This window comes from Podarcis muralis, chromosome 6, assembly GCF_964188315.1.
Source record: "Podarcis muralis chromosome 6, rPodMur119.hap1.1, whole genome shotgun sequence".
NCBI lineage: Eukaryota > Metazoa > Chordata > Lepidosauria > Squamata > Lacertidae > Podarcis > Podarcis muralis.
In genome coordinates, this window is record NC_135660.1 from 55,295,146 (window position 1) to 55,361,866 (window position 66,721).

Sequence of the window (66,721 nt, forward strand, 5' to 3'; positions counted from 1 at the left end):
CTGCCTCCATGGTCACTGCAGGAGGGGGAAAGTGCTCTGTACTGAGGCCCAGCTTGCAGGTTTCCCACAGATATCTGAGTAGCCACTGTGAGAACAGGTTGCTGGAGTAGATGGGCCTCTGGACTGAACCAACAGGCTTCTTCTTATGTTCCAATTTGTATTTCTAACATTGATTTGAAGTAACTATTTTATAAATATTTGTGGCATGGCAAATTGTGGTGCAGTATACAGGAGTGCAGGTGGCACTGTGGTCTAAACCACAGAGCCTAGGACTTGCCGATCAGAAGGTTGGCCGTTCGAATCCCCACGACAGGGTGAGCTCCCGTTGTTTGGTCCCTGCTCCTGCCCACCTAGCAATTCGAAAGGACATCAGAGTGTAAGTAGATAAATAGGTACTGCTCTGGTGGGAAGGTGAACAGCATTTCTGTGCACTGCTCTGGTTCACCAGAAGCGGCTTAGTCATGCTGGCCACATGACCTGGAAGCTGTCTGTGGACAAATGCCAGCTCCCTCGGCCTATAAAGCAAGATGAGCGCGCAACCCCAGAGTCGTCCGCAACTGGACCTAACAGGCAGGGGTACCTTTACCTTTATACAGGAGTGCACATGAAAATGTTATTGTTGATAACCAAATCCACATGGATTTTGCAGATAAGAATTGCAAAAAAGAAATGATCAGGAATCTAATGTCCTGGTTACAGATCTTTTCCTCAAAATGCCATATGGCTTTTGCATCCCAAAGTAGTAATCTTCAAATGTATTTTTGAGTGGAAGAAAAAGAAACTTTCATTAAGGTTACAATGTTACTAAATCTCAATGAGCTCAGTAGGGATTATTTATGAGAGCAGACATATATAGGATTTCACTGCATGAATAAATTCCAAGATTTAAAAAAACCACTGAGTTTTTCTTCCTAGAATTGTAGGAATCTGATATATAAATGTAAAGTCTGAAATTGGGATTAGATAGAAAAGGACATGGTCTCAATTGGAATATATGCTCGGTCAACTGCTGTACATCACCCCAATTCAATATAAGAATAATCTTGTTCTTTCTGTGGGCTGTGGTTTTCCCAAGTATGGAAATCCCCATCTTGTTTCTCCCAAAATTTAACCACTGCCTCACCACATAATTTGTTTGGTCAGATATAAACTGTTCTGTCATGAGGTGCTCTTGCCTTTTAGTAGAGGAAATGGGGATCTTTCAAGTAATTGCAATCTTCGGCCAGACGAGCAGTCGTTAGCTTGTGAATAACAAGTTCCAGGAAAGGTAAGTCTCTTCCACTTACTTGTTGTCTGTCTTGGCAAAGATTATCACATCTAAAATCACCTTCCTTTTTATTATTTAAGAAAGAATGTGGCCTGCCCAATTAAAACAGTGTTCTAACCAGAAAAGAGTTGGCCTATTTAACCTTACTCATATCAACCATTTCCTAAGAAGTCGTGGAGAAAAATATTCCACTGCTTTCAGTCTGAAGATGCAGAACTGGTCTTGTAATTCAATACTTCAAAATCAATTTGCAGTAACCTCAGAATGAAAGGTTCAAAATGTGAGAAAGAAAATGAATAGCTTTTCTTGAGCGCTGTCATACTCATTAATGGGAAGTGGGGACAGAACATCAGATGAACTGCCTCGTTGACTAAGCTAGGCCTTGGAAGGGAAGTTGCATAAGTGAGAACAGTGATAGACATGTGGCTGGCCACATGTCCTAATTTCAGAATCCCGTGCTCTGTTGAGGGGCTGTCTATTCCAAGCCTAGGTTTAAAATAAGGACCTATAGGAAGGGAGAAAACAAGGGCCTTAGAGTTGCTCATCAACAATTACTACCTGGACAGCAGACTAAGCAGGTGTTCAGGTCACCTGCTCACTATGGTAACATGTATTGGGTGATATATAAGTTAATCATACTCAGAGTAGACCCATACTCAGAGTCAGTGTGGTGTAGTGGTTAAGAGTGATAGACTCGTAATCTGGTGAACCTGGTTCACGGTCTCCGCTCCTCCACATGCAGCTGCTGGGTGACCTTGGGCCAGTCACACTTCTCTGAAGTCTCTCAGCCCCACTCACCTCACAGAGTGTTTGTTGTGGGGGAGGAAGGGGAAAGGAGATTGTTAGCCGCTTTGAGACTCCTTAGGGTAGTGATAAAGTGGGATATCAAATCCAAACTCTTCTTCTTCACTGAAATCAATGGACTAAAATCCATTTGTTTCCATGGGTCTACGCCAAGTATGACTTGCAGGTTGGACATAACCCATCGTGTTTCTATTTATGTTATAGAAATTTACATATAATTTACATATAAATTTACATGTGGCCACACTAGTTGACATTCAGGCCCAGCTCCAGGGTTTGCTGAAGAGCCGGGAACTAGGAAAAGAGATGGGTTAGCAATGGCAGGTGGCTCACAGGTACATTCAAGTTGCATGGATAATTGGGCTTCAGGTTTTTGCCTTGCCATTGCCTTCACCAAATAGATCATCTGCACAGTGAAGTTATATCTACAAGCACTCCCAGTTTAATATGGCCAATCAATTGCAGAGAAATGGGATCATATCCCATATGCTGGTATTCAAATAGGAAGGAGTTGTACCATTTGTATATCTCTAAAAAACAAAACAAACCCACGCATAAACACCCAAATCTGCCACTCCCTTATATTTACTGCCTAAAGCACTTAATTTTTTTTATTTTTAATACAGAAACAGAAAGGAAAAACAACACAGCCCACAATCCCCTTGCCTCCACTCCCTGGTTGTAGAACTTTCATGTCAATCTCAACATACAATTTAAAGGTCTGGCGACTTCCCTTCCACCATTTTCCTGGTTCCTTTCTTTTTCTATTACATTGTGTATTCCAGTTTTTTTTTAAGTCTTCAAAGTTCTTTCTCTGTTAATTTCTGTTAACTTCCATTCTGCTGGATTTACTCAAGACCTACTAGGTTATTTACTTGTTTATACTGGTTATTAAAATATTCAATAAACATTTTCCAATCCTCCTGATATTCTTTGTCATCTGTTTCTCTTAACCTTTTTGTTATACCTGCCAATTCAGCATATTCAAGCATTTTAAACTGCCACTCTTCCTTTGTGGGTACTGTACTCATCTCTCCACCTTTGTGCCAATAAAACTTTAGCCGCAGTGGTGGCATATAATAATAATTTTCTTTTGTTTCTTAGGGACTTCTGTTGTTAACATTCCCAAGAGGAATGCCTCAGACTTTTTTGGGGGGGGAGGGGGAGAGGGTTTTTTTAAAAAAATAATAATTAACAATTCATTATAAATTATTTCCCAGAAGTCCCTGATTACTTTGCAGGACTACCACATATGGAATAAGGATCCCTCTACTTCCTTGCATTTCCAACATTTACCTTTTTCTTTTTAAAACATTTTCGCTAGTTTGGCAGGTGTTAAATACCATCTGTGGCTCATTTTCATCGTATTTTCCCGCAATGCACAACCTGCCACAAATTTCATATTTGCTATCCATAAATTCTCCCACAGCTAAGCAGAACACTTGATCTTATCTCATGCGAGGTTCAAAAAAGCTACACTAAACACAAACTTTTAAAAGGGAGGCATCAATAGTACCTCCAGGATCCAGCTGAGGATGGATGGAAATGCATTTGTTGAAGACTTCTCATATAGAGGATTCAAACAAACATCACTGCAAATTGCCTGTGTGGAAAATTCCACATCGCAGGTATGACAAGTTATGCCCTGAAATGGCTCTTGTTATCATTCCTTTTTTCCCAAAAGAATTAAAATGTAAATAGTCGCAAGGGTAGATGCTTACATTTCACTCAGGAGATGCACTGTTACAAACAGGGTACACTATCTAAATTGATTAGTTAATTTCCACCCAAATCCCTAGGCATTTAGGTATTGTCTTCATTGCAGAATGAAGTATTTAAGTGCCATCTGCTAAGAAGCTGAACTAGTATAATCTGCATAACATGAATTGTTGTAATAATGAAAGGCAGTTCATTAAAATTACCTTTTAATTAAGAGACTGGTAGCCGGTGTTCTTTATGTTACAGTGGTTTAGAAGAAAGAATTCTCTTGATCTTGCTATAATCTAAAATTAATAACAGGTTTTTGAAAAAAGACACACACAAAATATGACAGGATGTGCAGTATCACTGAGAAAAGGAAGCTGCCGCTGTTATTCTGTGGAGAGCTGATTTACTTCAAGTGAACCGATGCATTAAAAGTGCCATTTAATGAACAGCTTCTCATTGTTAATAAACAGATACTTATGCAGATTGTATTGCCTTTGTTTCTTTGGGCCCACCTTTCGGAGATGCTGGCCTACTGACTACAAGTGGCGTTCTGAAAATGATAGCTCCAGTTCAGAATTGCATTAATTAATTCTCACATTCACTGTGCTCCTGGAACAGCAATGCCAAAGGGAATCCCTCAAACCTTTCTTTCCACTAACAGCTGCTGTGCAATTTCTGCCACTGTGTTTTGCAGGCTAGCTTCCTGCGACAGCGAGTAATTCTGACACCTTGGGCACCAGTTGTATCATCAGATGATTCAGAGGATTTCAAGAGTGCTATGGCCTCTCTGCGACCCTCTGAAGGCTCTGGCCAAGAACTGGAGGAACCACTGTTCACCATAGGCCACTTTTCCCCTAAAAAAGAGGAGGAGAGCGCTGAAGACTTACGTCTAATTCGCAGGTCTGAAAGAATATACATCTTCTCTCTGTGAGACAGAGAACCAACTGGGACAAAGAAACAGGAAACCAGTAACATCAACATCCGTAGCCCGTCTCCTGTGAGACTTCCAACAGTCTGGAATGTAAACAGAGTCTTGTGACTCCAAGCACTGCACAGTAGCTCAGCAAAAACCTAACACTTGTATGGTTTTCCCCTTTCTTTTTTGAAGCACAATTAGAAATATTGATTTCAGCCCTATTATTTAGAGGTGATCCAGCCCAGTAAACCAGAAGACCAGGCTTCCCAGCCTAGCTGATGACCTTGTTGGGTGGTTGGAAAAAGAGATCTGGGATTGCAGCCAATAACAACTTTCTCCTCCTCCTGCCAACTAAAACAATTCTCACATGTGATGTGCAGAAGCAACTAGAGATGGGTGAATCTGTCAATCTAAGTTTTTCATTTTTCCATTCTTAAATTCAGTATTCCACATCAGTTTGCAATTTTAAGAAAGTCCTCATGAAAATCGACCAGCATTTTAGTGTGAAATTATCCTAATATACACAGATTTGTATCCAATTGTGTCCAACATGCACATTTTTTTTTGTGGGCCAGAGAGTGCTAAAGAAAGATAGAACTTTCTTTTTATATGCAACTACAGCAGCAAGAATTCTTATAGCCAAATACTGGAAGGCACAGGAGTTACCCACACTGGAAGAATGGCACACGCAACTGATGGACTACATGGAATTGGCTGAAATGACTGGCAGAATCCGAGACCTGGGAGAAGAGGCAGTGGAAGAGGATTGGAAAAAATTTAAGGACTATTTACAAAAACATTTTAAGTTATATGAATGTTGAGAATTTGCTAAGTTTTGAGAAAAACATGCTTCAGTATTGAGATTCGGAAATGATCGAAACCAAGTTATGACTGTGAAAAGTTGAACCTTTAGAGTAAATATTTAGATGAAATCACAAAAATACATGAAACAAGGTATTAATTTGCTGTTGATTTTTATTGTAAAGAATGCAGGGATGGAGGATGTGGGGAAGTCCAGTTGATGATGGGAAAAAAAAAAGACTTGGAAAAGGGAATTTTTTTTTTGTTTGTTTTTTCTCATTTTGTAAAAAAAGCTTTGGTTGTGTTATCGACGATGTATTGATATTGTACTTTGAACCTGGAAAACAAAGCAATAAAAAATATTTAAAAAAAAAAAACAACATGCACATTTTTTTTTGCAAGGCAATTTCACTAAATCTAATGCAGTTTTGTTTCCCAGTTTCACTAATATATGCATTTTTGTGAACACCTTACTTTTGTATATGCATTTTTGTACCCATATCCTGGCTGGAGAACTGCATTGCAAAATTCAGGGTGAATTTTGAAAGACAGTTGTGTCTTAGTTCTTGTATTGTTTTGGGAAGTGCAAAAGAGGGAAGCTTATCTTTAAATGTGAAGTGAATCAAATTTCTCTCCCATACATACAGAAACTGATTGTATAGCATCTTTTTCTCCTGGATTTTCCACCGCGGTCTACTATAGCGCTACTTACTCTAGAGCAGAATAGGCCTTTCTTCTTACCAGACTCTTTGCAAGAGGACCTAGATGGCAAAGATCGTAAGAGTTGGAATGTGCAGTAAATTCAGATGAATCCTAAATCGAAACAGGCTGTTTTCAACAGTTTGGGGGCTAGTTTGAGCTGAAGAAGAATCTCTCTGAAAGTGCCCCAGACTGAAGCTGAGACCTCCAAAGTGATTTGGGGCAGTTTGCAGATTTGAATGTTAGAAAGTGTACACAGTTTTTCTGCATATCCCCCAAACACACCATATAATGAAAATGCCAGGGTTGGAAGAGGGGACAGAGACAGCTCTTTTTGTGACCCGGCAGGTCTACCTTTCCTTTTCCAGGGCTCTCCAATCACAGTGCTTTGTGGAAGGGATGTCTAAGTAATGTATCACCTGGTTCTTATCTTTTCTATGCCCTTGGTTGTTCTGCTGGTAGTGCTTGCTTGGAAATGCTGGACATTCAAGTCCTTCTGCTTCTGTGTCACATGCCCGCACATCCATTCCTGTCAAATTAGCTTGGCATTTTGTTTATGTGACTTTTGGTGCCAACTGAGGAGAACATCAGCCTGAAGCTGCTTTCTTCCCCTTCCCATTCATTGCAACTCCCTAGCCCTTGCACCTATTGTTCTAAAAAATAAAATAAAAAGGAAATTACCTTCCCAGTAGCACTTCTACAATACATGCCGTTTTCATAATAAAATTGTTGGTCACAAAGATACCAGAAGAGAATCAAATCCCTTTTAGAAATTCCCCCTAAAAGCAACTTTAAAGGCCAAAGACACACACACAGCAATCTAATTGACTGTTATTTGGAACGTTTCTTACCCTGAGTTACATCTGTGATGTATGGTATTTTCGTACAAATTGCCCATAAAATACAGTTTTAACATCTCCCAAACTTTAAAGGCTGCCAAGGCTGCAACTATCCTGTGAAAATTGGTGGGATTCATCCCACAGAAAAGGCTAGTATTCCTGAAAATTTCATCAAATTCTGCTAAAAAAAAGTTGGACAATTTCATATTTAAAAATAATTACTTTAAAGGTGGGAAGCACAAACAATTTGTGTCTGGAGGCGGTTGGAGGATGGATGGCGGCTAACGGATTGAGGTTGAATCCTGACAAGACAGAAGTACTGTTTTTGGGGGACAGGAGGCGGACAGGTGTAGAGGATTCCCTGGTCCTGAATGGGGTAACTGTGCCCCTGAAGGACCAGGTGCGCAGCCTGGGAGTCATTTTGGACTCACAGCTGTCCATGGAGGCACAGGTCAAATCTGTGTCCAGGGCAGCTGTTTACCAGCTCCATCTGGTACGTAGGCTGAGACCCTATCTGCCTGCGGACTGTCTTGCCAGAGTGGTGCATGCTCTGGTTATCTCCCGCTTGGACTACTGCAATGCACTCTACGTGGGGCTACCTTTGAAGGTGACTCGGAAACTACAACTAATCCAGAATGCGGCAGCTAGACTGGTGACTGGGGGCGGCTGCCGAGACTATATAACACCGGTCTTGAAAGACCTACATTGGCTCCCAGTACGTTTCCGAGCACAATTCAAAGTGTTGGTGCTGACCTAAACGGCCTCGGTCCAGTATACCTGAAGGAGCGTCTCCACCCCCATCATTCTGCCCGGACGCTGAGGTCCAGCGCCGAGGGCCTTCTGGCGGTTCCCTCATTGCGAGAAGCAAAGCTACAGGGAACCAGGCAGAGGGCCTTCTCGGCAGATGTCAAAGCGATAAACAAATACCTGACATTCAGAAGACATCTTAAGGCAGCCCTGTTCAGGGAAGTTTTTAACGTGTGATATTTTACTGTATTTTTGGTTTTTATGGAAGCCGCCCAGAGTGGCTGGGGAGGCCCAGCCAGATGGGCGGGGTATAAATAATAAATTGTTGTTGTTGTTGTTGTTGTTGTTGTTGTTGTTGTTGTTGTTGTTGTTGTTGTTATTATTATTATTATTATTATTATTATTATTATTATTATTATTGTATTTTGTCTGTAATTTGGCAGCCTTTACCACTCAGAATGGGCTAATGTGCCAACAAATGTCACCTATTACTGTGAAACAGAAAAAGAAAGTTATAGTTGTTCACCCCAACAGTGAATGAGGAAGGCATGAAGCTTTATTTATTTTTTGGATTTGGAACAAATCATGTCTCATTGACACTTTTTAAAGTTTGTTACACCTGTACTCTAAGAAGACGAAAACATTTAATGCGGCATAAGGTTTCATGGCAAGAAAGGAGCAGGGTTCTCTAGTTGCTTGAAATGCAATTTATTCCAGGCAGATTCCTGACAGATTTTGAAACAAATCCTTTTCTCATGGACACATTTTTAGCTCATAAGCAAGACAAGGATACCTGCCACACCTGATTGTTTAAAGGGATAAAAAATAGGATGACCAGTGGTCAGGGATGCTGGCAATTGTAGTCTCAAAACACCTGGAAGGCTGAGGTTGAGGAAGTCTGGTTTTTATGATTGCGAGAAGGTATGCTTATCTTAGAAGTATTCTCCCTCATATTTCTGCCAAAATTGGGTGGCTCTCAATCCATGCAGAAAGAGTCAGCCCATACCTTTCACTTTCCAACTAACCCTGCAAAGTTGGCTCCCAGTCCTCTTCCCTCCCCTCTTCCCCTGTCTTCAGTAGTTTCCGGTATAAGAGGAGGTGGGAGCTTTTAAAGGTCCAGGTTTGATCTCTGAACTGACGGCTTGCAGTCCAATTCAAAGGGAAAGGAGAATTCAAAGCTGTGATGTCTGGAATGAAAGGACTCGTTATATTCTGTTTCATACTGTGAAGTAAAAGTCACTTCTCAAATAAAGGTCATTTGGCAACTTTATGGTAGAGCAAGGGCACAGAAAAATATCCCCCTTTTTAGACATACAAACATGGTTGCAATGGCTGTACTATGAATCTCTTTTTTTGTTTTAAAATTGAGTTGAGGTTTTTTAAATCACCCCAGTCACCCAAGAAGTGAAATACCACACACAGTCCCTTCCAACAACCCTGTTAAGTAGATTAGGCTGAGAAGCCCAAGGTGACCCAGTGAGAATTATAGCCAAATTAACATTTGAACCCAGGTCTTGTCTAGTATCAATGCACCATGCTATTGAGAAAGATCGTGAAGCTGAGGTTCCAATACTTTGGCCACCTCATGAGAAGAGGACTCCCTGGAAAAGACCCTGATGCTGGGAAAGATTGAAGGCACAAGGAGAAGGGGATGACAGAGGATGAGATGGTTGGACAGTGTTCTCGAAGCTACGAACATGAGTTTGACCAAGCTGTGGGAGGCAGTGGAAGACAGGAGTGCCTGGCGTGCTCTGGTCCATGGGGTCACGAAGAGTTGGACACGACTAAATGACTAAACAACAAGAAATAGAGAAATATAGCAATCTGGATACCAAGTCTTTTGAGGAACAGTTGAAAATCCTAGGGGAAGATAACAGGGAAAGCAGCCTTGAAATAATATCAGTAGAGCTGCCATGTGGAAGATGGTGCAGGCTTGTTTCTGTAGAAGGGAGATGTAAAGAGTAGACATTTCAAGGAAGCAGATTGCAGCTAAACATTAGCAGAACTTTCCTGGACAGCCATCTGCCAGAACTGCTTTACCTGCAATATTCCTGCGTTGAGAAGCTAGTTGGTCTAGGGTGACCTTCAAGATTCTTTCCAGCTCTAAGATTCTATGATTTTACCTATGTGTAAAATATAATATCCAATGCAAAGACATAAAGGATGCCAGAAGTACCAGTATGATGTGTGTGTTTAGGGAGAGGGCATTGTCCTTTTAAAGGTAGTTCCTATTACAAAGTACAAGCAACCTCAGACATTGCCTTGCTAAGGATTTCTAAGAAACTCAAAAAGTCAGAGCAGTTTTGAAAGCTTTGGTCTTGATTCAAAATGGTGTCCAGTTGAATCCAAACATAGATGAAAATCTGCTCTTTGATCTCAGGACCCATCATGCAAAATTTGGTTTTGATATCTGAAGCATAGGGGGCAGACAGGCCAAATGCATAGAGAACAGGCAAATGAACAACTTTCCAAAAAATATAGTGGAATATATCCTCACTTAACATTCTCTTTGGAATAGAGTTCCTATGAAAGATTAATAAACAGCATACACCTACACAACACACACACGTTACCTTGAGTCCATGACATCCTAACACTGGCAGAAACAAAATAATCTGGATAATAAAATGTTAATGTATTATTATTAGGTTATTTAGCTCTGAACTCAGAACTTGCTGCAGATAGTAAACAAGCCTTTTTATTCAATTAGTAAGTATAAAGCACACAAAACAGATGTGATAATTCAGATAAATAAAACACTTTTGATTAACCCACCCACATACATAATTACACTTTAGGAAGTTAGTTCATGTTAATGAATAGCAAAGCCCTTTGTTTCTTCAATGACTGCAGTTCAGACGCTTTGTTTTTGATTTATATTATTGTATCCTGCCCTGGGAATACTCTGCAACGAAGGTTGAGTTAAAAATATATCAAAGAAATGAAATGAACAAATAAAATAAATTCTTTACAAAAGGATATACACAAAGAACAATGCAAATGCTAACCATAATCTCAAATAGAACTAGTCATTGACATGGAAAATGCATAAAAGGTGAACTTTACCATTAGATTATGTGAAGGTGTGAAATACATTCCAGAGATACATTGATTATGAATATGCTAATAGTATTCAGAAGTAAATGCTCGCACATCTGACTAGTTTTTTTCAGCCCTGGGTAATGACTTAAGCATAGGACAGCAAAAGACAAGCATGCACAAGTCGTACCCAAAAATTGCTGCATTGAGGATTGCTGGTGTTTATGGTTTCAGCAGCTGTTTCGCGTGGTGGGACATGAGATGAAGAACCTCCCTCCCAGCATTGACATCACTGCTGTTTACCCAGACAGGGCTGGAATGGGGAAACAGCCGGGTCAGATGGACTGGTTGGACTGCCATCACTAATAAAGCACCTCCACCAGTGCACCCACGCAGTCCTAACCTCTTATCCTGTTTGGGTAAACAGCACCAGTGCTGGTGTCAGGTGCAGTGGTTCCATAGCTCCATACCACTATTGACCACTGAGAACATACAAGGTCCTTCCCTCCTTCCTTCCTTCCTTCCTTCCTTCCTTCCTTCCTTCCTTCCTTCCTTCCTTCCTGGTTTCCAGAACCACATGTATCTCAGCGCCTGGCACCACCAGTGTAGAAGAGTGAGCCATGGGTGGGAGGCAGGGAACAGAACTCTAGCTACCCTGTCCAATATATCTGTGGTTTTTCTGCTTGTGGTCTATTACTGTGCAGACACTAAGAAATTACTGAGGGACCCAGGGTGTGTGTGCTCAGCTTCTAGTGTTCAGTATGGGTAAAGGAGAAAGGTACCCTTTATTGGGAGATGGGGAAAGCGCACATTCCACCCAAAGGAATATGTCATTCTACAAGGCATTCTACAGGAGCTCAGAGATGTTCGGTCCGGTGTGACAGAAGCTTCAAAACAAAAACATGTCCTCTAAATACAGCATCCCATTGAAATGGAAGCATGGCAGTGAACCATGCCATCCGAGCATTGCAGCAAAAATGAAGAAATGGCATTTATGTGACAGAATAAATGGATGATTTCCCAAATGCCAGCTGCACAATGGGGACAGAGACAGCTCCTTCTGTATGACACACAATTCGAAAGCACAAGTGGTAATACTCAGTTTGTCTCCGATTCCTTCCTAAGCTCCTAGAGCAATATTTTCTTAAGGATTAACTGTTCCTGAAAGAGTTGCTCTGGTACACTCTTAATCAGCATCAAGCTGTCATGCTTATTTTTCACCTCTGTGCTTTCTCCTGAAATGGGCATTGTTGCAGGCCCCTCCCCCAATAAATAGCATATACCATGTTCACCATTTCTTCCCATGATGAAGACACACAGATAAGGAGGGATGAAAAGCTAGTGCAAATTAACATTGAAAAAGGACCCTGCTTTGCTCAGCTCAGTGGAGTGCCATGCAGACAGAGTGTGATACAGCACACTATAGGTGGAAATTGTTTTCAGAGTGGGAAGAAAATGAATTTGGAGCCTGAAATTCTGCATACCAAATGACAGGAGAAACACCATCTGCGAGGGAGGCTGGTACTAGTGCCTTTCAAATGAGAAGTGATATCCCTGAACCCTGAGTCTATAAACAGAGAAGATCAGACACTTCTTTTTTAAGTGTGTGTGTGTGTGTGTGTGTGTGTGTGTGTGTGTGTGTACCCACGCACATCCTTCTGGCTCTCTTCCTTTTGAATCAATGCAAATCTTAAGCAAACAACTTTACAGTTTAACTTCTAACACACCTCCTCACAACTGTGGCAAAGGAGGAATATAAAATAAGGCATGTATTTCAGAGTGAGGAGTACGGGGGAATGGGGATAGGGAAAGGGATTGCAGGGAAACTGCTGTTAATGATGGTAATTAGTCTTAATCACTTTCTAGGTAAAAAATTTAAGTGGGCTTATCACCATCAGACTCAAGCCAAGGTGTCTGCCCATATATCTGAGTAAGCATCCTCTTGCCTCTCCGTCCATATATTATGTCCTGAATAAGATGTAATAGCAAGCCATTGTTTGTTGTTAAATGCATGAACTGGCCCAAGTCTTAGGCTTGCACCTAGCTGAGAAGGAGTGGTTAATAATAATAATAATAATAATAATAATAATTTGTGGTTTGTAGGTGGATCCAAGTATGGAAAATGGTGGTTTGGACAAGTCATTAGCCAGGCTTAGACACAGCAACAAACATGGTATGTTAACAAGCCAGATTATCAATCAGGATCTGATAGCCTGGTATGTTAAGAAACTTTTGTTGTAAAGCAAGGGTGAGGAACCTTGTTGCCAGGGGCCAATGTGGACCTCCAGACCTGTCTGTCTGGTCCTTGGGACTTTCCCCAGCTTGCAGTCCATTGCCAGGCCCTTTACCAGTCTTGCTACTGTATATGACTTCCTTGAGTGCTTTTGTCTGGCTGAAGTGTGTCTTTGTGCTGTGTTAATGCCTCTTGCTGGTCTGGAAGCAGAGTTGGGGATAGCGCGTCAAGGCCCCGCACACCCACCCCCCATTTGATGAATAAGACACGTGGCCACCAGTATTTTAGGTTAATGGGCTAATAAAGACCACAACTTTATTGGTTACAGACTGTGAGTGGTATTGGCTTAGGCATTGGACCCAAACCGACTATATTTGACTCCTGCCCGCCATGCAGGGAGTCTCACAAGGGTTAACCACCAGTAGGGGGAGCCCTGTTGATGCACATCAACTTGGATCTCCCCTCAGGGTCACAGGTGAGGTCGTGCCATGGCCCTAGCTTCTACCTGGGCTTCGGACAGGAACCATGACCCCTGGATTCCTTTAATGGAACACCCTTAAAGGGGAGGGGCAGGTGATGGCCACAACCTCCCCTCCCATCAACCAAGCTTTTCCAATGCCTAACCGCCACATGAGCCAAATGGCTCACCACCAAATACCCTCACAACTGCAACCAACACCTAATGCCCTCAATAGCATCAGCCAGCCAAACATCATTTCCACGATCGGAAAGATGAACACCATAATCACGGAACAAAACGTGATGTCAGGGTGCACAATCACATGGCCATTTAGCATTAGCACTTTCTGTGCCACCACTCGATTCACAAGCTTTCTGGCCTTGTTGATGGCAGCTGGGTGGAGACTGCCATGCCATACACGCCTCTCCAGTAGAGACAACCAAATCAAAGTCATGTTAGGGTATGAGGTCACCAACTTATCCAAGTCCTTATTTATATTCCATGTCAAGTCCAAGCCTTTCCCAAAAGCCAAGTCATTCTCCCCCAGCTGCATGATCAGAGGGTTGGGAGGGCTAAGCAAAGCTGCTCTAGCTCTCACTGCTGGCAAAAATTCTTCCCATCGCATTCCACGCCTAGAGATCCAGGAAACTCTGATGTCTTCAGGCAATCCTAGCCTACCTCCCAAACCGCTAATAATGGCGTGTACACAAGCCCAGTGGACAATGCTGTGACCACAGATCCAAATGCAAACCCTAAAAGTAAATAAGTAACAACGAGTCGTTAGAAGGCAACAGTGGCCAATTACATAATCTTGGGTAAAATAGAGACACTTGGAGGTTCTGGAATCACAGAATTGTAGAGTTGGAAGGGACCTTGAGTCCCACTAGTCCAGCCCCCTACAATGCATGGATATGCAGCTGTCCCAAACGGGTATTGAACCTGCAACCTTGGCGTTATCAGTACTGTGGGAGAGTGCAAGGCCGGCCTGGAATCCTTCCCTCCTGTGAAGGAGACCAGCTTTGCAGAAACTTCTGGCTCCAACCTGTCTTCCACTACTGTGACCCACATTGGGGAAATTTTGTTTCTTTATGCAACTCATATTTTGCTGGTTAAGTTCCAAACATATTTCAAGAATTCATTCATTACAGAAGGGCAAAAGTCACTGGATCCTTTACAGAAATTTCAAACCATGTTGGCTATAGCAACTGTTTGCAGAGCAGTTCTGTTGGCCTTCAAAGCACCTCCTGTGGCAGCTGGTCTCTTTCTGTCCCTTGAGTGATTGTTTGGGATAGTAAATGCCAACGGTATTAAAAGCTGAAGTTGTGATATATCACTTTTCTCCACTTCATGTTTTCATTTGCCTTCAGTATTTCTGTCAATTAATACAATACCATCCAGGGGGAAAGTTATTTTCTAGAGTTTCTGTTCCTTATCTCTGTCTTCAAAGCACAATTCTGTCAGGAGAAGAAGAAAATAACAATGAGTGAATTTTAAAAAAAACAGAGAGTACTGACATTTGTCAAGATAGCTAGGGAAAGTTTTCTTAGACCATTGTAAAGTTTGGGCATGCTAAAGGAACAGGCTGTCTGCTGTGAATAATGGCACTAGCAGACAATAGTTAATCATTCTTTGCAGAGAAGTAGATGTTTTAGAATATGTGCAGAAACCAATGTCTCTCTTTTTGAAACTGTGAAATACAGATTCCTAGTCCCAGTCCTAAGAAAACTGACTGAAATTCAGACCTAAAACAAGCCCTTAAGGTGGGAGCTTGGTTCTTTGAATTGAAACTTGATGGACTGAAAGTGTCTTCACACTCTGACAGTCAAGTAATGTTTCCCATGTACAGCCCATCTTTATAGCCACAATTCCATACATTCCCAACATTTGGTATCCATCTTGCTACTCCAGCATAAATTTTGTCATGCATAATTTTTGCCAATTGTCAATTTTGTCACCTAACTAGAGAAACAATATGGTGTGTGTCATATGGCTAATCATTTTTGTGGTAAGAGTCAATGGCTGGCAGTGGGAAGAAAAGCCCTTGTCCCCCCCCCCCCAGCCTTCAGAAGAGGTCGGGGGACAGACTGTCCCCGGACCTGGTCTGAAGGCGGTTTCCCTAGGAACGCATTAATTGATTTTCAATGCATTCCTATGGGAAACCGTGCATCGCAAGACGAAAAACTCGCAAGACGAAGAGACTTGTGGAACGAATTAATTTCGTCTTGCGAGGCACCACTGTACTTTTTATATAGTCAATATAGGCACAGAGTTAAATTTTTTAACATTTTCTAATGGTGGTGTGCCTCGAGATTTTTTTCATGAAACAAGAGTGCCTTTGCCCAAAAAAGGTTGGGAAACACTGATCTAAACAATATCCAATACAGCTTCCAGCAGTGAAAGCCATTGACACGACACTCAGGAAAGTCTCACAGCAAGTAATCTTATTCATTAATGGATAAAATGATAAAGATATGATCCATAGAATTGTCAAGTAGACAAAAGAGAGGGCTTTGCTGAGAAGGACTATATAAGTCCTTCTCAGCAAATGAAGGATTGGTTGATCTTTTGCAGCAGCTGTCATCAAGTATTTTGGTGGGAAGAAAATCTGGTTTGACTGAGACAGAACTCCTTCGAGATCTGATGACCAACACAAAGGACTACCAACAAAACCGGCAGAGAGGGACTGAAAGAGATTTGAAGGCCTCGGACGTGAGGAATCCAGGCTAAGAACTGTTATTGTGGACATTTACTTGGGAAGGGACTGAAACCAGGGAAGGGAGGGAGGGGAAAACAGAATCTTAAAAATGTTTATGACTTTTGTGTTTAGTGAGTATGACCTATATCTAATATAAAAATGGGAAATCTGTGGAAGGGAACTTGGGTCGACCTTAGGAAAGGATTTAATGTTTATAAGAGATGTGGACAAGGGAAAATTTGGCCAACTAAGAAGAGTTATATTAAAAAATATTAATAATATGTTAAGGAGGAGAGATTAGAACTTGCTGAGTTAATTATGGGAATTGGGATGTATGAAGGGGGGGTGGGGAGAAGTCAGGGAATAAGGTCAAGAAAGTAAGGATCTGAAATTATACATGTTCTGTCTTTGTCTTTTTTGTGTGTGTGATGTCTTTATAAAATGTGAAAACCCAATAAAATTTTTTTTTTAAAAAAAGAGAAGGACTATATAAGGAAGGGAGACATCATTATGTTCCAGAGGCAGGTACATGTTTGTATCAAAATAAAAATGTGTGAGAAACATATAGCAGCTTCTGTTGTTCTGCTCATCCCTTCAGTTGATGGCTAGGCGATACCCATGTTTGTCTACAGAGAACCCACATCTGTAGGTCATTGGTACATAGTCTCTGTATTTTGTGATCTTTTCACAATCAAACAGTTCCATTATGATATTTATCACAATCCAGTCTTCCTAATGATTCCTGTCACATCTGCCCATCAAGTAAGGTAGAAGGTCAGAAAAAAAAGGTCACTGAAAGGCAGTTACCCCAGTGCAGTTATTTGGTTATGCCAGAACAATAGTAAGCCCAAGTGAAAGCTTCACCAAGAACATCATAGTAACTGGTGGTCCAGGTGGCCTTGGTGCCTAGCAGTGTCTATTTCCAACTTCAGCTGGTTTGCCAACTCTAGTCCCTTTTGGACAGAGGTGACTGGACCACTGTATTCCATGCTCTAGTAACCTCCAGATTGGATTATTGCAATGCACTTGGAAACTTCCAACAGATGCAAAATGCAGCAGCCAGATTTCTGGCTAGAGTTCCATTTAGAACCTACATAACTCTGATTGAAAACAGCTATCTTGGTTGCCAGTTTGTTTCAAGGTGCTCACATTAGCTTCTAAAGTCCTAAAAGACTTTTCTTTTTTTTAAAAAAAAAATAATGTATTAAACGACCAATCAAATCAAATCAAATCACATCACATAAATTCCGAATTACAAAGCTGAATTTTAAATTTTTTGTTGGGGGACCCATATTTCAAGTTCCGAAGGGGATTCCAATCATCTTCTTGCTGCTGCGTTAATATCCACAAATCTGTCCAAATAATGTTCATAATTCTATCCAGTCCTATCTTGCTGTTCCCACATCTCATATTATTCATATATTTTTCAGCGCTCTCCGGCAACAGCTGCTGCGGCTTCACTCCACAGAAGTAGCGATCGACTCTCAGTGCCGCACCACCCCCGTTCCACTCCGGAGCCCCTCGCGGGGTCCCTTTGCCACTGGGGGGGGCGCTTCTGGCACCCGCCGAGTCCCACAGCCACTGGCTTTCCCCGCCTGCAGTTTTTTGAAGGGTCTCCGCTGCGCCATAGCGGATAGACCCGATTTCTGCGGAGCTTCTCCCTCTTAGTTAGAAGGAGACCACCATTGCCGTTGGCGCCGCCTCCGGAAGTCTTTTCTTTATTATCTCTTCTGTTAATCTCCTTAAGCAGGTAAACACCAGTTATAATCCTGTGTGAATTTTTCCGTTCGTCCAATCACCATATCGAGATGGTTTCCATATATCATCACTTCCATAAATAAAAGCACTCTTTCCATCATTAATCTTCACAAATCTGTCGCCTTCTTTAGTCCCTCTGAGGAGGCTCACCCACAATATGAAAACAGATCCATTCCTCCTCCCAGACATAAGTCTTTCGACAGAACTTGCCAAAATGGCGACGCTGTTTTTTACTGCGTCATCCCAAAGCTCTTATACTTTCCACGATCTCCTTAAAACATGCTTTTGGTTAGAAAATTATCTCCACACAGTCTTAAATCATCAGCTTAGGTCATTTAAGCGGCATTTCTGACTTGTGGGGGGGGGGGATTCTTGGTTAATCACATAGAGAAAAGAAAGGAAAGTTCCCCCCCATCCAGTCCCGTTGCTGACATACCGAGCCTTGGTGTGTCTTCTCATGTGTCAGGGGCTCAGGAGCAGAGGCACAGGGGAGAGAGGAAATGGAGAGCGAAGGGGAAGAATCTGAGGGCAGCGGAGGGGAGAATGACAGTGACCTGAGAGATTCCATGTGCCTCTCCAGCGAATCAGAAGATTCCCAGAAGGGGGCGCCGATGGTCAGAGCAAGGGGGGTCCCAGGGGGGACGCACCAGAAGCAAGGGGCCAGCGGGGACTCCCAAAGCAGCAGCTGGAGATCAGGACCAGCTTCCCCACCAGAGCGTAGTGGGGGGGAAGAGTCCCATGTGTCAGGGCCAGCGTCTCCTCCAGCAGGAAGGGAAGAGGAGTCAGGGCTGACCACGCCTCTGTCGGAGAGTGGGGGAACGGAGGGGAGGTCAGACCCAGCTAGCATCCCCGAAGGGGAAAGCAGTGACAGGAGCAGTGTAACGGTCAGGAGGAAGGTGGCCGGCTGGGCGCGCGCGCCAAGTTCAAATGTACAGGCGCGCGGGACAGCAGAAAACCCGGATTGGGAACCAGGTCCTAAAGCCCGCCGGAGGCAGGGGGAAGACTCAGGGGACTCAGCGTCAGAAGAGTCTAGGAAGGGCAAAACCCCAGCGGACAGGCGGACCCAGAGGAGAAAAGAGCAAAGGAAGAGGTGGAGCAAGGCTAGAGTCTTAAACTGGTGTCTGGGGGGAGGAGACTCAGACGGAGCTTCGGCGGTCTAGAGTTTGAGACGTAGAGCTGCGCGCCGCGGCTGTGAAAGAGAAACTGAACTTCAATAAAGACTTTTGTATATAACAACGGAGTGGCGTTGGTCCTTTGTGAGCTGGGACCTAGGGCAGCTCTGACATCATGATATATTCCTGTTTATCCGACCCGTCTTCTTTCTCAGAGATCTCTTCAATTAGCAGTCTTTACTCCCCATTCTTCCTTGAAATATGTGCATTAGCTTCCTCCTAATTGTTTCTTTTGAAGTTGCTGCAGCTAGAGGTGCGAATCAGAGACAGCGTCCAGGAGATCCGAAGTCCACACAAGGGCTTTCTGCCTAGTGCCCCCACCCCCTCAAATTCGGGGGTGGTATAGGGCACAGCAGGCAAGGGCAGCCCCCCCACTCGCTTAGGGGGGGGGGGGCGGGAGGATGCTTACTCCCATCACAGCCTCTTAATTACCTCGTGTGGGTTGGAGAGATGTTATTGTCGGCCATCTTCCAATGCGCCCCTAGTGGCCCCCCAAAGTCCTAAAAGACTTAGGTGTTGAAGATCTGAAAGACTGTATCCTTCCCCACAGACACTCTGGGAAGTTAATATCAGCAAAGGGCAGACCTCTTCTTAGTTCTTAGTTCCATCACCCTCATACGTCTGGTGGGGGTGGGGAGGGGTGAAGCAGCTCTGGAGAGGGCATTTTCTGTGGCAGCCCCTAATTTGTGGAATTCCCTCTCCACAGAGGTGATTCTGCCACCTTCATTATATAGTTTCCATCCCTGGCATCCAACACCTGAGATAAATATATTTAGGACTCGCCCTATTCTCTTGATTGTAATATATTTTAATTGATTTTAATACTGTGTTTTTAAACTGTTGTAATCTGTCCTGATGAATGGCAGATGAGAAATTTAAATCATCACCATCACTCTTGGGGGGTGATTTCCCCCTCCTTTTTAATAGGTTGACATTCAAGCCATGGTACAATGTGAAGGAATTCATCAAGTACCTAGTGGGATTTAAAATTTAGCATGGGACACTATATGTTCCCTCCTAGATTACAGGGCTCTGTATGTTATGCAGATCTGCTCTAAAGTAAATAACGCAGAATCTGCTTTGTTTCAGTGATCTTCTCTCCTGTATTTTTCAATCAGACGGCGCTTACAGAATTATCGGGCTATAAAACTGGATGGGCACCTCTTTTTGATGATGCATGCCTTGTTTAAAAACATTATTTTTTCAGGCTGAAACGTGGGACATTGCTTTTTTCAGTCCGTGGAGCGTTTGTGCTCTGTAAAATGTCATTCAAATCAAAACACTGGTTTCAGATGCCTCATAACTCAGTGGAAAAATGTGAACGCAGCCAGGATTCTGAGTTTCTGAAAAATGTTTGCCTTGGATCTGCTTACTGCTAATGGAAGGAGGCTACTTCTAGAATTACACGCTCTATAAGTCGCTGCAGACAGATTCTAGTTTAAATACGGGCAAACTACAGACTCATTTAATCACCACATTTAATCATAATAACATCCTGACGGGCTGATCTGTCCCTCCTCTTTGGATATGGCTTCTGTAACATTTGCAAGGCTAAGTAAACAGATTTCTAAATTCTGTTCTAATGTTCCACGGTCCAACGCCTAGCTACTGCATACACACACGCACACACACCAGTTCAAGAATTTAAACTTTGCTACTTGCCTAAAAAAGCAGGAAAACCACAAATATTTTTTTTCCATCCTGGAACAAAGGGTTCTTGAGCTTCCACACAGGACTTTAAAATCATGTCAGTTGTAATTCTCAAGACCTCAGATACAATATAGGATTTTTAGCATTAACTGCTTGGACAGCCATAGACCAAGCCTGGCAGTAAAGGAATGGATAGATTGGAGGTAGTATCTTGAAGTAGCAATGCAATCCAAAGGCATGGCAAAAAAAAAAAAAAAAAAGGAAAATTGATTGGCAGGAAGGAGAAAAAAATCAATTACAGATAATAGTTCTTTGTTACAAACTTCTTAAAACGACCAACTAGAATGGAAAGCAATCATGGAGAGGAGAAGCCAAAAGTTGCTCTTCTTCTGGTGGGCCAGTAATGAGCCTCCTTTCCTTCTATTCCTGATGTATGGCTTTTGCTAGAGGACAGCTAATCAAGAGAGGTCCCTGATGCAACCGAGGGGGATAGTGGTCCTCCTTAGCTCCTCTCCCAGTGGAATGACTGATCCTTCAGGTTTAAGTTAAAAGTTGTGTACATCCCTCCCGAGGATTTTGGCAAATGCTCTAGAGTTCTCTGATGACACTATAACAGGTGGGTCCTTTTCCATTTCCTTTAAAGTCCATGGAACCACCCACTACAAAATGTGCACTCACAAAACCATGCAATTTACCTCTCCTGCCTATCCCTGTCAACTCTATCCCTGTGCCACACACAAACTGATAGGCTACTGATGGGAACTGTAGTCTGAAAACATCTGGAAAGCTCCAGGTTGGCTACAGTGGTACCTCGGGTTACATACGCTTCAGGTTACATACGCTTCAGGTTACAGACTCCGCTAACCCAGAAATAGTACCTCAAGTTAAGAACTTTGATTCAGGATGAGAACAGAAATCATGCTCCGGCGGTGCGGTGGCAGCGGGAGGCCCCATTAGCTAAAGTGGTGCTTCAGGTTAAGAACAGTTTCAGGTTAAGAATGGACCTCCGGAACTAATTAAGTACTTAACCCGAGGTACCACTGTATCTCTATATTTCATCATACTAAAGGTCTGGAGTGAACTATAGAATCTGGAACGGATTCCTCAACGCTCTCTGGGAATGCACAGGCCTCATTTAGGACAGGTGAGCATATTAACTAATAGTGCCTTATCTCCCATGGACATTGTTGATAGAATGATAGAACAGAGCATGGCTTTTGCCAGCACACTCTTGTGTAACACTGATAGGAAACTACTAGGGAAAGACCTACTCAGTGGTAGAACCCCAGGTATGGAACATCCACTCCATTGAGGCTCACCTGACACCTTCCCTGTGGTCTGTTTGATGCTAAAGAATGAACAGGGTGTTTCTCCAGACCTTGGATAGTGCTAAAGGAGAATTAAACAAATTCATAGAGGACAAGGCTACCAATGGCTACTAACCAGGATCACTATGTTCTTCCTCCACTGTCTGAATACCAGTTGCTGGGGAATACAAGTAGGGAGCCTGGAATGTCATAATGGAAGATATGACAAATTTGTCATGCAAAAGCAAAAGGCAAAATTAGTACATGAGACTGGTATGGCAGAAATGACACTTATGGGACCAAACGTAAAGGCGTATTAATTGATCTAAAACTCTGCTGGTCACTTCAGAGGTGAAGCTGAGTCAATGACCTCCCCTCCTGCAATGTTCAGACTGTGGGTTCCTATGTTTATATGGAGCTAGAAGAGAGAGGTTTATCAGCATCCCAAGAATTTCAGAAGTACAACAAATACTTACAAATATATAGAAAGGGGGAGACCCCCACCCCACCCCAAAGAATAGGGCAACAAGAATTTAACGTGTTCAGTGGAAACTGAATGCTGACTAACTGGAGGAAGAGGAGAGAAAAAGGTAATGGTTTGTAGGTGGAATGAAGTGGCTGGAACCCTGAGCAGACAGACTCTACGCAGCAACATTTTGTTGCAGGTGCCCCTTGTAGTGGTCTAAACTGAATCACTGCAAGATACATTTAATATTACACTTGTCTTATGCAAGGTGTATGTGCTGTTTATTACTGCCACTGCTTTTATCCTCCTCCCTCTCTCTTTCCCTCTTAGTCACAAAGGAAGTCACCGTGTAATGCAAATGATAAATATAGCAACACATAGAAAAGAAGGAGCACAACACAGATTAGTCATTTCCCCCCATTGTGGCTATTTTAAGAATGACTGCGTGGATTGCCTCCCCCATGTTTGTTTTGTTTTGAAATGTGTTGCTCTAATCCTGCCCACATTTGTGCCTGCATCAGCTCCATTTCTTTTTGTGGGCTTTATCCATCCATAGCTCTGGGGTGGGAACTGTAGCCTTGGCATGGTCATTTGTGGAGATTTTCAGGCACAATTAAAGTGTTTAGAAGAGCAAAGTTCTCCCTTAGGAGCCCAACAGTTCCACATTTCTACTGTGAACTGTGACTCTTTGAAGTGCTCTAAGGCTGACCTATTTGTCCAATTGGCATTTCCCCTTGATCTTTCTATTGCTTTGAAGTAACACACACACACACACACACACACACACACACACACACCACACCACCTCAGTTGTCATTTGGTCTTAATAGAAAAGGACCTAGAGCCAAACCCATTTCTGTCTCACTGCATATTCTGTAATATGCACCAAGCGTTTTTACCATATTTATGTAGAGCATTCCTCTTCTCATTTCACTTGTTAATGTTTTTTTTAAAAAAGAAAATAATTATTTTAAATGATCTCTATACTTTGGGAAAACAAAAAAAATACAGAAAACAACGATGACACAGAATTCCAAAATAAATGTGATGGATAGAATATCTCTTTGGTCGCTTTCTGACGTCTTGGCTCATAGCCAAGCTCACATGACAGTTTTCATTTCCCATCTAGGCATGTGAAATGGAAAAGATTTAAATTGTTTTCCAGGTGGTGGCTGCAGCTAAGAGTCCAGAATAAATAAAACATGGATGTTAAAATAGACTGTTTCCAATAGAACACTGGATTCACTATTTTACCTGAATTTAAACAAGGTATAATGGTGGCTGTGTCGCAGGTCGGAACAGCGAAAGGCTGTACATAACACTCAAATGCGGGGGTAGGGACTCTTCAGCCCACAGGCCAAATTTGGCTTGAAATGGGTCCCAATCCAGCATATGAAGTCATTACCTCCAAACTATGGCTACCTGTCCCACAGCTGATGTCAGGTGCAGGGCAGAGAGATATGCCTGGATTGGCTGCTTGACAAAGTTTCCTGTGGGGAATCAATCCCATCCTTCCATCCCTGATGGGCATGACTTCAAGCCTGCTGGATTGGCTGTGTGACTGAGTGGGGAAACTTGATTGTGCAGCCGATGCCTGCAAAAAAGAACTTTGTCAGCCCTGTGCTTAGAGCTGGCAGGCTTTGGGCTGGCAAAGCTCTTCTGCTACACTTCTCAAGCACCTGGCAACCAGCTGGCTTTGGGGCGTTTTGCAAGTGCTGCACAAGGGACTTTGACCTGTTTAGGTAGGGTTAAGGGTGGGTGGGGACATATAGGGACCTGGTCCACAGAGCCAAAACATTTCCCCACCCTTGCTTTAATTGTAGATATTCATTTCTGGAATAGTGGGAAGAGTAAAATGAAACACTGTAGCTTCTAGGAAGGAGAGCTGATATAGCCTAGTGCAGGTTGGTGAGGAGGCAAAGAACAAGTATGTGGGGGCATATACAGTGGTACCTCAGGTTACATACGCTTCAGGTTACAGACTCCGCTGACCCAGAAATAGTGCTTCAGGTTAAGAACTTTGCTTCAGGATGAGAACAGAAATCGGGCTCCGGCGGCACGGCGGCAGCAGGAGGCCCCATTAGCTAAAGTGGTGCTTCAGGTTAAGAACAGTTTCAGGTTAAGTACGGACCTCCAGAACGAATTAAGTACTTAACCCGAGGTACCACTGTAGTATTTTTCACTGACACCCCCAAGGCCTCATCTCAACTAAATACAGGTACAACATAATTCTCAGGCAGGTCACTGTGCAGTAGGCCTAAGGAACAGAGAGCTCATCCCAGACATTTGTTTTCAGTGCCAGAATGGACCTTGCAGCCAGCAGTGCCCCATAAGGTGTCGTGAATGGGGCACCACTGCTCACAGCTTCCCAACAACGTAGGTGGCTGGCACTTACTGAGAGGTAGAAGGGAGGGTCATGGCACATCGAGCTTGGTGTGATGCATGGAATGAAGCCAATCAGATGCTCCCTCTACCACACCAAGCTCACCATTTCTGGCCCCCGCTCCTTTCCCCTGGAATAAATCCCATTGAACACAGTGGGATTTACTTCTGAGTCAACATACACAGGATTGCATTACATATGACTCTACGGGGATAATAATTCTGGCCTAACTCACAGAGCTGTTAGCTAAGGATTACTGTGATAATCTTTTGGAAGCTCCGTGAAGACTCAAGAAGGGCTAAATCTTATTATTGGTGTATTATCCTGTCCATTGCAAGCTCTTTTGTGGACTGCAGTGTGCTTAGAATGCTGCATCTTAAAAGTCATCCATGTCCTACCTGCTCGCATGTCCACAGAGTGTGCCACCCTGAAGAGTCGGTTGGATCCTGCAGTGGTGTGTAAATGCACTTGAAGAAATGGTGCTGCTCATCCTTCCTATATCACTATCATGACCTCTTGGCTCTTGGACCATGCATTTGCATAGTGGATGTTAAACTCCACTCTATTCATTTGCACAGCTGCTTTATCTGCACTGCTTCTTTGTGACCTTCTTCGCATGCAACATTAACCGAAGCTTAGTGCAATCATGCAGGCTTGCAGAAAGGAAACCATGACCCTTTGCTATTCCTGTGGTTATTCTGTTGCTGTGTTATCCTGAGCCAAGCCACAATTTGGCTTAACATGTCATCTGACCTCAGGCTGGTGGTTCAGCTCTCCCAGACATACCATGAGCTGTGAACCATAGGGCTAATTTTTGCTGATGACAGATTTTAAACCCTGGGCCTATGTTTTGGGTATTCCCATTTGGAGATGACCAAAATGTTGAGGAAATCCAACAACATTTGTGACTCACAAATTATTATTTTTTATTTTGACCCCAGTGTTTGAAATGTGTACTTTGAAACTGGACTTCTTTAAACTGTGAAGGCTATGTGTTTGTCATTGCTGAGGGTGGGTGGGTTTCCTAATAAGTTGAATGAATAACTGAAATAAGTACATACACAAAAAGGATTTACTGAATAATGAATAAGTTGAATGAATAACTGAAATAAGTACCGTACATACACAAAAAGGATTTACTGAAAGTCATTGCAAGGCAGTTGGCAGGTACTCCGAAATACTGAGTCATGTTGCATGCCAACTCCATCCACACAAATGCAAATATCTACAATCACTCATATTGTCAGAAAATTCCCACCTTCTGCTCTACCCTTTCCACCTCCATTTTCTTCCCTAAGATCGGGGAGAGCATGCCTTGTGGTTGCCTTTGTGTAGAGGGTGCATGATTTGCTCCTACACCCGAGAAGAGGGGAACTGACATCCTGCTGTCTCTGTGACACTCTTGTCTCTTAGTTCCCATCCCTTTCCTTGTAAGGACAGTTGGGTTTTACAAGTGCTATCTCCCTGTGGGCTCAAAATTCCTCTCTTGGGAACTGACTGTATCCAGACAATCATACTGACATTAATTTAGCACAAAAGCGAGAACTTTTTATCATAACCTTGCGCTGCAATTTAAATTCACTTATCTCTATAGTTATAAGGGATATACAGTGTCAGATAACAACTACCCCCATGATCTTCTGGAATGGGAGGGGGATGAGTAAAGGTTAGAAGAGGTAAAATTATAGCACTTTCCAGATACAATGTGTTCAAAAACTCAGATAATTTAGGTGTCAATTTTAAAGGCTCCTTGTCAAAAGCTTCTCTTGTACTTTTCTCTGATTAGAATCATGATTGGCGAGTTTCCCTTGGTTCAGTCTGGAATATGAGCTTCATTTGGAGCAGACCTAAATTGTTTCATTTTAAGCTCCCTCCCACTCCAATCCCCATGTCATGTAGACTTCCTGATCAACGCTATTTTTCTAGAAAAAGAGGTGCTGGAACCATGAATGCCTCCCTTGTTCTCTTATAATGGCAATGGTGCCCAACTGAGAAGTGCCGGAACTGAGTTCTGGCAGAAAACCCCCCTGCTCCTGATATTATCAGAATTAAAAGGAAAGACAGAGGCTTATCCTGCCTAATCCCTTCACTTGCCCTGGGAGCACTTAGGGTCTTTGCAAAAGTGCAGTTGATTAATTAGTAAGAGCAATCAATCAAAGAAACCATTTCATTGACTAAACTCTCAAGGTACGTTGACTAAAATCTTGTGGCATGTTACACATTTGGTGATAGACTAAAATTTCAAGTTACAAGAAAGGAGATTCCAACTAAGCATCGTGACAAACTTTCTGATGGTAAGAGGTGGAATGAACTCATTCAAAAAGTGGTGGACTCTCCTTCATTGGAGGTTTTTAAGCATTTGTCATGAATGCTTTAGTTAAGATTCCTGCATTGCAGGGGTTGGAATATATGACTCCCAGGGTCCTTTCCAACTCTACAATTCCATAAAACAATGCTCCCAATTGATCTGGTATCCATATATTTTTTTTGGAGGGGGTGAGAGATAATCAATTATTTCTAATGTCTTGACATTAAGGGTTAATTCCAGTTTTGGTGGCAGGCTGCTGACAGAGATAATTACATGGTGATTGATGATAGCTAGTTGATAGCTAGTCTTGGTTCAAGTCTGGAAAAAAGAGCGAACACAGGATTAACCTCTGATGCTCTGAAAAGGCTGTTTTCTGTGTCAAGAGACCAAGAAGCTCTCAGCTCCTAGGAATTCTGATGGGGTTACGAGACTTGTGAATTGAGGAACTAACATCACCCCCAAATACCACGTAAGAGCCCTGATGGGCATGGTCTCTCCAAAAGCCCCCTTTTCTTAATTATTTCTGAGACAGTTATAATTTATAACTGGGAGAGATTTATCTGTCGGCCGGTGGAAATTTACATTGAGTGCATGAGCTGATTTCTGGCTTCAAGAAGAAGGGAATGGAAGTTGATCATTAAAGGGCTGAAGGCAGAACAAGAAGCATCCTTTAATGGTTTCAGTCAAGAAAGTTTTATATCAACATGGGAGTTCTGTGTGCTAAGAAATTTTATTTTATTTTATTTTTGTTTTGTTTGCTTGATGAAAGTGTTGCTTAGAAATCCAACTCTGCCACTCACAATGAGAAAGGAATGTGTTAATGAGACTCACAATGAGAAAGGAATCTTTTAAAATTAAAGATATATTATGAGAGCCAGTGTGGTGTAGTGGTTAAGAGCGGTAGTCTCCTAATCTGGGGAACCGGGTTCGCGTCTCCGCTCCTCCACATGCAGCTGCTGGGTGACCTTGGGCTAGTCACACTTCCTTGAAGTCTCTCAGCCCCACTCACCTCACAGAGTGTTTGTTGTGGGGGAGGAAGGGAAAGGAGAATGTTAGCCGCTTTGAGACTCCTTAAAGGGAGTGAAAGGCGGGATATCAAATCCAAACTCTTCTTCTTCTAATGCTGTGACGATCTAAAGGCAGTGATGGGAGATGTAATGAGACTGAACTGTTAATAAGAACGACAACATTCTATAGGGCAAGTATATCGTTGGACATTCCACTGTCTGTTGGCATCCTTCAGCAGATGTTTGATGAGCAAATAAAATGGATTGAATCAAAGTTAGATCTAATGGAGAATGAAAGTAAACCAGAGACAAATGAACTGAAAAGTGGAATCAAATATTATACAGAGGCTCTGGAGAATAATATGGACAAAGGACGGGCAGAACCAGAGAGCGAAAAGTGCAGAGTTGGAAGGAACAGATGGTGAAATGGAAAAGTCATTCACACAGATGTTTGGAAAAATGAAACAGCCAAATGGTGGGGTTGTGATTCTGGAGGAGTGGATTGAATTGGGGAGATGGCACCGATAGCACTGAGAGAGAAAGGCGCTGTATACAACTTGGAGTGAATTCAGAGGAAAAAGCTATGAAATCTCTGGCTCTTTTCTTGGAAAAAGAATGGAAGAAGTGTAAATGGAAGAGATAATTTATTAGAGAAGGATGGAAAACCATGGCAAACACAACAGCAAATGGGAATGGAAGATACAAAACTGGGTGAGAAGTAATGGCTACATAATAAGCAAAGAACTATGGAATACTATCTCAATATAAGATCACAGTGGAGAGACACTTATATGGATGAAAATGGAAGAGTTGATTATTTTTTAATATGGAGGAATGGCTGCTGGAGTTATAGGAGGCAAAGTTGATTAGAAGTTTGATTAGAGGAAAAACCATTGCTGACATTTATTAATAACAATCATTAGAGAACCCCTTTTGGACTTTTTGCGTGAAGAAGGAAATGAACAAATTTGAGACTTCTGGATCTGAAGATTGGGAAAATGTTCTACTTTCTGTTAAGCAATATTTGGATGTCATCCTAGAGTGATTTTTTTGAATAATTATTTAAATGTAACAGAGATGGAAAACCGGAAGGCCATTTTATTTATCTTATCTTATCTTATTTTATTTTATTTTATTTTATTTTATTTTATTTTATTTTATTTTATTTTATTTTATTATTTTATTTTATTTTATTTTATTTTATTTTATTTTATTTTATTTATTTTATTTTATTCTCTCTCTTCTCTTCTCTTCTCTTCTCTTCTCTTCTCTTCTCTTCTCTTCTCTTCTCTTCTCTTCTCTTCTCTTCTCTTCTCTTCTCTTTCCTTCTTCTTTTTTCCTTCTTCTCTTTCTTTTTTCTTTGGTGTCCTCTGCGCTGGGCCTTTATTTGGGTCCAAGGATTACATGCACAAGAAGGTGGTGGGTGGAAGGACCCTGAGTGAGAGGCAGGGAAGGGAAGGGAAGATCTCCCAGGTGAGAGATTGGAAGGGTCCACCACTTTCTGTGTGTGACAGGGGTTAAGCTTTAATAAAATCTTATGGGGGGAAACATACAGATGATTGGGATTTTGCGCGTGCACACACACACACACACACACACACACACACAACTAATGACAGTCTGCAGTAATGTAATTCACATTCAGAAAAAATATACTTCAACGTTGTGGAAATCCCTATATTTCCATTACTAACTCTATAAATATTGGGCACTTAAGAGAAATCTTGATAGCTGCATTGTGTGGAGAGAAATTGTGTGTGTGTGTGTATATATATACCAGTGAAAGAATGTGCCTGAAGTGGCTGTGTATGCACAAAATGCAACTGAAAATGAACACATTTCAACACCTAATTGGTCATATGGAATAAAGCTCAGAAAGTGTTCAGAAAAACTGTCCAAAGGAAAGAGCAGTGCCTTCCGCCCCCACAGATCCACCCACAGTCAATTTCCTAGTCAAAGATTTGTGTGGGCTGCTGCTGCTGCTGCTGCTGGATGGATTTGATTTTCGAGTCTACTCTAAAAGCTATATAAAAAAAGAAAAATCGCCCATAAAGGGCAGAGCATCTAGAGACAGCAACTGTATATACTGAAAAAGCTGGAGTTCCTATAATTCATGAAACAAAGCAAGACTTACTTAACTAAACCTGGGTATTAGTATACTTATTTGGGAGAATGAATAATAAGGTAAATACTAGCTATTGCATTACTGTCCTTTCTGTCTTGGGGGCAGGTGGGCTGAGGTGTTTTTTTTTGGCTCTTTGTGTGAGGAGAGCCATCACTGCTCCCATTCTTAAGACAAGGACAGAAGCTTCAAGAGAGTCGTGCATTTTATTATTTTTGTTGCATCCAGCCTTCGGCTAAAGCTTCCCAAATGGCTTGCCCATGGTCATCTAGAAATGTGTGTTTCGTATAGCCCACCTTCCACCAGATCCTTTTTTCTGCTACTCTGCTCAAATGTACAAAACCTTCACCCAATCCACAGATTTCACATCCAGGCTTGCTACTTCTCTTTTTTCACTAGTCTGTAATCGAATGCATGGAAGCCGGAGCAGGATTGTGCATACTATCGCTACCCACAACCTTGCCCCTCCATCAGCTCCGTGTGCACAGAGGTTCTATATATGTGTATATAAATGATGCTTACAAGCAGAGCATGTTTTCACTCATTCGCTGCGTATGGTTTCAGAATGTGTGAAGGGGATTTCTCACACCTACATACAGCTTCCTGCTCCCTCACCACAGAAACCCTTCTCTCCCTCCTCTCACCTCTCTCACACAAAATACAATATTTCACACAAGGGCTATTATACTCCCATTTACTCTTCATCCAGTGCATGCCCACCATTGGTTCGGGAAGCAGTGTGCACACAACATTAGGCAAAATCTGCATCCACCACACAGCATTGCTTCCTATTAAATACTGCATTATGATGCATTATCCACCCCCCCCAAAAAAACGAGCTTTAATCTGAATTGAAAAAAGAATGACCTTGCTGCATTTTAACCCAGTGCACAGCCATATAATGACAACAAGCACTCCCATGGCACCACCATGGCTTTCTTTGTGGTAATTGAGGATAGTTATTACATATTGATGGTTCAGCTGATAGAGCATGAGGTGCTCAGGGTCATGGTTTGGAGTCCCACACTGGGCAAAAAGATTGCTGTGTTGCGAGGGGTTGGACTAGATGAACCTTGTGGTCCCTTACAACTCAATAGTTTGGTGATTCTGTGAAGATTCCATTCTCTGTCAGCTTCTGCCCTTTCCCTCGTCTCACAGACATTTTTGCCTGGATGTGCTCTCATTAGCCTATCAATATATCAAAAGCAGAATTCCCTATTATTTCTCCTAAACCTTCCTGATATTGCTGGCCTATCTCTCCACACCTGTCTCTGCACAACCGTGGAAAACAGGGAGGATATTTAGATTCAGGTGGATCTGGAGAATTTACTGCTCTGATTTGCTCAAAAACAAAGCTGTGCCGCACAATGCGATATGAGACAAACCTGAATATGATTCAGGGATAGTTAATTGGCAGGCACCTGTTTCAAGTAGAGAGCTCCAACTTTCAGAGTAAATGTAGGCTGGTGATTTTGGGAGAAGAAACTAGACAATGTACACATAATTTACTCCTTTGAAATTCTGAATGTTTAAAACCATTATGAACTGGAGGAGGCATCCAGCATTTTCACCCCCAAAGCAGTTCATTAATAGGAGCTGAAGTCTTGCCCAATAGCACAGATACCTGAAGAAGCTGTGAAAGTTGCAAAATCTGGAGTCTGCAAGTTTTTAAAAATCAAGATGATAGTTCCTTGTGGCTGCAAAAAATGTTATGGACCACAAAGTATTTATTAGAGTGTGAGTCAACAGGAGACTTTCAACAGGACTTCCAGAAGTGTGGGTGGTGGAGGCTAGAAAGCAACCCTATATCCTCTTTCCTTCCCCAATGTTTTTGATGTTCCCCTCATCTTATGCACTTGTATCTTCCTTTTCTTCTCTTCCCTCAAACATGATGTTCTTTTATCTCCTCCATAACCACAGTCCTTCACAAAAGATGCTGATTTCTGTGAAACCATTCATATGTGCAAATAAAGCAAATACATATTAATCTGCATGTCTTTAAGAGGACTGTAAATGGATTCTCTTTATTTCAGACTTTGGGCTGGGCTGGGGAGTTACAAAGAAAGTATATTTATTCTCTGAATATTTGTGTTTTCTTTCATTCTCTAAAGGAGTCTGAGAAAACTTTCAAATTCACATAATAGAAATCCTGTAAACATAAATGAATAAGATAAAATAACACCATCCTAGTCAACATAAATAAAAGAAGAATCATTCCTGTTAAGGATGCACTGAAATATATTTTTAAAAATATAAAAAAGGCTGAAAGATGGGGCTTTAGCATCTGTTGTTTGAAAAGTAACTGCTAAAGATATCAAATGGATGGGTGGGATTTTTTTTCAGACTTCCAAGATCCCCAGATATCAGGGGGATATCATCTGAGGGATGCAGAAGGGGAAAGGGAAAGGAAGCTGGTATGTCAATCACACCAGCAAATCACCAGCAGTGTGCATGCTTTAATCCATTAATGGGGGATTTATCTGTGATCATAAAAGCAGGTTAGTCAGCCTGGAAGCGTGTAGGTGGGAGGGGGAGAGCGAGAGCGTGGAGAGAGCAAGAGAGAGACAGAGGAAAAGAGGTAAAGAGAATAAATACACTGGTTGAATTGCTGGGAAGCTTTAGGACCAATAATCAGGGATCTCGGACGAACTGCTCCTGTGAACATCCTGCTTTCTGTAGAAGGAGACTGTGGCTTGGTGCTGCTGAGATACATATTTTTTAAAACCCTCCTCATAGTTTGATAGGCATTCCCAATGCTTTTTGTGCATGTCTCTAAAAAGCGTTGACGTGGAAAGAAGCAGCAGCAGTAGCAGCAGCAGCAGCAGAGAGGAAAAAACTGCAGCTCTTCTAAAAATACTGAGGGCATGCAGGAGTGTGAGCAGGCTGGGGAGGAGGAGGAGGGTGTGAGAGTGCCTCACACCATGTTTTCTGGATGCCAGCTGGGTGCAGTTTTGGAAATGTTCCTCCTGTGAATGGAGGCACCATGAACATTTGGGAAGTGATCCTGGCTTTCTTGATTGTGGTACTCATCCTTGTCTCACTGCTGTCCAACGTGCTGGTGCTGATCTGCTTTCTGTACAGCGCAGATATCCGCAAGCAAGTCCCAGGATTGTTTATCCTCAACCTGACCTTCTGCAACTTGTTGATGACTGTTTTGAACATGCCCCTGACCCTGGCTGGGATCATTTACAAGAAGCCGCCTGGAGGAGACCAGCTCTGCCACATCGTGGGTTTTTTAGAGACTTTCTTGACCACCAGCTCCATGCTGAGCATGGCAGCTCTAAGCATAGACAGGTGGATAGCGGTGGTGTTTCCTCTCAACTACCATTCCAAGATGCGTTACAAAGATGCTGCTCTCATACTGAGCTATACATGGTTGCATTCAGTGTCTTTTCCTATAGTGGCAACTTCTCTTTCTTGGGTGGGTTTCCATCACCTTTATGCCTCCTGCACCCTCTACAACAAGAAACTGGAGGACAGGACACAGTTTGTGGTTTTCACAGGGGTCTTTCATTCTCTCAGCTTCCTCCTCTCCCTCGTAGTCTTGTGTTTCACATATCTAAAAGTGCTGAAGGTGGCACGCTTTCACTGTAAAAGGATTGACGTGATCACTATGCAGACCCTCGTGCTGCTGGTGGACATCCATCCCAGGTAAGGAGATACCTGTGTCCTTGACTGCCAAGGGCACACTCTTCTGAGGATACCTGCGGAGAGGCAAGATTATGTTTATTATCAGACTCAATTGCCATCCATCTGTAATTATTTATTTTTTTAATGTAGCACTTACCTAATTCTAATCTGCATGCTTATATTCTCAGGTCTCCTTGTAGCTACAAAATTAATTGCCAATTATATCCTGCAAAGAGCAAAATATGTCATCTAGGAATCCTTGGCTGTGTTTGAGGGCTATAGTGGAATCAAAAGGTTTGCATGTGCATACATGTCCTTTCAGGTAGTGTGCTTGAATCTTTGCTGTTTTCACTTACCATGAACAGATTCATCATGCCTGTTCATTAAAGTTAATCAGTAACGTCCATGGGTCTTTGATGAACTGGTTCAGGCTGAAATTCCTTGTGTTCTTTAAAACTGCAGTGGGGAGATAGCACACTGAATACCATTCTGCTTTCTGTGACTTTGTGAATGTCACTTTGGAGTCAATAACTTTATTTTCCTTGAAGGAAGGATGCCCAGAGAAATAATATTTCCAAAAGAAGCATGAGCAACCAACTAGGTACAAATACATCCAAAATAGCATTGAGATTCAAATTAGTACTGACAAGCAAAGGAGACTTGAGACTTGTTCGAGAGACCTTAAATCAACCCATATTTTCTAGGTATGGGAGTCTCAAGACAAGGGAGGGGAGAGAAAGCAAGCAATGACTAGGATGGGGAGGGATAACTAGGGGGAGGTACAAAAGGGAATGTCACAGAGAATGAAGAAGAAATATAACCAGGGGATCTTTGTAGTGGAGGTTTAGATATCAGATGTGAGAAGATTTGACAGGTGGAATGTCATCTGACTGACTTTGCTAGAGTAGATTTTGCTTGTGGGAGATGAAGGTACAATGAGTTTGTTGAGATTTTCAGTTGGGGGAGAAAAAAGAAGGGAGAAGTGTAACCAAATATGTGACAGGGAGAAAAAAGGATTCTGGTGTGAGTGGGAATGCATGGATGTGGGGGGTGGGGGAAACCTCACCGGAAGAATATAGGAAAGAGAGATAGGTTTAATGAAGGTCCCAGCTACGCAGCTACTCATAATTTTTTCTCTCTGTCTCCCCCACCCCCCCTCTCTGTATCTATACATTGATGAGGCAATAGTAATGCAGTGTGGTGGCTTTCTAAAAGGGCTGAGTTAAATTTTGATCATTTAGAACCTGTGGAAGACAGGAACAAAGTAATGTAGCTGCCTATCTTTCCCCTTCACTGTGAGTAATAGCAGCTGGTCAAGGGAGAGGAGGCGGGGAGGCAAGGACTTGATGGGAATATATATAATTTTGCATGCTATTTTCTTTTCTTTTTATTTCATAAAATTTGCATACCACTTGATTGTACCAAAAAAAAAACCCTCAAAGCAGTGCGCAATAAGTTGAAACAATAAAACTATCACTAAAAAAGAATACAGCCATAATTTGAAGCATACAGAAAGTTGAAACCAGAATACAGTAGTCTATTTTTTTTAAAATAAGCTCATACAAACTTTTGAAACATCTGAATAAGCTTGCCTAAATAAGAATTTCTTCAGCAGGCGTTGAAAAGTATACAGTGAAGGTATAGAGAAAGTGAATAGAGATAAGTATTTATCCTTATTTCATAATACTAGAACCCAGAGTCATCCACTGAACAAGAGTTATGGGGGATTTGGCATGGACAGATGGAAGTACTTCTTCAACTAGCACATGGTTAAACTATCACATGAAGTAGGCAAGTCCACTAACTTAGATTTGCTTTAAAGGGGGATTTAGCAAATTGTTGGAGGATAAAGCTACCAAGGGCTACTAGTCGTCATGGCTATATTATCATGTCTCTGGATACCAGGAGCTGGTAATCAGGAGTGCTCAGAGAGCGACTGTGATCATTTTCAACTTTGGGCTACTGAAGGGCATCTGGTTGGCATCTGTAAGAAACAGAATGCTGAACCAGAGAGGCTTTTGATCTGATCTAGCAGGATTCCTCATGTTCATATATAAAAATAATATTAATAATGGAATCAGTGTGGTCTCAAGAAAGGGAAAAAAAGGAAAAAAGTGCACAGTCAGATGAAATAAATAGAAGGTAATAGTATTCACATAACACTTTAGAGCTCAAAAGTCTTCAAAACATTACTTCATAACCTTAATATCAGCCTAGTAAGGCAGACCAGCATAATCACCCCTATATCCCCTGGTTGAGTGGCAGTGGTTTACCTAAGTCTGTGTACAGTGATACCTCTGTTAAGAACTTAATTTGTTCTGGAGGTCTGTTCTTAACCTGAAACCATTCTTAACCTGAGGTACCACTTTAGCTAATGGGGCCTCCTGCTGCCGTTGCGCCGCACGATTTCTGTTCTCATCCTGAGGTAAAGTTCTCAACCCGAGGTACTACTTCCAGGTTAGCATAGTCTGTAACCTGAAGTGTCTGTAACCCGAGCTGTCTGTAACCCGAGGTACCACTGTAGTGAGTTTGTGACAGAGATGAGATGCAAACTGGGAGTTGCTTTATCCATATCCCAATATCTTATGGCCCATCTATGCATGGCATTGCAGACCAGTGAATGGATTCAAATTTACTTAGAAATAGCTGTGGGGGCTTAAAAGGGCAGAGGTGAGATACAAACGCTGTAGCACAGCAGGGGGTAGTTGTATCCATCCCTTCAGGGTCATTTCTCCAGTTTAAATCACTATTAGCCTCACTGAGGGAGAGGGAATGAAAGCTACAAATTAATGTGAGCACCTGTCTTCACTGTGGCTAAAAGCAGTTGCCAATTTAAATCAGGACAATAGCATGTTTCAACTAACCATAGGACAAACTGCAATTTGCCTGGATTCAGAAATAGCACATAGGTGCAGCTAGTCTAAAGTAGAAGTGTAAGCTTCTAAATCCGCCCCCTCTGGCTGCACTAGAGGAAGAGAGGAGCTTATTTTTTAGTAAATGCATATCAGATTGTACTTTTTAAAGAGCTGATATCGAATATATATCAAATACATTCACTGATATTTGACATATATTTCATTTAGCTTGAAAATAAAACTGGGTGTTCTGTGACCAGTCAGTATCAAAACAGCAAATGGATAGAGCAAAGTGATAAATAATCAAGTCTCTGAAAAACCAAATCATTCCTTATGCTAATTTCCTAGTGGATCTTATTTTCACATGGATAATGGGAGTTTATTTTTGAAGTGTAGCATTCAGCTCAAAGTGTGACTTCTGGTAACCATGGTTAATTCCAGGTGTTATAAATTTTATATTCCTTCTCTTGTTAATATGGGAGGCTAATATGCACTATATCACCGTAAATGTCCTTAATTATAGTCTTTCTGAAATACCAGACTCCCTGCATACCACCTAAGGTAAGTTGTAAATCCTTCCCAAAAGTCGTTTTTATAAAGGAAACATTGACCAAATTTGTGCAGCCAGAATGAATGATGTTATGCCAGATGTCAGGATATGTCTCCCCCTGCCCCGCCTCCAGAATTGGTTGTACATCATGGTGCAAAGTCATTTACAAGCCTTTTGTTTAGGGCTATGCAGCAACCGGCAGTTGAGCAATGTTAAGTAGGAAGATGCCTTATGGTGCCTTAAATTGGAATGGTCAAAGGAGTTCCGTTCAGTATGACTGGGAGGCATATGGAAGGACTCAGGCAGCTCTAGGTTCACTCAACACTTCTGTCTCCCACTCTTTGGTTTATGATCAGAGGGAAATGGAAGAAAACTGATCCTTCTGACTTTCCAAACTCAGATCTCTCTCACTTGTAGCTTTGCAGCTAAGCTCGACGGCATCACCTCATCAAAAACTCCTATATCTATCCTTTCCAGCCTAGTGCCCATCAGACATTAGGGACTACAACTCCCATCATCCCTGCCCAGTGGCCATGCTGGTTGGGGCTGATGGGTGTTGGAGCCCAAAACATATAGAAGGCACCAGATGAGTGAAGCCTTACTTATGGTCTTCCTCAGCCATAGCATGGGGTCTTTAGTGATCACATTAAGGATAAGCAGGTTAGTTGTCCTCTGAATGCATGACTCCATAGCCCACGCTGCATAAAAGTCAACTAAGCCACAGTGCTCATCAGTGTGTATGGGCCCACCTGCACAAGTCTTAGATGATTATGCCCTTATTTTTGCTTTTCTTCAACCAAGCTAGCAAGTTTGGACAGGTGGGGTTTAAATGGACTTGGGTTGTCTCCAGTGCTTTTCCTTTCTTTCTTTTTTAAAAAAAGTTTAGGGGTACTCTCATTTTCCTACTCATATTGAAATACTGCCCCTCAATGAGGCCAAACTTAGATTCACAAAAAGTTTTGGGGTATGTGTACCCCCAGAAAAAGCACTAGTTGTCTTCACCTTCCAGCCCCCCCCTCCACGTAATGAAGCTTAAATCAAAGCTGATCAGTAGGACTAACCTTTTTTGTTATGTGGTGGCATAAATGCCATTGAAATCCGTATGTTTTTCATCACCAATCATATTTCACAGCATTTCCATGCCTCTTAGGCACATTTTCGGTCCACACCTCGAAGGGAAGTGAGAACAAAGTATATAAATGAGATAACTGAGAAATAAAAAAAAAAAACCTTATGGGTTTAGGTTTTGCAAAGGTTGGATTGGATCATTGACATTTTGCAGTATAATGCAGACTTCCTTCTCCATATGATTTGGGAGGCGTTCAATAACACTATCTAAAGTTTGTTCAAACGGGAGCTTTGATTTCACAGGAACATGCAGACACAGAATTGTATAGACAGCTAATTATAAGGATTATACATAAGGAACACCATGAATTCAGATAAACATGGTTTTGAACAGTAGAAGTTCTGCGGTATTTAAATAAAGCAATAGTTTGAATCTATTAGATTTGCATCTGAGCAAAATCTGACGGTGTGGAGAAGCCCACTTGTGAGGGTCCTCCATGAGTGGTGGGCATCTACTTCCCATGGAATTTGTTTCCATCTGGTCTTTTACACACACACACACACACACACACACACACACACACACACAATCTTATGGAGTAACTCTATTTGGCTAAACTGTTAGATTTTGCATTTTCTTCTTTTTTCAAAGAAATCTAAGCAGGAGAACCTGTTTGAGCTAGACTTTACCTACCCTCTTATTTTGCCCCAGTAGATGCTTTGTACCCCAACGCTAAGGGGTACAAACTTAGGGGTGGGTAGAAAGAATGGAAGAAAGCAGGAGATAGCCTTTCCAAGCCTTCAGAATGGTTCAAGGATAAAAGATCCTGGGCTCTTCCAATTTGTCTGGAAAAGAACTTGGGTAATGTTGAAAAGCAGCGAGCTTCAGAGAAGGGCTGTGGCTCAATAGCAGAGGACATGTTTTGCTTATGAATAGATCCTAGGTTCAATTTCGTGATGTGTCTGTATAGGGTTGGGAAAGTCTGTTACAGTGGTGCCCCGCAAGACGAATGCCTCGCAAGACGGAAAACCCGCTAGACGAAAGGGTTTTCCGTTTTGGAGGTGCTTCGCAAAACGAATTTCCTATGGGCTTGCTTCGCAAGACGAAAATGTCTTGCGAGTTCCTGCAGGTTTTTTTTCCTCCCCCCCCCCCTTTTCCCCAAGCCGCTAAGCCGCTGATCTGCTAAGCCGCTAAACCGCTTAACAGCTGATCCGCTAAGGCGCTAAGCCGCTTAACAGCTGATCGCTAAGCCGCTTATCAGCTGATCCGCTAAGCCGCTTATCAGCTGATCCGCTAAGCCACTAAGCCACTAATGGGCTTGCTTCGCAAGACGAAAAAACTGCAAGACGAAGAGACTCGCGGAACGGATTCTTTTCGTCTTGCGAGGCACCACTGTACCTGAAAGCTTCTTCCCATGGATATCTTGGTTGGCCACTGTAAGAACAGAGTGCTGGACTAAATGGGTCTTTGGACTGATCCAGCAGGTTCTTGTTATGTTCCTGCATTCTTATTTATTTATTTATTTAATTTCTTACCACCCTTAACCATAAGATCCCAGAGCAGCTTACAAAAATAAAATATATCATTATAAAAGAAATAAGGAAATAAAACTGCTACAAAACAAGAAAAGTATAGAAACAATTAAAAGCAGTTCCATACAAAAATAAATAAATAAATAAATAAATAAATAAATAATCTATATGTAAGAATAATAGTAAATAATAAGCAAACAAACAAACAAAATAATCCATATGTATAAACAAGCAAACATAGATCCAATGTAGCTGTAAAGATTACTTTATAAAACTTCATTAGGTGCCCAGAGAATTTATGCTGGAGATGTAATGCTAGAGCTGTGTACGAAACTCAGAATTTTCTTGATTTAAGTAGTTCATGAAACAGAAGCAATTACTCGTTATCTCCTGCGAATGAACTTTCTAGCTGGCCAAATGAGAAGTTGAGGATTTAGTTTTACCAGAAGCCAGAGAACTAAATTCATTCATGATATGAAACAGAGAACTAACAGTTGATCTGAACGCTGTGAAAATGCTTTTTTAAAAAACGTTTTGAAAAATACATTGAATTTTCCATAGCTCACTTTCGCCATCTAGTGTCACATTTGTACACTGCACTTTACAACACATCTAAGACGTTGTATTTGCTGCTGTGTAGCTGAGTCCTGGGTCTGAGGCACTTGCCCAGAGGCACCAATGAAAGCCTTCATGGGTGTGGTTCCTGTGTTAAACAATCTCTTATACATAAAAGCTAGCTGAAGACACAGCAGCCACATGCAGACTTTACCATGTAGACACTCACTTTTGTTCAACAAGGCACTTTCATTACACCTGATGAAATTCTTTGTGCTACGCAAATATGAAAGACACAGGACCCTTGTCTTGCTTTCCACCAGCAGTTTACAAGCTGTCCTAAAGGGCAGGCCCACAGAGAGCACATTACAGTAGTGCTGAAGCCAATTGCACAATATTTAAACACGTTATGCCTGGCTGCTAAGAGTTCTTGTGAGGAAAACACCTGCAAAGACTTGGCTATCCAATTAACACTTGTGTGGTTTTCTTTTTCTTTTTCTAGTTATGTTTACGGCACTGCCAAAATACAGGCATTTTGTGCAGCTTGAGCAGAGCAAAAGGAAAGAAATGTCACATATTAACAAGATTATGTTCTCTAGCCAGTCCAAGGAGCAAAACATGGATGCTAATTGCCATGATCTTGTAACCTCCTTCTTGAACTAACTTCATTTATCGGAGTTTTCAGTGTGCTCCTGCTAGCCAAGTGGCCTCAGCTGCCACAACAGCTCTTCTGCATTTTGCACTTCCTATTTTAGACAGAAAAAAAGAAATCTGTGGCCATCTCAAAGGTTCGTTTTATTTTTGTTACACAAACCTATTGGTCCAAGAGATAATAGCATCTTAATCTATTCCAGGCCTTAAAAGGAAAGTCTATGAACCTTACCCCCCTTTGCACATTTACGCAGCATAGATTTCAAGGCTAGCATTCAAGGAGATGCAGGAAAAAATGAAATCACTCTTTAGAGAGGTGCAGAACAACCCTAACCCCTGATCTGTGCGGCTGCTTGGAGTTAGTTGAGGGCACCTTCACAACGTTCTGCTGGTGTAGCGATGGGAGCTGCTGCACTCACTGAAAGTGCATTGGAGATCATGCAATCTCTGGTCTTTCCCATAAGAAGTCATAAGCCTGCTGGATCAGGCATAGGTTGGCATGGCATTGAGGCCAGGATTGGTTCATCATTCCACAAACCCCACATTGATGGGTCCGCTAGACTTGCACTGCACCAAACCTGTTCCATTGGAGTTGGCCAGTGCTGAACCTTGCCAAAGGTAAAGGTAAAGGGACCCCTGACCATTAGGTCCAGTTGTGACCGACTCTTGGGTTGTGTTGTTCATCTCGCTTTATTGGCCGAGGGAGCCGGCGTACAGCTTCTGGGTCATGTGGCCAGCATGACTAAGCCGCTTCTGGCGAACCAGAGCAGCGCACGGAAACTCCATTTACCTTCCCGCCGGAGCGGTACCTATTTATCTACTTGCACTTTGACGTGCTTTTGAACTGCTAGGTGGGCAGGAGCAGGGACCAAGCAATGGGAGCTCACCCCGTCGCGGGGATTCGAACTGCCGACCTTCTGATCAGTAAGTCCTAGGCTCTGTGGTTTAACCCACAGCGCCACCCACGTTCCTTTGGAGTTGGCCAGTGCAGAACCTTGTTCTGGGAAGGCTCTAGCCCAAGGGGAGGTGGGTGGGAAGCTCTCAAGGCAACATGGCTCTGAGCACCAGAGGAAGCAGCCTTATATAGTCTTTCCCTTCCTTTTGCAAGGGCTCATGGGACAGCTATTTTCCCCATGAGCCCATTGCACGGGCAAGATACTTGCAAATAAGGCAGCTTGACAAGATCTATGTTCAGATTCCTCAGGATATGAACCACTATATCCTATATGAACCGTCCAGTCAATATTGCAGGCACACATTTGCTTTGATGCACAGCATGGACAAAATAGTAAATAGCGAGCCAAATCGTCTGTGCAGGTATGTCCCTTTCAGGAGCATGCCAATATATATATGTTTACAGGAGTCATATTCTGAAACAGATAACGCCTGGGTCATCTGCTCTTAAACCTGGCCCAAGCATTCATAATTTACCCAAAATTAACAAGTCTGTTGCAGCTCATTCCAAGAAAAGCTATGTCAATCAGGCAAAATGTGATCTGTTAAATTATCTATTGAATGGAGACTGGCTTGGGAATAATAAGCATAGCATATATATTTTTCTACCTCTTTCCATCAATGTGCATCATCAATGTGCATCATCAGTCATGTAGACATTTCTTGATTTAATCAGCGGAGTAAGATTTTGGCCCTACACATTGCCCAGACATATGTTGCAAGTGTCCACAGTCTTCCTGCAAACCTACTCAAAATGTACTGAGATCCAATTCTGAAAGGAGCAGCTCAGGGGCAGCAATCTATTATGACATCACACCTAAAGAAATGACTAATGTAATACGTGTGACTGATTTAAAGAGTTGCATTTAACCCTATTTAAATGTCAAAGGCAACCTGAACTAAAAGGCTTGTTTCTCTTCAGCTACCTTTCTACTCTGCGTACAGAAATAGCACTGATTTCAGCCAAGTGTTTTATCAGGACATCGTGGCTATTTTAAGACCCTAATAGCTTTTCACATGGCTGAAAACAGCCCAGAATTGGCTCAACTCTGGACCACCTCAGGCCAATTGCATGCCATGTATATTCAATATTCCTGCACCAAATGTAGCAACATAGAAATCATATACACTATTCAATCTCCAAGGTGTTTTTGCCCCTCATGGCTCTTCAAATAACATCCCAAAGAAAGAAGTCAGACATGGTAGTGTTCATTTAGCAATGATTAACAGAAATATTAAAGGAAAGCATTAAAAAACCCAGTTCATTTGGACAGCACAATAATATATGATCATTTATTATTTAAGTATTCAAACTTCACAGTGCTCTGCTCACAGCCAAGTCTCTTCTTTTGTCAGGCCTGTGCAATTTCTAACCTATCAACCTGGCCACAGCCTTCCAGCAATGTGTGACAGCCTGAGAGGAGCTGGATAAATGTTCAGATTTTGCAGACTGCAAAGCAAGCATGTAGGCAAGGACACCACAAAATACGGCTGGTTGGGGTTATGGTCTCCACATCATTAACCCTAAACCTCATTCAATACTTTGCGTTAAGGCCAAAATTCATGTGACAGTAAATGTGTGTAAGTTTTTAAAGTGCATGTTTTTATTCTTTAAATAGCAGTCATGAGATGAGGGGAGGAGAACCACAGTATGTAGGCCAGATCGATTTATCCCTTTCCCTCGATGCAAAGGTACCATCATTGCATATCCTCCAACATTCCTCGGATGAAAATAGGGACATTTCTCCCTCATTCCTGCAACTGACCCTCCTCAACCCCCCATTTTTTCTCTCCCCCGCCTTACAGAGCATTTCTACCACCACCACGCCAATGGGAAACAACACACCTTTCTGAGAAAACCCCTTAATCCCAATTTTTATTTTATTTTATCCTATGGCAGATTTACAAAAAGAAAAACACATACCAATACAGTGGTGCCTCGCAAGACGAAATTAATTCGTTCCGCGAGTTTTGTCGTCTTGCGATTTTTTTCGTCTTGCGAAGCACGGTGTCGGAAAAGTTTTGGAAAAGCTTCAAAAATCACCAAAGTCTTCAAAAACCTCAAAAAAGGCTACCACACCGCATGCTATGAGTTGCTCCTCGAAGTCAAGTCGCAACTGTATTAACGGTTTTAAGAAAAAGGAAACAAACTTGCAAGACGTTTCCGTCTTGCAAAGCAAGCCCATAGGGAAAATCGTCTTGCGAAGCAACTCAAAAAACCAAAAACCCTTTTGTCTTGCGAGTTTTTTGTCTTGCGAGGCATTCGTCTTGCGAGGTACCACTGTAAATACATTTTAGAAAGGGGAAAGATTACAAAGGATTTTTAAAAAAACAAATAGATGAATAAATAAAGACTCCTTGTGCTACACTCCCCTTTCTTCCTGCCCAGGGCAAGCCTGCTCTCTGCCTGCACCTCAGAGCCAGCCAGCGGCAGAGCAAGCTGATCGGGCGCCTGGGGCGGCATGCGTGCCCTGCGCCCAGGGGCGGGTCCAGCCGGGCAGCACACCCTGCAGGGCCTCCGAGGAGTCTGCCTGCCTCCTCCCAGCTACCCTACAGCTGAGGGGGAGTCAGCGGGTGGACCGTTTGGGGCAGCACGGAGCCTGCTGGTGCCCAAGCCACTGCACCACTCCCAGGAGAGACGCATGGCTTGGGTGCGCTGCAGGACCCATGGTGAGTGCTGCCGGTCATGTTGTCACCCCCCTCAGTGGTGACACCTGGGGTGACCCGCCCCCACCACACCCCATTCCTCTGGTCCTATGAGCTGTCCAAGAGAGAAGGTGGGCAGCTTGTAGCTGCCACTTCTGCTGCCACTGGCTCATCCTCTTCCTTGAGCTTGGAGGTGGCACTGGCAGGGGGAATAGGGACATTCCATGGTCAAATCAGAAGCCAGGGTGCCTTTCATGATTCTGGGATTGTCCCTGGAAAATAAGGACACTTGGAGGGTCTGCCAATTCCCCCTCATACCAATTAAAGAAGTTACTAGCCCTGGGAAGGAAGCATCTCTTGTCACCAGTACCGAATTTAGATACATTTTCTGCTGGATTAACCTAAGTTAATTTTGAAAGTCCACTATGCAATGCCCAGTGCCAAACTTCTTGTGGCATCCTTCTATCTGGATCTTGAGCTCCCCGGCTGAAATTCTTTGAGTTACATCAGATTCAGATTTCAAAACTCTTTCACCTATGTTGTTAATTGAATTACAACTATAAGAATGTATTAATAATGTTCCAAAATATGATCTTTTCGTTAGTATGTCAAATGTTCGGTTTACTTACTAGAAGCCTGCTTATTGAAAAGGTATAGTTTGAAAGCATTGCTTTATATTAAGAGATGAATATGTTACTGCTCAAAAGATTCTCCTATCTGAGTTAGGTGAAAATTTTCCCGAAACTACGGAAATCTACAGAAGGGCTTGTATCAATGCATTTTCTATGTCCCAGCTGAGTGTCACATTTTAAAAGAGCACTGAATTCCTCTAATCTAAAGCAAATACAGTGGTGCCTCGCAAGACGAAATTAATTCGTTCCGCGAGTTTTGTCGTCTTGCGATTTTTTTCGTCTTGCGAAGCACGGTGTCGGGAAAGTTTTGGAAAAGCTTCAAAAATCACCAAAGTCTTAAAAAACCTCAAAAAAGGCTACCACACCGCGTTCTATGAGTTGCTCCTCGAAGTCAAGTCGCAACTGTATTAACGGTGTTAAGAAAAAGGAAACAAACTTGCAAGACGTTTCCGTCTTGCGAAGCAAGCCCATAGGGAAAATCGTCTTGCGAAGCAGCTCAAAAAACAAAAAACCCTTTCGTCTAGCGAGTTTTTTTGTCTTGCGAGGCATTCGTCTTGCGAGGTACCACTGTAATCATTTCACTACAAATCCATGAGGCTACTTGCCATAGTAGTTGGCAACGTTAGGCCCCAATCCATCACAAAGGCAGATTGCCCAGGCAGGCACAATCTGTGGCCCAGTGAAATAACTAAGGTGGGATGCAGGGCTGGGTAAAAATCAGGCCAAATCTTTATGACTATGGTAGAGAGTTGGCATGGCAGTAGGGCGAGGATCCTGTTCCTCATTCCACCAGCCATTGCTAATGGAATGACACTCTGTTAGGGAGGTACCCAGCCCCCCTCCATGTGAATAACCCAGCACTGAGCCCTGGCGTGGTGCAAGGCAAGGATCCAGGGTGGGGCATGTTATAGCTAATCCTCCCCTTGGGCTGCTTATGGAGGAGCCCTCTACTATGCTTACAGGCATGTCTTCTACACACACCTGCACACCCCAACCTTTCCCCCATTCAGGCCAGCAAGAGGCATTATCAGAGTTCAAGGACACATTCCAGAAAGGCAAACACATTTGGGGCACCAAGCAGGGCCACTGAATGGTGTGGCTTGGGAAGAATTCCAAGGATGAGACAGAGAAGTCTGGAGGGTTATAGTCAGCTTTCAGGCTTGGTTTTCCCCACCCCTGACTCAGCAAGGCCATGTGAGTATGTGGGCACCCGAAAAGGAGCTCACAGCTACTTTGCTCCCCCTCAGCCCCTTTTACTGTGTCAGCGCTCTTTGTTTTTGTGCATCTTCAGGCAAACGCCTGAGCGTGGCTTCTAAGTCAAGGTGATGAAATGCTGTTTGAAATGATAATTTGCTTTCATGTTTTTCTGTCAAAAAACAGCGTAAGAGAGCGATGCCTAGAAGAACAGAAGAGGCGGAGACAACGGGCAACCAAGAAGATCAGTACATTTATTGGCACTTTTATACTCTGTTTTGCACCATATGTAATCACAAGGTAGGTTTAAGCTAGTCTTTTCTCATTTTCATCCACAGCGCACTCCTGTTATTTGTATCAGCAGACGATTAAACTTCTGCTTGTCAAAATTATGCTAAGCATTTTCCACTGTGCTGAGAAGCGTTGCCATCTTAGGCGCCCGCATTTTATGGTCTCCACTGTGGCCAAAGATTTGTTAGTGGAAGGGATCAAATACAGCATCCCAATGGGAAAGTATTTGATATGGATTAAGGAGAATACAGTTAGACTCTCATCAAAGAAGATCACATAGAATTCACAATGTTGTCCGTACATTTCAGTGGGTATGTTCTGCTGTGCGATGCAGAGCAGATGTTCTGGGACACATGGTGGCTACTTTAAATTAACGCACACAGATGTTCCAAGTTTACAGCGAGCATTTGAATGGACTGCCAGCATTTTCTGAGTCCTGGTCCTTATTATCAAAATGGCATCCTCCATGCATAAGGGGGAGATATCATCAGTTTTAAAGAAACTCCAAGCTTTGCCAAAGTACAAAAACATCCCCAAATGCCCTTAGGAGTGACAGAATCCACAGTGTATGATGGCTGGATGGACAGAAAGCTCAATGGGAGTGGTAATGCAAGAGAATATACTGAATAGGAGAAGAGCTTACTGCATGGGTTTTCATTCAGGACCCACAGTATCTGATTACTGTGAGGTAGAAAAATGTATTCCCAACACATTTTTCCAAAAAAAAAATGCACAGAAAAGACTGTTTGGGCAATTTAATTCTGATAATATCCAAGAGCCCTTTGAATTTTGTCATTTACTGTATCTCTTCCATGATACACACAGAGATGTTTCTTGGCCCCCTTCAGCTATAACTGGTGATACCCCTTTTTTTGCACACCACCCCAACATTTAGAAGCCATTGTGGAATAACATTTGAGGTTGCCTCTCCATATTCTTAAGATGCATCAGTCTTATGAGAAAGGTTTATCACAAACAGGTCATATCACAGTTTTTCAGACCTGGAGCTACAAACCAGTATTGCTGTTCACAGCTTATTCCTGATTAATAAGTGCTAGAAGATGCACAACAATGTTAATTTTGAATGGCAATTGTAAAATAAATAAATAAATAAATAATAGATATTATGACATTCCTTATTGAATTATGAACATTTTTGCATCCAGTATCAGAGAGGTTCACAGAAACCCCTGCTTTGTTGCTATGTTGCAGGCAAGAAGCAAAAAGGAAAAGAAAAAAAAACAACCTCTGCATTTATAAACCTCACTCAAAATTGGCCTGGTGGAAATGAATTATTGAAATGTGAATTACTGTGCTTCAGAAGCAACATAAGAGGGAATGAGCTAAAAGGCTGTGTTAGCTTCTCTGAACATTTGGAATGTGTTGATTTATTTTTGACCAAGCGCTTCATGGAAAAAATGATAATATCTTGGCACCCATTAAACTTGGAGTGGGATTAACAGCAATGTTCAGTCCCCTGATAAAAGTCAAGACTGTAGGAAGCTTGTCACTCACCTTTCTTCCACTTCCATATTTTTTTTATATAGTGGATGGATACTCAGAAGTGCTTATTAAATAAAAATCAAATACTTGGAGGGGGGATGTAGTTCAGCAATACAGCATGTGCTTGTCTGGTTGAAAGCGCTTTGGGTTGCCTTGGGCAAGATAAAGCAGCTAACACTTTTAATAAACAATTTAATAAATAATAATGCTTTGTACCCAAGAGGACCTAGATTCAATCCTTGGTATCTTCAGGTTGGGCTAAGAAAGACCCCTGTCTGAGACCCTAAGCAGCCACTGACAGTCAGTGTAGGCAGTATAGACAATACTGAGTTAGATGAACTCACAGTCTGACTCAATATATGCTTAATATGTCCACATTCAAGGTCTATTGATTGTAGCGTGAAAGACTCCCCCCCCCCCGTGCAATCCATTGTTAAATGTCAGTGTTATAAGTGCTTATTAAATAAGTGTTTATTAAATGTCAGCCACCTTTAAGTTTACATGTAAGTTGCTACTGATTTTACAAACTAGGTAGTGTTACTGGTAGTGAAATCCAATACATATATGCAGTGCCATTTTTCTAGAAAAAGAGGTGCCGGAACTCACCATCAATGCCTCCCTTGTTCTCTTATAATGGAAATGGCGGTCACCTGAGAGGTGCCAGAACTGAGGACTCAGCTATACAGCTGCAAATAAATGTTTTAAGTGTGTTGTAAACTGCAGCATACAAATGTGACACTAGATGGCGATGGTGAGTTATGGCGATATCAATGTATTTTTCAAAATGTTTTTTTAAAAAGCATTTTTTAAAAGCCCTACCTGGAGATGCCAGGGACTAAACTTTAAACCTTCTGCATGCTAGGCAGATTCTCTGCCATTGAGCAATGAACCTTCCCCAAAACTACTATTAGCTGAAAAACTGCTTTAAAAACTGTTTGTATGGATGTATGGGGAAAATAGGGATATTTCACAATTCAACTGGAGTCATTCAGCTGGAGTCATACAGGATCAATTGCATCAGAATATGGATGGAAATGTGCATTTTGATATGCATCTGAACATACACCCGACTGAAAACAATGTAGGGTGAATAAAGCCTGCTTACCAGTTCCAACAAGTGTGTGTGTGTGTGTGTGTGTCTCTGTGTGTGTGTGTGTGTCAGTTGTGGCCCAGTGTGGCCGCAGGTATGTCAAGCAGCATCTGCTTGCCCTCACAAGAGTTTACAGCCCACGAAACTCCTCCATTGGCCACATGGGAGGGCAGGCCCCACCGTGAAACTTTAAAATTTTAATTGCCCAACTGCAGGCAAGTCTAGGGGTGGGATGGTCAGGGCAGACCTGGGAGAAGCCTCCCCAAACCTGGCTTCATTCAGCCCCATTTCATTAACCCCCGTTTCATCGGTCAAAGTTTCAGGATACCCGGTTAAAAGAGTCCAGGGGGATGGATTCTGTCCAAATCCCCAGACAAGGGCTAATGGACCACAGAACTCCCCAAATTTGCGTTCCAGAGGGATTACCCAGAATTGATTAGCACCATAGGGATTGACCCTGAAGGAAAATCACCCAACAAGTGGGTTAGCTGGTTCAGGATATAAACCCAATGCTTATGCCAAAACCTACTGATATCTGTAATCAACAATGTTGGGGCCATTTTGATCCCGTGCTTGTGATCCCTTGTCATTATTTCTCCTTACTTCTCATTCCCTCTCCCCATGCTGATGGCCTGGGCACACTGTGCCTGGTTCCGTAAATGACACCTGCATTTGGATATGCATCTAATTTAAGTCCATGAGCATATGCTTGTGCACATACAGCTAATTATCTCAATTAGAGTGCAAATATATAAATTATATCCAGTGGGATATAAGACACAGACACAATTTAAAAATAAAAACAATATCCGTTGTGTTTCCAAGTGTTGTATGGTATGAAAATTTGAGGGGAAAGGAAGGGCACTCAAGGAAATGTAGTAATAAGTGTCTAAACTCCCCCTCCCCTTTGAAGGCCATTTCTTCTCGATGTTCTTTTATAAAAGGTTAGTTGGAATTCATAACATTGATTGATAGCAAGTAAGATATAAACCACTTTGCATCTTAGTGTTTCAGGGTATTCGCAGAGCTTTCATCAACTTCCATCAGAATATCAATAACTCTACCTTTCGAGCGGGGAAAGTATTCAGATAGCAATGAGAGTATGAATTATGCTTTTTCCTACATTGTGACTTCCTTAACCTATTCAGTGAAAGCCTTTCTAGAAAAAAAAACCACAGAATGGCCTGTATAAATTGAAATGCTTCTTAATGGAGATCTTACACACAAGAGTGGCACTCATAGCATATGACAGAAAAATCCCATCTGGAACCTGACAGAAAGTAATTATAAGAAAGTGGAACTAATTGTTCACTTTAAAATCAATAGTATACCATTACCTTCAAATGTTCCCCTTGGGTAACAGTGCCTATAAATAAGCTCAGCTCCTGCGTCCATTCTGATTTACCTCTGCACTGGCAGAAATGGTGTGCGAGGGGACTAGTGTTCACCTAGGGCATGACTCTTCCCTTCACAGGTGCAACATCTATGGGGAGGAAGGATCCACAAGGTGTCCTGTTTTCATCTCTCCTCCCCACTCTTAGTTTATATTAAGATGACAAGATAGGGGGGAAAGTGTCAGGCTCCCACCCCTTATATGCTTGTGAAGAAGGAATTTAACAGGCGGACCTTGCCATAAAAGGTAAAGGTAAAGGTACCCCTGCCCGTACGGGCCAGTCTTGACAGACTCTGGGGTTGTGCGCCCATCTCACTCTAGAGGCCGGGGGCCAGCGCTGTCCGGAGACACTTCCGGGTCACGTGGCCAGCGTGACATCGCTGCTCTGGCGAGCCAGAGCCGCACACGGAAACGCCGTTTACCTTCCTGCTAGTAAGCGGTCCCTATTTATCTACTTGCACCCGGGGGTGCTTTCGAACTGCTAGGTTGGCAGGCGCTGGGACCGAGCAGCGGGAGCGCACCCCGCCACGGGGATTCGAACCGCCGACCTTTCGATCGGCAAGCCCTAGGCACTGAGGCTTTTACCCACAGCGCTACCCGCGTCCCTGGACCTTGCCATACAAACTATTAAAACAGCAGAACCCAGTCCTTGTTTGTATCTGGCCCACTGTAGTTTATGTAGGCAAGTGCACACTCCAGCAATTCACTAGGTCAGCCCAAGATGGAGAACATTGTCCAGTTCAGAGGGTCCTCAGAATTATTCCTTGAGTGACATATATATGTTCACAGAGACAACATTGCTATGGGGATTTTTCAGGAAGTATTAGGAGGTGGGGTGTTTCAAATACCTGCTTCCCCACAGGTCCTGAATCCACAGGTCCTGAAAATTGCATATGGATTACCAGTTTCAAAATACCATTTCTGAAATTCACTGCTCTTCGTGCTAGCTTGCCTTTTCAGAGACAAGCAAAAACTCCCCCCCCCCCATCTCCAACAGAAATTGTTTTGTTTTAGTCTCATTTTTATTACATGTTTTTAGTATCTTGTTTTAATTAACTGAAGCTGTCTTGGTTTTACAAAGATAAGCAGCATATTTTAAATGAATAATAAATGTGCTCCTTCACATGGGAATTATTTCAAATGCAATTGAGTCAGCTATACCCATTTCTCTGGATAATCGTTTTCTTGAAATAAGGAAAGGTACATTTATAGAGATGGCTGCAACTATCTCCCTTAAAATGGCCAGTCCCCAGTATGGTTTTCCTCTGCAATTGTGTACTTGAGTAGATACAGAGACAATAAGCACAATTTGTTTGTATGTGCTAACTATATCATGTTGGTGATATAGGTATTCAGATATAAAAGTATGGGTGGTTTTTTGTATCTGTACATATACAGTCAAGTTAACTAAGTGGGAACCTCTACGTCACAACCTCATGTCCTCCAGTTGTTGAGTCCCATCAAAACCCAGACAGTATGGCAAATAGTCAGGGATTAAGGGAATTGTAGTCCATAGCATCCAGAGGACACCACTTTGGGGGTGTCTCCTGTATTTTCAGAAACAATTTAGCTAGACTGGTGACTGGGAGGGGCCGCTGAGACCATATAAAGACCTACATTGGCTCCCAGTATGTTTCCAAGCGCAATTCAAAGTGTTGGTGCTGACCCTTAAACCCCAAAATAGCCTTGGCCCAGTATACCTGAAGGAGCATCTCCACCCCCATCATTCAGGTCCAGCTCCGAGGCCCTTCTGGTGGTTCCCTCCCTGAGAGAAGTGATGTTACAGGGAACCAGGCAAAGGGCTTTCTCGGTATCAGCACCCTCCCTGTGGAACGCCCTGCCATCAGATGTCAAGGAAATAAACAACTATCTGACTTATAGAAGACATATGAAGGCAGCCTTGTTTAGGGAAATTTTTGATGTTTGATCTTTTATTGTGATTTTCATATTGTCTTGGAAGCCGCCCAGAGTGGCTGGAGAGGCCCAACCAGATGGGCGGGGTATAAGTAGTATATTATTATTATTATTATTATTATTATTATTATTATTATTATTATATACCAGATGCTGTGGACAAGCAATAACTATGGACAATTGTAGTATTCTCAGAGGCTTTAATGCTGGTGGGAATAGAATGTTTGAATTTTGGTCTAATTAGGAGGTTCTAGTCCTTGATATGTTTATCTGACAATCATATTTACTCTTTTCTTGACAGACTGGTAGAATTATCATCCATAGTCCCCATCAACGCACACTGGGGAGTTATTTCCAAGTGTCTGGCTTATAGCAAAGCTGTTTCAGATCCCTTTGTGTACTCTTTGTTACGACACCAGTACAAGAAGACGTGGAAGGACATAATAAACAAGATGCTGAAAAGGAGCTCAATAAATTCATCAGCCCTCACAAGTGAATCACAGAGTCGAAACATTTTGCAAGCAACTGATTGAAGAGCTGAGGTTAAACTATTTATTCAATGTAGCCTAATACTGGAACAGTCGAGGAACAATAGCTGGTGCCATTAGGATGATCAGCTGACAATATTTTGGAAAGCCTGCCTTTTAAGTCTTCAGCAACTTAGGTAACGAATTTCATAGCAAAGTTGGCTGCCTTTTAGTACTGATATCTTTAGTACTGATAGTATCTTGTTTGCAAAGATCCCCACCAATTTCACAAAATGTGTGGAAAAAGCAACATTCTAACCTCAAGGGGGCTTAGATATGGATAATGATAGGAGATTGTGTTTACATATTTCCCCACCACCACCCAAACAAACAAAAAACTGGACAATATTTGTGCCAGTTTTGATGTGTGGCAGCAAATTGACATCTGTGACCATACCAACTATGTGATCAGGTGAAGACAATGACTCCTAGTTTTTCCTGAGATTGCCCCTACTTAGTCACACATACCTAATTACACATAAACCTGTTAAGATAAAACTCTTAGGCTGCAATCCTATACACACTTACCTGGGAGTAAGTCCCACTGAACATAATAGGATTTACTTCCGAGTAGTGATACATAGGATTGCACTGTTGGTGTTTCATCCACACCCTCTAGGTTTGCACTGGTTTTCTATGTGCAGAAGGAAACTACTATTGAGCCATGGCTGCGTTTACATTTGTCAAGTGACGCTCTTGCCTGTGGTAGGCTGCAGAACAATTGCTTTCATACATCAAAAGAGACACACCTGGGGGACTCTTAATTTCAGCTACTGATTGCACTGCTTCCAGTCTGCAGACTTATGGGTCTTGGTGACCCACAATTCAAATGGTTGACCACCAATAGATTAGATGATATAATCCATAGTCTGCATCTGTTTGGGGGGAAATGGGATATACTTTCAGAAGGAGTACAAGTCTTTTCACAAGACACTTCTGATCCTCCTCAGTTGTGTGTTAACAAAACTATAACAAAACAGTAGGAAGCTGTGTCTCATTTTGCCCAAAATGTTTCCATGTTGTAATGGTTTTCTGACTGTGAAAATACCTAAAGTGTTGTTGCATTTAAAGTGTCAGTGTCTAACGTCCGCAGTGCTCTGGCTTGCGTAGGCTGCTGGCAGTCTAGAATGTAATGCTCTTCACAATGCAATAGCTAACTTTGTTTTCTGTCTGATCGTGACGCCCTGGTTGGTTGCTTCAAGAACGTGTACAGAAATGTTGCATAGGTTTCCTTAATCAATGCTCAGAACTAGATATAAGTGTTTGCACAGATGCCATAAGGATAGGATTAGCTAAATCTATTTTTTTTAAAGGAAGAAAGACTTATGTAAGAAGTTTATTTGTTTGTTTGTTTTAAAAATGCTTGTTGTAAAAATAATAAGTATGACACTTAGAGCCAAATTTATTTTTTTGAAAAATCTCTGGATGGAAATATTTTGTTTCCAGTGAACGCAGTACTCCAAAACTAAAGAATGCTGGGAATTACTTTTCTAAAAGTTAGTTTCTAAAATAGAAACTCAGTTTCGAGAAATGCAGAAGGAAGTGGGATAATTCAGGCATCAGCCCCATCTTCTCTTTCCTCTTGTGCATAGTTTGCTTTTAGTGTGAGAATCCCCTTAATTACTGACCCCACTCCTGTACACATATTGCTGTGTGTACCCAGTGGAGTGTATAAAGAAGGAGCTGGGTCAGGCCTCAGATGAAATAAAAACACTACGCCTAAAAAAAAGCCTCTGTTTACCTTCTATGCCTTCTGTAAGCATGACGGACAATTTAATTTAAAGCAAGCAAGTAACACCCACCCTACAAAAATGCTATAGGATTTGTAAGAGAGTTTCCCTTCCATTTTCTAGTTCTGCTGTTTTTTGTTTAGTACCCATATTTCCTATTGATTTTTTCAAGCATTAGCGTACAAGGGACTTCTCTGTCAAAGATGCATAGGCTATTTGCCTTTATGCCTTGTGTTGAGTTGGAAGGAAGAAAATCATTTTCTCTTAGGATTAGACAAACGGCAATTGTGTGGGCTATTTTTTTCTTAATCCATAATTGATTTCAAGGGAGATGCTAAGTATATTCTTCAGTGGCATTGTGCGTGCACGTGGGCGCATACAAATGTCCTGATCTGAACTGACGCACCTAAATAATTTCCATGAACGTTTATGAATTTCTTTTTCTCCAAAATGCACTTCGTTCAAGTGCTGAAGTCTGATCTGAAAAATGTTGCCTCAAAGAAGTGCTCAAAGAAGCGTTTGCAAACATGAATTGCCCCGTTTGTTGGCACAATGATCTTCTTCCTTTGAAATGAATTGTGAGCACAATGGCAGTTCTGTGGATGGAAGTGTTTTCTTGTGGTCACTTTCAAAGCTGTTCAATTAATTACCGACTGTACACTGAATTCATATCTCTGAGCCTGTCATGGGGATATCTCCAGCTTCAATGAAAGTAAGTAAGAGGATGGTTGTTACTGAATAATTGATTTCATTGGTGTTATAAGTTGCTTCTAATGCTAAACTGCTAAAGATACTAGTAACAAGATTTCTTAAATGTTCTCTTGCAACCAACTTAGTATTTAATCAAAACAAGTACTGCCTCAATTTGATATCCCACCATGTAAATCCCGTTTTCCTTTCAGTATTTGTTTGGCATACTTACCACTTCATAATTAAATGGTTTTATATATTTGACCTACAAGGCCATCTTCCAGTGATTCATACAAAAGTAGCTTCACTGATTATTCTGACGCTGTAGCTTATTAATAGCACTCAGTACAAGCCAGAAAGTCATATAGAAGTAGGGGAAAGTCCAAGGATAGCACTTTTGAGCAAATCATTTTTGCTGTGGTCGGTTCCAGATAATAATCAAAGAATCCAGTCCTGTATTTACTTCTCTGTAGACATACATAGGTTTACACTGCAAAACCTATTTGGTTTCAACAATCTGCCACACTACAATTTCTTGAGAGACATACTTCCTCCTCCTCTTCCTCCTTCTTCGTCTCCTCCTTCTCGAATTTACCCTTTGTGCCACTCACCCAAATTGTCTGCTACCAAGATCAAAGGATAATAACATTAAATAAGCCAATAATTTCCCCAGGCTTTGCCTGTTATAACATTAGGATGTGGTTTACAAATCTTCAAATCTGGCATAGTGAAAAACTTAAAAGTGAATAAAGATATGAGATTCAAGAAATAATATTGGGAATTTTTGATCCAGCTAAAGTGAAGCCCTTTCAGGGCCCATTTAATGATATCCCAGTGAAATAAAAATGACATTAGAAGTGTATCACTTAGGCTGGATCCTGGTTTCTGTACTTTCTGTGTTCCAGAAAACTAACATTTTGCTTTGGTTTTAGTATGTTTGATGAATTGCATGTATACCTAAGAAAAGATAGCATGTGGAAAACAAAACACTGCTGAAACACTTCCCCTAAACTATTTTTCAAGCTCACAACACTGAAAATGTTTATTCTGGTTGGGGTCCACAGATAAATATAAAGGAAAAATGGGGTTTTGTCAGCCAGACCCTCAGCACTGGAACAATGAGACCTACACTGGGAGGAGATGTATGACTGATAATATGTTTTGTTAAGCTTATTGGGATAGAATTGTTGCTTATTAATGCCGCAGTTCAGAATCCTGTATGTATAGGTAAAGGTAAAGGTACCCCTGCCCGTACGGGCCAGTCTTGACAGACTCTAGGGTTGTGCGCCCATCTCACTTAAGAGGCCGGGGGCCAGCGCTGTCCGAAGACACTTCCGGGTCACGTGGCCAGCGTGACAAAGCTGCATCTGGCGAGCCAGCGCAGCACATGGAACGCCGTTTACCTTCCCGCTAGTAAGCGGTCCCTATTTATCTACTTGCACCCGGGGGTGCTTTCGAACTGCTAGGTTGGCAGGCGCTGGGACCGAGCAACGGGAGCGCACCCCGCCGCGGGGATTCAAACCGCCGACCTTTCGATCGGCAAGCCCTAGGCGCTGAGGCTTTTACCCACAGCGCCACCCGCGTCCCCCTGTATGTATACCACTGTACATATAAAGCTGTTAAATGTGCCCCTTTAATTTCATGGGGTGGGGACCTACTTCATGGGTTCAAAGAAGGGCCTATTCAGAGCAGTTTCTTCTACTGAAACAGAAAGGCAGCCTTTGGAGTAAAACAAAAAGCATCTTAGCGCATAAGAAAACACTTGATTTTAGCACATGGTTTTGGTCCATGTGTAAAGCTTGGTAGCAGCACCTGGAAGGAGTGGCTTTTATGTTTACTCACGAACAAATCCCAATGAGTTAAAATAGCTTATGGAGGGAAAGTCCCACATACGATTGTTTTCTGAGCTGTGGCATTCACAGCTAAGCACAGGATCTCAAGCCAAGCCAAAACTACCTTTAGCTGAACTGTAAGACGTTGATTTAGAAATTAAGAGGACTAAAAAGGTAAAGGTACCCCTTCCCGTACGGGCCAGTCTTGCCAGACTCTAGGGTTGTGCGCCCATCTCACTCTAGAGGCCGGGGGCCAGCGCTGTCCGGAGACACTTCCGGGTCACGTGGCCAGCGTGACAAAGCTGCATCTGGCGAGCCAGCGCAGCACACGGAATGCCGTTTACCTTACCGCTGGTAAGCGGTCCCTATTTATCTACTTGCACCCAGAGGTGCTTTCGAACTGCTAGGTTGGCAGGCGCTGGGACCGAACGACGGGAGCTCACCCTGCCGCGGGGATTCAAACCGTCGACCTTTTGATCGGCAAGTCCTAGGCGCTGAGGCTTTAACCCACAGCGCCACCCGCGTCCCATTAAGAGGACTAGACAGTCCTTAAACCCTAATTTTGAACTAGGTGGTATAAAAATGCTTCCTAAATTGTGCAAAGTCAAATGGTTGTATCCAACTAAGTTCTACTCTGAGTACATCCATGGAAATTAATGGGCCTAAGTTACTTATATCAATTAACTTCTATGGGTATACTCTGAGCAGAGCTTAGTTGAATACAATCCCCAAACATTCCCTTAATGTTTTAACCATGTTATTTGTTTGTGATCAGCTGAGTATTCCAAAATGTTTGTTGCTACTGCTAACACTGACCTCAGAGAAACCGGATCCAAAAATTAATCGCAGTTTATTTAATCAATGATTTTTGAATCATGTCCAGAATATATATATATATATATTAGCTGGGTTTCATTTTTGTTAAAGTCCTGGTGGCCAAAGAAAACAGGGGGAAGAATCACAAAAACTGGGCCTTCATGGATAATGGCATGCCGATGGAACTCCTGGTTCATGTACAGCATTATAGCCATGTCAGGGAGTGGTGAACTTCATCCTCTGCTATGTGATGACATCACCCTCTTCAATTGCATTGCCCAGGATCTGTCATTTGGAGTTCTGTATTCTGATGAACCATCATGCTCCGATTCTTTACTGGAGGACCTTCTATCTGAGGTGAGATGATTTACAAATAATTGAAAGACTTATCAGAGAACGGAAAAGAACCTATGGGTGTGTTTACACTCAGACTTAATAGCATGATGTCATACCCTCCATAATGATAATTTTACTATTTATACCCCACACACCTTACTGGGTTGACTCAGCCACTCTGGGCAACTTCCAACATATATTTAAAAAAAAATACATTTTTTAAAAAAACTTCCCTATACAGGACTGCCGTCAGATGGCTCGGGGTTCAGATAACTTCATACCCTCCAACATTTCTTCAATGAAAATAGAGACATCCTAATAAAAAGTGGGGCATTCCTTGATCAAACCAAAAACCAGGATGGCTTCTCTCAATCAGGGACGTCCCTGGAAAACAGGGACACTTGGAGGGTCTGTGATGTCTTCTTGCATATGTGTGGCCACTTTGAAGTCGCACAAATGTGCTCTAGTGTCCTGCCAATGGCTCATGCTTGTAGGAGTTCAACATGCACTTATATCTGCCTGTCCTCATAGGAGGTGACTATGTCTATAAGACAAATCCAAGCATGCCATTGGCATGGCAAAAGCTATTCTCTGAGCCCACAATACTCATATGTATATAGAGAGAGAGGGAGAGGGAGAGGGGGGGGGAGAGAGGGGGGGGAGGGAGAGATTTTAAAAAAATTATAAGACACATAAGCAAACTCTCAAAAATAAAACCAAAAAATTAAAGTTCCCTATCTCAAAGAACTTTGAAACTAAGCATAAATTAATTTTTTACTGTAGTGGCCACGCACCAGGCATAGGATGCAGGAAGTACCCAACAGAGTGATCCTTTGGCATGGATTCACCTTAAGAGTGATAAAAGGTAGAAGGAATAGAAACATTTTTCTATTCAATCATATGTTGGCTGAATGTGTTATTTTGAGCAGTATATCTCCCTTGTAGCTTGTAGCTCTTTTAAGGTACATGTCGCCTTCAATTACCCCTGTAGGAGAGAGAAATATTTTAATTTCTTTACAAAAAGGTGTGTGTGTGTGTGAGAGAGAGAGAGAATATCCGACATATTGTTCTACTTCTTCAGGCTGCCTGAAACACAATACCATGGACACACCCACCTGCTGAAATTCAGGGGAAAGTAATATTTCAACATTTTGCTGATCGCATTTTGGAGGGTGCTAGAAAACAAATATGGTTCTGTAGCCCCTTCCCTTTTATGCAAGCTGAAATAAATTATAAATGAGCATCTAAGTGGTTGGGGGAGATAGGGGTTCATCTCTGGGTTTCCTATCATATGTATGGTTTAATTTCAGGGCTGAACAAATGGCTGGATAACTAAACTATTTGCCGTAGAATATCAGAATCAGCATAAAGCTCAGAATGTGCCTAACCAGTGCTTTTTTCTGGGGAGGGGAGGTACAGGAGTACGCATACCCCTAAACATTTTGTGAATCTAAGTTTGGCCTCATTGAGGGGCAGTATCTCAATATGAGTAGGAAAATGAGAGTACCCCTAAACAAAAAAAAAAAAGCACTGTGCCTAACCCTTTTGGTTCCCCCTGCACAGGAGCCAACCCCTAAGCGCTGAGATCCCTTTGATTCCCTCAATAAAATATTTGAAGGGGTGACCCCCCCCTCCAAGTTGATGGGCATTGCCGTTCAAAGGGTGTGTGTTTGCGTGTCTTGTGATTGATTATGTGAGGCGAGGCTTATCTGCTCTCCAATATTTTAGTCAAATTGGCATTCCTGTCCCCCCATTTCTCCTCCCAAAATGTATTGGTTGAAATGCACATCCCTGGCTTCTGCTTACAGTCTGTATTTCCACTTTGTGGAAGATCATTATGATTTTGAGGAGATAGTGCCCAGCAATAGCCCCTCTCATGAGCAGCTAATGCCTTAAGATCTTGTGGGATTGAGATCTTTAAGAAGCTAATTCTGTTTATTTCCTATTATTCTATATAATAGTAGTTTCGTACTTATCGGTTAAAAAAATAAATCCTAACTGCTATTTTATCTATATGCTTTATCTATATGCTAGTAGTTTCTTACAGCTGGTTATGTTGAGATGGCACCATGAGGATATTTTAGTCTTTCAGATAGGTTTCATACAGTATTAGATGTTGTTTACGTTATCTGTCTCCCAAGAACAAAGTAGCTTTTATCTTGGGTGAGAACAGAGGTGTCACCCAAACCCCACATGTGAATGTTAGCTGTGGCTTACATAACCCCAATAATATATAAGTCCCAAGAGCACACGAGTTGGTTGAGTTCCTATGCGAGGCTATCTGGATAGTGATGCATACTGGCCACCAGCTCAGATAATGGCAACTCTTTGTAGATTTATTTGAGCTGTTTAATAAAATATTTAACCTTCACCCCATTTGTGTGTTGATTCTGTTCTAAATCCCCAAAGAGCCTCTGCTTCTTTGGCAGAATATAGTCATACAGAGAAAACATTGGAAACAAGTATACTAAGGGCCATTAAATGAGTAAATTAGCCATTAGGACATCAGACATACCAGCCTCTGTGTGGTTTGTCTTCATGACACATAATATTGCATGCATGCGGGTGGCACTGTGGTCTAAACCAGTGAGCCTCTTTTACTTGCTGATCAGAAGGGTTGGCGGTTTGAATCCGCACAATGGGGTAAGCTCTTGTTGCTCTGTCCCAGCTCCTGCCTAGCAGTTCGAAAGCATGCCAGTGCAAGTAGATAAATAGGTACCACTGTGATGGGAAGGTAAACAGTGTTTCCATGCACTCTGGTTCTGTCACGGTGTTCCGTTGCACCAGAAGCAGTTTAGTCATGCTGGCCACATGACCCAGAAAGCTGTCTGTGGACAAACGCTGGCTCCCTCGGCCTGAAAGCGAGATGAGTGCTGCAAGTCCATAATCACCTTTGACTGGACTTAACTGTCCAGGGGTCCTTTACCTTACCTTAGACTTCCCTGCACCATGTGAACTAAATGCCAGGACCTGTAAGTTCATGAACTGATACATAAAATGTGCACATTTTATGAAAATTTTGTACATTGTATGTAAATTGATTTAATGTTATATTAATGCCAGTTACATCCATTAGTTACACTGAACTATTTTAATAATGCACAACACATGACACAAAGTAGATAACAGCCTGTAATATGTAATTTTGTTATCTGTTACCACATTGTGCAGTTAACACATTTTGGGCATCCATTGCTGCATCTTGCATGCAATGTGTAAATAGATCTGGATATTAGCCCCTAGCAAGCTTGCAGCTTTAAGAAACACACACTGATGAGATATTTGAATATTCATGTCTTAATTCTATAGTCAAACTCAATTAGGTGTGTACTTTCCTAGTTGTGTTTTTCAAATTAAGCTGTGGGTGAATATTGTGCATTAATATGTTAAAAAACAGAATCAGATATATCTTCTAACTCCAGTAGATTTCTAGCTGAGCTATGTAAGCAGGAGAATGACACTGTGCAGTTCTTCTGTGACTATACCATTTCAGCCTGGGGTGGGTGGTTAAGTATTTGAATGCTCCCCTTTTAAAACAACAGCACCCATTTCCTGTGAATGGATAGGAATTTTCTTAAAGAGTCCGCACATGCAAGTAGGTGCTTGCAACCAAGGTTTTGACTCATAACACCTTTGTACACAACATTTCCCAAATTCATCAGCAACTCATGGGAGAATAGCCTTCCTCTATCTGCTGGTCTCATTTTTAAGAATTCACTTTCCTCCAGTACTGACTCCCCAATCAACACCCTTCATATTTCTCTTCAACCCTAGAACCCACTTTCCACCCAAAGATTTCAATCACAAATCTCACTCTTTTATTTCCTCTTCTATCCCAGCTCTCTCCATCTCTTCCATCTTACCCTTCCACATGGTATCTCTTTGTCTGTTTGTTTCTCCCTCCTTCCCTCCATGTCCTTTCTGATGTGTACACCACAGATGGCAAAGCTTTTCAGGAGCAATGTGTTATAAGATGTCTCTGTCCACATTTCGTGTAGCGTGGCTCATTGGCTTATTAACACAAGTTAAAGTTACTTAAGAAAATATATGGTTTTATTATTTGTACCTATATCCAGAGTTTGACTCATATACGTTTGTGGTGTGTTGTCTTGGCTTTTCCATTCAGTTGGTCACTGGGTAAATTCTAGTGAGCACATCATGAGCTCTGTGAGTACATTGGAATTTCCAACCAACACAAAATCCCTGGATACAGTAATCATGCTGCTGTTCCATGCCTACGACGTTTTGTAGGGTCTAAACATTCTTCTAGTGATACAGGATCAAGGTGTTTTTGCTTTTGCTTCCTGGATGGTGCAGATCACAAATGGTGGGTGATGTGCAGTCCTTAAGCATTTAAGTTTTCATTTTTTTAAAATACTTTGGCTTTCCCTGATAGTTACTAGAAAAGTAGGAGGACAATAACCTCAGCCAAATATTCAGAAACCAATGGTATTTTAGACAACTTTGCTTATGCAATATCTAGTTTTGTATTGGCAGTCAAACAGAAGACATAGAAGATGAAATTTAAAAAATCTCTTTTCAATGCTGTAAGTCAGTGACACTGATTCTGTGATCAACTGTAGCTGAGCTTTGATAAGATTACCCATAATATTTAGAGTACTTGTAAGCAATGTGTTTGGAGGATCAGGAGATAATTCCTTTGGGATAACTGAATATTTAAGCCCATATGAGTGGGCTAAACAGAATAATAATTCAGCCTTAACTGTCCCTTGTTCAATATATGATTAATATAATTTGTGTTAGTCTCAATATTTTTTATGTTATATGTTCATAGATGGACGGGTGTGTGGAAGGAAAGAGAAGGGTGAAGCTTTTTTTAGCAGCTCTAGACTTTTTAAAAGACATATATAAGTGTGATTTTCTGTTCACCATAATAATTGTTGAGTACATGTAAATTCTTGTTTATGGATTTTGTATGTTATAAAATTATTTTTAAAGAGAGAGAGAGGAATAATATTGAGCTAATGAGCTATAATATTTGTGACCATTTGTCATGAGTATGTCTATATTTATGCAGCAGGTTGTCATCCTAATGGGCCATGGTTGTATTGTATTGAAAAGCAGATACACAGGTGATATTATAACATGAGTCTGATGCAATGCATGCCAGTGCAAGTAACTCTGTGTAGTAAAACAGACATGTTATTGCACATAGCTACTGTATACCCAAAGGCTCGAGTCAATATATTGACGTACGTACTGACAAAAAAATTATGTGAAAAAGTTTGTTTTGTCAATGTTCTTGTTGGGGTGCTAGTCAAATTTTGTCTTTCTTCATAGAGTTTAAAGCTATCTGTGTTTGAAGGGAAGGGGATTCATCCCCCAAATGTGCAAACATTAAAAGCATAAAAAACTTTCTGGTTTCACTGGAACATTTCAATAATGAAAAAACTAACAAAAGAGAATGACCAATTAAGTGGAATTACTATATTCACTTTGCTAAATGTACTAGCATCTATTATATTTTCTGCCGTTGATCAATTTATTGATTCTGGTTCACAGCTTCCTGAAATCAGCAGAAAGCCTCCTGTTAATATGTTTGCCAAGCACATCTATTTGGAGCATTTGCAGCCAAAATCTTGGCATTGTATCCTTGATAAATATAAATACTAGGACCTAGTTTTGGAGAAAACATAGAAAGGCAAAAGCAATTTCTTAGAGCAGGCATGGGGAACCTGGGGCCCTCCAGATGTTGCTGGACTCCCTGTCCCATCATCCCTGACCATTAGACATGCTGGCTGAGGCTGATGAGAATTGGAGTCCAACAGCACCTGTAGGGCCACAGGCTTCCTATCCTTGTACTGGAGCTTCAGTCATGCCAGGTAGGCAGTATTCCTCCATGTAGTGCCCTCTAAATGTTTTGGACTCTCATAGGCACCAGCTAGCAGGGCGAATGGTTAGGAATGATATGAGTCGTGGTCGAAAACATCTGGAGGGCACCAGGTTAAGGAAGAGCTGTGTGAGCCATTTCTGGGGCAGTAGTGGATCTCTCAATTCCCAAACCACACTCCCTGCTACATAAGCTGTTGGATGCTCCAGTTTGGGAATGACAGGTAAAAATTAAAGACGCAAGCCCTCATCAGACAACTGCCTGCCTCACATGTCCAGTGAGCACACCTACTTGCATAGAAGAGCCCTTTTCAGAGACTCTTTGCACCTAGACCCCCCTTTCACACTCCCGTCAGACTCCCAGCTCCTGGAGGCATGGATAGTGCACAGGAGTAGCAGGCACAAACCCAGCTAGGGAAGGGTGATAGCTCCATGAAGAGCATCTGCTTTGCATGCAGAAGGGAATGTCTCTGGTCTGAAACCCTGGAGAGCCACTGCCAGTCAGCATACCTAACACTAATCTCGTTGAACTAACAGGCTGACTGAGTGTAAGGCTGTTTCCTATGTTCCATTCCCCTGTCTTGTGTTAAGTGAATGCATGGAAGAGATTTTCTGGAAAGGGCTATAGTGAATTGGCTCTTGTGGTTCTGGCATATGCTACATACCATCATGATAGCATAATGTTGTGTAGAGGGCATGACTGTGGACTCAAAAAATTGAATAAAACCCAAGCCTATCCCTTTTTAAGTGGACTTCATTGTGTAAGCTCTGGGGTACAAATATTGCAAGGATTGGAATTTGGATTCCTACTCACGTCAACCCCAGCATGGCCAATGGGTACTGAAAGGGAGATGGAATCCAATAACATCTATAGGGCCTGCTCTATAGGCTTCAATGGCTAGGAAAGTCTATAGGAGTGGATTCTGTTTAGGAGGTAACTGGCTTCAGAATGGCACATTTTTCTGTATCAAGTCAGTGGTAGACATAAAGAGATCCTAAATGGTCAGACCTTAATGAAATCATTGTACTGTTATGAAGTTGTCCTTCATAATAACCACAAAGTAAATTGGTGCACAACTGCTAGAGCAGAACAAAGTGAGCTTCCCTGTAGGAAAACGTTAATTGATCACAAATTGCCTTGAAAGTAAAGGGGGTGGGGATAATGGATTGGTGCCTTGATTTGCAAACTGTATTTATAAACCTAAGGCATTTTCTTCTACGGCTATTTTTGTAAAGACCATTTCAGGGTGGAATACTCATATCCTTGTGAGTTACGTATCACTCTTAGAATTTTCAAAGGAATGTAACATTTAATATTTATTCTAGTGATATTTGATATATATTGTCCCAGACAAATACAATTCTATTTCACTGAAGGCTTTCGTGCCTCGGATTTAAGATCCCACTTTATGTGTTACTAATACCCTGGTACTCATTCATTCATTCATTCATTCAGCCTTTATTGGCATAATAAATACTCTAGTACAGGCATGGCCAAACTTGGCCCTCCAGCTGTTTTGGGACTACAATTCCCATCATCCCTGACCACTGGTCCTGTTAGCTAGGGATGAAGGGAGTTGTAGTCCCAAAACAGCTGGAGGGCCAAGTTTGGCCATGCCTGCTCTAGTATTTTCTTCTTTTTCTGCAAGTGTGAGTGTCAATGGTGTAAATGGTATAAGGAATCTTGAAGCTAATTTACATGCCATTTACATGTGGTGAGGTGTTGGCTCCTAGGCAAGTGGTGAGCAGCAGCATATCCTCCGGAAAGTTGTTGCAGAGCAAAAGGCAGGACAAGGCTCTGATAGAAGTGTCCAAACATTAGAGATCCATCAGTGGAATGTGGCCTTTATTTGGACTTCCTCTGTCAATCACTCAACTAGACCAATAATGCCTTTTATGACAACCTAGCATTTATCACAGCTTGTCAATAATGAAATTAAGTGATCAATTTCTCAGTGGTTTGGAAATGAAAATGAGTTCAGAAACTATCGGGAACCAAACATGGCAAGTTCCAAGGATGTACAGAAACAGAAGGTGGTTGAAGGGGAGGGTGCAACTTTGAGGTCCGCTCCCCCCCCCCACTTCACTGCTGTATTTTTCG

At 42.1% G+C, this 66,721-nt stretch overlaps 1 protein-coding gene and 1 pseudogene across 1 annotated transcript; one reads left to right on the plus strand and one right to left on the minus strand.

The window, feature by feature from the left end:
* Window positions 1-13,712: 13,712 nt before the first annotated feature.
* On the minus strand, window positions 13,713-16,912 carry LOC144328097 (uncharacterized; annotated as a pseudogene).
* Window positions 16,913-32,758: 15,846 nt separating this feature from the next.
* Window positions 32,759-55,532, plus strand: GPR26 (G protein-coupled receptor 26). The gene is made up of 3 exons (XM_028730012.2): window positions 32,759-34,031; window positions 46,835-46,948; window positions 53,141-55,532. The coding sequence occupies exons 1-3, from the start codon at window positions 33,313-33,315 to the stop codon at window positions 53,370-53,372; spliced, it is 1,065 nt and encodes a 354-aa protein (XP_028585845.1). The 5' UTR covers window positions 32,759-33,312; the 3' UTR covers window positions 53,373-55,532.
* Window positions 55,533-66,721: the final 11,189 nt, after the last annotated feature.

Bases quoted from the DNA above. Each gene is read 5' to 3' on its own strand.
- GPR26 (XM_028730012.2), top strand. From the start codon at position 33,313: ATGCCAGCTGGGTGCAGTTTTGGAAATGTTCCTCCTGTGAATGGAGGC. The intron at 34,032-46,834 runs GTAAGGAGATAC...GTCAAAAAACAG, and splicing joins CTGGTGGACATCCATCCCAG to CGTAAGAGAGCGATGCCTAG. The intron at 46,949-53,140 runs GTAGGTTTAAGC...TTTTCTTGACAG, and splicing joins GCACCATATGTAATCACAAG to ACTGGTAGAATTATCATCCA.